Raw genomic sequence first — 71,103 nt, 5'->3', positions numbered from 1 at the left:
CATTTCTCTCACTCCAACTTTATCCTTGTCTCATGCGTTATTAGTTCCCAATATCCATTGTAACTTGTTATCTGTTGGTCGCTTACTTGATACACTTAATGCTTCTGCTACTTTCTATCCTACCCATTGCTTTTTTCAGGATCTCAAGACTCATGAGATGATTGGGCAGGGTAAACGGATATGGGAGTTATATTATTTGACATTGCCTTCTGTACCAGTTCGTGATCGTGTCGTTAATACTGTTCAAAGTTGTACTGTCAAAGACAAACAACAAATTTGGTTATGGCATCGTCGCTTGGGACACCCGTCATTTAGCTACCTTAAGCGTCTGTTTCTATCTTTATTCCGCTCCTGTGATGGGTCAAGTTTTAAGTGTGAGACATGTATTTTGGCAAAGAGCCATCGCACTATGTTTCCTTTAAGTGATAGTAAAGCTGCAAAGCCTTTTGATTTAGTGCATTCTGATGTGTGGGGTCCGACTCGCGTTACTTCGAACGAATTTCGTTGGTTCGTCACATTTATTGATGATTGTACCCGACTTACTTGGGTTTTCTTGCTGAAAAATAAACATGATGTTGCTTCCATCCTTCCAGAGTTTTGTACTATGGTGTCTACTCAATTTCATGCTCGGGTCAAAGTATTCTGGACAGATAACGGAGGTGAATATGTGAATAATACTTTGGCGTCTTTCTTCCGTGCTCAAGGTATTATTCACCAAACGACAACCCATTTTACTCCTTAACAAAATGGTGTGTCTGAAAGAAAGAACCGACAATTGCTTGAAGTTGTCCGCTCACTCATGTTGGATATGTCTGTTCCCCATCACCTTTGGGGGCACGCTGTTCTGTCTGCTGCCTATTTGATTAATCGTACTCATAGCCGGGTTCTTGATTTCAAGAATCCGCATGATGTGTTTGGTGACCATGTTTCCCATGTCTCCGTTTCCAAGTTGCCCCCTAAAGTTTTTGGGTGTGTTGCTTATGTTCATGTCTACTCTCATCAACGGAGTAAACTTGATCTTTGTGCTCTGCGATGTGTCTTTATTGGTTATTCTTCTACTCAGAAGGGTTATAAGTGCTATCATCCACCTACCCAGAAGGTGCATGTTGCTTTGGATGTGACTTTCCATGAAGAAGTGTCTTATTATGTCTCTCCCTCCTCTCCAATTCAGGGGGAAAAAGGGAGTGAATTGAAGAGTTTCGGAGTGGAAAATATGGAAAATTTTGGACATGAAGAAGGAATTTACCACGAACAGGAAGCGACTGGTCGCAAACGAACCTACCTGGAAACGACTGGTCGCCCAGAGGTCAGCGATCGGTCGCCTACCTGTGATACAACTTGCCTGGAAACGACCGATCGCCTGCCTAGATGAGCGACGACGACAGCCCAACGACCGGTCGCCCAGAAGTCAGCAATCGGTCCCCAGGCGATTTTTTGGAGTTTTTTGACTCTTCCCCAGAAGAACGTGATAGTGATACTAGCAACTCTGATGTAGATGAGATTGACACAAGACCCCTCTCTACCCTGCCAGTGCCCCAATCTACTTGTGAGAATGAATCAAGTGAGGTAATTTCTAATGATCTGTTTGTGTCAACGTATCAGTTACCCTCACGAACCACTTGTGGGAAATCTAAAGTACAATATTCTCCTGATATACATGCCAAGTCTAAATATCTCATTAGCCATTATGTGTCAACTCATTGTTTGTCTAAGTCATATGCATCATATTTGTGTCAAATATCTAGTGTATGTGTGCCAACTAAGCTGCAAGATGCTTTATCTGATCCAAAATGGGTAGATGCAATGCATATTGAGATGGAAGCCTTGAACAAAAATACCACGTGGGAGTTAGTTCCTTTACCAAAGGGGAAAAAGGCAGTTGGGTACAGATGAGTGTTTACTTTGAAGCACAAGGCTGATGGGTCCATTGACCGTTACAAGGCAAGATTGGTGGCAAAATGGTATACTTAGACCTATGGAATGAATTACACAGAGACCTTTGCTCTAGTAACAAAGCTCAATACTGTGCGCGTACTCTTGTCTTTGGCTGCTAATCATGATTGACCGCTGTTACAATTTGATGTCAAAAATGCATTCCTCCATGGTGACCTTAAGGAGGAGATTTACATGGCTCTCCCTCCTGGTATTCCTGTGACCTCTAAAGAGGGTGTTGTGTGTAAGCTGCGGAAGTCTTTATATGGATTGAAGCAGTCTCCAAGAGCGTGGTTTGGGAGATTTGCAGCATCTATGAAGAAGTTTGGGTATGTGCAGAGTAACTCAGATCATACTTTGTTTCTAAAGCGTCATAAAGGTAAATTGACAGCTTTAATTATTTATGTTGATGATATGATTGTGACTGGAGATGATCAGGCAGAAATGCAAAATCTCCAGAAATATCTGGAGTCTGAGTTTGAGATGAAATCATTAGGTAACTTGAAGTACTTTCTTGGGATTGAAGTTGCTAGATCTAAACATGGTATCTTTTTGTTCCAAAGGAAGTATGTGTTGGATTTACTTGTAGAAACTGGAATGTTGGATTGTAAACCAATTGATACTCCTAGTGAACAGAATCACAAGTTGGGGTTATATCCTGATCAAGTTCCTACTGATAAGGAGCGCTATCAACGGTTTGTGAGGAAATTAATTTATTTAGCTTATACACGTCCTGACATTGCGTATGCGGTGAGTGTAGTGAGTCAGTTTATGCACTCGCCTAGTGAAGACCATATGAAAGCTGTGACACGTATTTTGAGATATCTCAAAGTAACTCCTAGTAAAGGGTTAATGTTTTCCAAGTATGGTCATACAGAAGTGGAAGGGTGCACAGATGCTGATTGGGCAGGTTCAACTACTGATAGGCATTCAACGTCTGGGTATTTTATGTTTGTTGGTGGCAATCTTGTTACCTGGAGAAGCAAGAAATAAAAGGTGGTGTCTCGATCTAGTGTTGAGGCTAAGTATCGTGGGATGGCCCATGGCGTATGTGAGTTACTGTAGTTGAGGAGATTATTGAGAGACCTCAGTTTTGGGCTTAAGAAACTCATGGATTTATATTGCGACAATAAGGCTGCGATTGCAATTGCTCATAACCCTGTACAACATGATCGTACAAAGCATGTGGAGGTTGATCAAAATTTCATTAAAGAAAAGTTGGATGTGGAGATTGTTTCCTTCCCGTTCATCAGTTCTGAGTATCAGTTAGCCGATGTTCTTACGAAAGCTGTTTCTACAAGTATTTTTCTCAACTCGCTTGACAAGTTGGGCATGCGTGACGTCTTTGCTCCAACTTGAGGGGGAGTGTTAGCGAGATATCCTAGCCCTTTTAGGATATTTCCTTCTTATTATATTAGGATTTTATTTATTTCCTTTTGTATAGATTTTATGTAATTATGATTCCTTTTATTTTCCTAGTTTAACCCTACTAGGGTTTGTAACCTTGTATTATAAATACCTACTTTCGAAGAATGAAATATATTTGAAAATATTCTACCATATTGTTTGACCGTTTTCTCTGATTTTGGTTCAATTTGCGATGGATTTGGGGTTCAATTTTGACTCAGTTAGGGTTTCTCTCTCAGATAAAGGGTTAGGGTATCCATGTGTATTCAAATTTGTTCCGTTGGGTTTCCACGTGAATGAAATCGTAATGCCTGAGTTGTTAAAGGTAAAAGCTGCAGCGTTCTGGTTGAAAATGGTACCCATTGGGTTTTTGGTACCCATCTGGTGTAGGAAATTAGGGAGCTTCTATTTTTATTTTTATTTTTCCAAAATAAGGGAGCTTTCAATAATAAGGGGATTATATTGGAAGGGTGTATTGAGGAGTTTAATTAGCTCACCAATAATATCATTTTCATCCATCGGATCAAAGTAAAAAATCTATTTTATAGGGATCATAACTTAAAGAAGGCACTTAATTGTGCCATCTATGATGCACAACAAGAGGGACGGCATGTAGAAAAGATGTCATGTGTTTAAATTAGGGTTCTATATTGCTAGCAGTGGCAGAGCCTACATGGGGTCAGACGATCCCATGGCTGTCCTGAAAATTGTTTGGAGGTATCTGGTTTCGCCCTTGGTAGCCATGGGGCGACCCCATGGAGAAGAAGAAGCTGATGCGTGAGCAGCAACTTCTTGTTTATTTTTCAAAAAATAGCATGGCAAAACGACGCCGTTTTAGGCCAGGACTTAAAAAATAAAATAAAATAAGGGGATATAGCTTATTGAACAGACCCACACCCGATATTACACCTCCAAAACCCCAATTTTAATATCTCCTCCTCAACAACCCTAACCCCATCTCCTCCCTTGTTGCCGCCTGAAATGGGTGTTGTTGCCTCTTGATCTGTTTATGTCTTTTTGACGTGGTATTGCACTGAATTGAATTAAGCTGTTGAATCATTAATATCTGCAACCAATTGGTTTTCTCTTCAACTCTTAATAGAGGAAAGGAATTCAATTTCGTGCATTGAAATTCGTAGATTTTGTTTTCAATAGTTTATTATGATTTTTTTTTTTATCTGAATTGATTTATGGTTTTGTGTTTTGATTTATTGATTATGGTTTTGTGTTCTGATTAGTTGATTAGGAATGAAAGTCATACTGTTTAATTTTTCAATGTTATTTTCGTCTGAAAAAAAAAATTCAAAATTTTTACACTATAACCCTATAGCCTAAGAATCATGAATGTGCCACTGATTGCTAGTGGGTTGAATAGAGAAATTAATGAAACTAGAAGAGAAAATTACAAGAAGATGATATAGAACTACTAGCATCACTGTGGGAACATGAATTTTGACAACTAATCAGAAAGTGACACGTGGATAAAGGATTGTAGCACAGATGAGGTGGTGCTACGGCCCAATAGTTTTTTGACACGTAGTAAAACTTGAACATGTCATCAATTAAACTCAAATGAAGTTGTAACGTTTTGCGGTCTTCTTACGGTTTAACCCCAACTAAATTCTTCTTTGAAGCTATCCCTAATTGAAATTTCTGATAATTCGTTGAAGCTCCTCAAATTTATTTCTTATTCTCAAGGTCTGGATGTTCTATTGTTCAATTCCTTTAAGCCAATTTTTTAGTTTCTTCTTAAATCGTTGATGAAATTGAGCATTCATTGTTGTTAATAATCAAGACATGTATGAAATTTTTTAGAATCTTCTATTTCTGTATGAAATCCTTTGAGGTGTTGGTGTAGTCTGGAGTTGGGTTCGAAAAATCCTAACATTCAATTTGTTCAATTACAAGGCTAAGGAAGGAGGGGCTGCGATGGAGACTAGTTTTTGTTTTCCAGACCAGCCAGTGGCCATTGCCAAGCACCACGACAACCGCCTTGACCTCGACCACTACCACATTCAGATCTTGATTCTACCGAAAATAATATGATATCATTCTCGAAACAACAATCTCATCCACACTTGAAATGTGAGAACCTGTAAATATATATAATTATTCATACAACATATTAATTATTTATTAATATGAATTTTTCTTATTTAAATATTTATTGTGAAGAAGACTTATATGTTATTAAATCTTAAGCCTAATATGAGATTATCCCTTTAGTTGAAAGATGACACCATTCTTCTTTTCCACGTGAAGGAACTTAGAATTGGTTTTAATCAAATCATCATTGCCATGCCACCTTGCATGCTAGTAACAAGTGGTTTTGTGATATCATTGGCCAAAGGTGGATGACTCACATTATTCCCTTACTTTTCTATCTTATCTTTTGGTGGTGGTGTTGTGATATCATTGGCCAAAGGGGGATGAATCACATTATTCCCTTACTTTTCTATCTTATCTTTTGGTGATTGAAAATGTTGTATATATAAATATTATTTGGTTGCATCCGAAGCCTCTCCTATAGGTATCATGCTTCCTTACTTCAATCATTCATTCCAATCCTTTAAGATAGATTTTTACCATGAAGTAGTTTTAGAGAGAGAGAGAGAGAGACAAGATGAAGAGCGTGGGTTTGTCTTGCAATATTTCATACTTATCATCACTGGCGGACTCATGAATTTTTTAGCGGATTTACAATTTTGAAATGCTAAAAACTCTTTGTAAATTGAACATCTAAGGCTTTTTACTTAGATTGACTTTAGGTCTCTTCATGCATTCATATCATATATGAAAAATCGTTTTATGTAAAAATATTGACCAAGTATGAAAAATGATTTTTCGAAATAATCATTTTCTCAAGATAATTTTTGGTGGCTTTTATTCCTTACACATCAAATAAGAAAACTTGATTTTATGGGACTTAATGTGTAACATCCCACATCGACCAACAGAGAGGGGGTGATGTGCCTTATATGTACATGCCCACCTCCATCTAGCACGAGGCCTTTTGAGAGTTCACTGGCTTTGGAGTCATGGGAACTCCGAAGTTAAGCGAGTTGGGGCTAGAACAATCCCAGGATGGGTGACTCAATAGGAAGTTACTCATAAGTTCCCAGAAACAAAACTGTGAGGGTAGAGAGAGGGGGCCCAAAGCGGACAATATCGTGCTACGGCGGAGCCGATCCCGGGATGTGACATAATGTGCCATCATTTTTAGCCTAAATCGTATTTTGCACTAAAACTGATTTTCCATATTTTGATTTGGTGGGGAATTTGATTTTCTAATATTTTTATTTGAATCCAAATGGGGGGTACTTCCTTATTTACATTGTAAACTTAAGTAAATGGAGTAATATAAAAATAAATGAAAGTAAAAGGATAAAGACATTTACTTATGGAAATAAGGTAATCTGTGCACTGTGCACTGTGCAACTGTGCACCACCACCAGCTGAGCAAAGGGGCAATTTGAAGCACCTGTGACTGGGTTATGTAATATGTTCTAAAAGTTCTTATTTTGTGATAAATGTGAAAATCATGGGTTTATTCTATTTACAAATCTCTCTCTATTTTCAAGTCAAGCATGTCTAATTTGTGCAATATTTCACACAATATATATCAATTGAAGTTTTTGTGAAGTATGTATTATTCATGGAACATGAGAACTTCAGTGATGGGGTATCCGAAGGATAAATGTACGAGACGGGGACATAGGGCAGTGAGATCGATAGGGGTCACGTACTGGGTACATTTTGTGAAGGATAACCAAGATATATATGAAGTAATAATGTGATATGATTTGGATTGTGTATCTTTTTATTATATTTTTCGAGAGTGTGTAAAATGACATTGCTTGACTGACATATTACATAATCTACTCACTGAGCGGTGGTTTGCTCATCCCTCACCTATTTTGTTTTTCAGATCAATTAGTGGGCAAGACAAAGCCAAAACCAGAGAAGTTGGATTAGTTTAGAGTGATAAACTTTTATTTATATCTTGTACACTTGTAAGATTATTATAATTTTTTTTATTATATATATATGATGGTAATGTATTTTAACCAATTTTTCAGTCTTTTTATTTATTTATTTCAATTCACGCACCCTGATTCTAGAATATTCTTTATTTCCGGATCGGGACGTAACATGAAATAATCAATCAAAACAATTAGAATTTTGAACTATGAAAAGCTTTTCTTTTTACCCAAAAGCGTTGAAGGGTTTAGGTTTCTTAGCAGAAAAAATGAACATAATTGAGACCAAAAAAAGGAACATAATTAACCTTAGAACTGTAACTTGAAAACATCAATAACGACGTTAGAATGCATTTAAGCTTAATGTTCGACGTGTCAAAATTTTACGACGTGTTGAAAAACTATTGGGTCGTAGCAGCACCTCATTTGTGCTAGGATACTATTGTATAATCTCTCCAAAAAATGAGTCCCTATATAAATATGGAATCACACCACACATGAGGTAATTCAATTCTGAAACTTTAAACCCTACAGAAACACACACACACACACACACACACTCTCTCTCTCTCTCTCTCTCTCTCTCTCTCTCTCTCTCTCTCTCTCTCTCTCTCATGGCTCCGACCGCCCCTCTCTCTCTCTTCTCGAAGAGAAAGCTTCGTCCTTTCAGTTAAAGCTGCATCTTCTTAAGACCATTTAACTGACTTGGGCATCGAAGGGCCTTTGGCCAATAGCCTCAGGGTGTTCTCTGTTGACCGCATTTGTTTTTGCACAAATAGAGAAAGAAGAGGATTAAGTGGGAAAAGGATCTATCCCGAATATTCGCCCCGAAGATAATTTCTACAAACAATCACAAAATAAGAGTTCTAAGAATCACTCATAGAAGCCTTAGGCATCACACATAGGATTAGGCTGCATCACACAAACTTATAGAGAAGCAAAACTCCAAAAGTTTTATTCAAACAACTAAAATCTCCCATAAAGAATTACATATTAGTGGCGGACCTATTAAGGAGCAAGGAGGTGCAGCTGCACCCCCCAGTTGCGGACCCAGACTTTCGTTCATCTGTGGGCTTAAAAAACAATCCAACCAATATATAGCCAAACAAAAAATATTTCAAATGTAGAATATTAATAGCATTGTCTAATAAGTAAATTTACAATTGTCCTCGACGACTTTTCATATTCTGAAAACATTGCATAATAAGGTCATTATCAATACTATTAAATATGTCTTTTTCAAGATATACTACCAAGTAATCATTCATCCATGTGAGTGCTTATGGAAAACATTTTCAATATATTGTTTTTCATTCATTAAGGCTTGTCATTTTTTCAGAGCTTGTTTATGGGAACTGTTGGGACCTCCAACATGAACTTGAAATCTTTCCTTTTTCTTCCAATTTGAAAAACTTGTACCAACAAATAAGTCACCTCAAGGTTTCTCTCCCAAATTTGTTTTAAAAGGTAACAACATAAGCAAAATGCAGCATCTTCTTTGATGCTATATTCCAACCAATAAGGGAATTTATCAAACCATGCCGTGTTGAATCGTCTTGACTCTTTTCTAAATTTCTTTTGAGGGAAATCATGATTTCTAGGCTAACATGGCCTTTTTGTAAGTAAGCTCTTCTAATTTCATCTTGAATATTCAAATTGTAATCTAAGATCTGAGTTCGTAAACCAGGATCAGAATGAAGATCTGACATATTGATTTCTGTGCAACTTTGCTTTGAACTATCAGTACTTCTCCCAATATTTGAACTATCATCACTTCTTCCAATAGGTCGTGACAACTCCAACTCGGATTTTCTTTTCAAATATTTTCCATAACTGTCATAAATAGTTTATCTTATTTTTCATCAATATATATATATATATAATAAAATCAATCATCAGTACAAATTGAATGCATATAAATAAGAATATAAGGAAATTAGTTTGTAAAATCAATTGAAGTAGCGAGTTTGATTTTGTTGGGCTGCAGACTTTTGTGAGTGCTTATGGAAAACATAGTATAAAATTGCTTGTATTGGAATTTACTTTTTAAAATGTATCCATCGTAATTATGAACTAAACCCAATTACAACATTTTTTTCTCATTGCACTTGACAACCCTTCTCTTCTGCTATGAGATATATCAGTCTGCGATGTATTCTATGCATATGAAAAATTGGATACAAAAGTAACAGAGCTTCTTGGTTGGTACTTAGTACTGTTTGCTACAATTCTTTACAATCTGGTTGAAGAAAATGAAGGCTTAGTTCACTTCAAATTGAACCATCAAATGAGTTTTTGGCTCCTCTTGAGGAATGCAAGTAATGACTTACCAAACCATTATGTTTAGTTCCAAGTGAGGAATGATATATTGGTACTGAAACTTAAAACATCAACGGCTTCCACTTAACGAAGGCTATACCTTTTGTGTAGCAGTCAGAGTACTCCCTTTGTTATCCAGACCCTCAATTTGTGCCACCATCTATAATTGTTCAAGAAATTCTACAGTCACTATGCCATCTTGAAGGGCGTCTAAGGAGGCCTATCAAACAAGATATTACAAGTTGACTAACATATATATTTCGCGTTGTGAAATTTTTGTTCAACTTGATGATTTTGAAATTTTACTCTTCATGCATTATACATAGTAACATCTAATGATAATTGAAACTTACTTGCCAAGTCCTGAGAAGCTGGAAAACTCCATGTCTTCCTCACCCAAGTAAAATCCTAGTTTTTGCAATGTTTCCTGTCAAATAACAGGAACATTATATTAGAACAAGTCGAAATCACAAATATTACATCAAAAAACGAAGCGAACACTAGAAAAGGAAAGAACCACACAAACCCAGTTACAGAAATAGAAAATAAACAAAAGTTAACAACTTTCTATACTAAAAAGAAAGTTAATACCCCCTTGTAAGTTGTAATAAACTGTATGCTGCTCAGTTTTCAATTTGCCAAATTTAAAAGTACCATTTTATAATTCAAAGACAACACTAAATAATAAACAAAACACAAGAAATGAATGACAGACCCCGAAAAATCAAAACTCGCCTTTCAAAAGCAAGTAGACCTGGATAGCTCGTACCTCTTCACCTTCCGACCCCTTCCTCAAAGCATTTCTGCTCTTCTTCTTCTCCTCCACTTCCGGAACGGCAGACACCTCCTCAATCTCCTCCTGAATATGGTCCAATTCTATGGCTCTGGAACTCGACCCTGTCTCCGCTATCAGATTTTTCTCCGTCAAAATCTGCAACAAGCCGGCGATGTTGGGCTAGGTGGGTGCTAGGCGGCTAGGCAGGCGCTAGGGGGCTAGGCGGCTGGGCGGGCCTCCTAGGCGGGTTGGGTCTTTTTTCGGTGCCGAACCCGGAGGACGAAGCAGCCGAAACCGAAGAAAACCAATCGAAGCTTGAGTTTGATAGAGAAGCGAAATGGCTGTGACTGCGAGTGCAAGCTTTGTGTTGATATTTAAAAGCCGCACGGCTATACTCTTAAAATATTCGAATATATTAATATTTAAATAGTATAGCCGTTCGGCTATACTTTTAAAATATTCGAATGTATTTAGAAAGTATAGCCGTTCTGCTATACCCTTTAAATATACATTTTTGTCATATCATTTTAGGGTTTAGGGCCAAAATACCACTTTAGCCCATTGGGCTAGAGCTATTTCTTCAATTATTTTATTTATACATGCAATATTGGGGAATGAAAATTTAAATTCTTTCCAATACCTCCCATTTTAACGATTTCCAACTATTAGCCCATTGGGCAAGAATAAAAAAATGGATTTTATTTATAACAAATAATATGGGTTAAACCCATAAATACAACAACAAACAATAGGGATCCGCCAACATTCTGTGGATCAAAGAATGTTGAATTTCATAGTATAAAATTGCTTGTATATGAATTTACTTTTTAAAATGTATCCATCGTAATTATGAACTAAACCCAATTACAGCCTTTTTTCTCATTGCACTTGACAACCCTTCTCTTCTGCTATGAGATATATCGGTCCGCGATGTATTCTATGCAGATGAAAAATTGGATACAAAACAGTCTAACGGGACAACGAAGAGAAGTTTGCAGCTCTGTTTTGAAATAAATTGAAGGTAACATAAATCATATGACATTGATATACGAACTATTCTAAATGAGAATTCAAACAACATGTGTTAGATGAGAATTAGCATCTCATTCTTTACATATAACATATTATTTCATTTGTCTACTGGTTGTGCCTATTGTTGAGCTAGTGCAACCAACATTCTTTTTTCAAGCAAGTCCTCAAGCGTACCTGCAACATCAGAGTCAGGGAAAGGGTATGTTTTTTCTTCCAACTCCTTCAAGGTGCGTCGACGTCTATCCACCTCTCGGGATGGCTCCATCCTTTTGACTTCTCTCTTCTTATCTCGGGTGGAGATTTTGACAGGGATAGTGTTGATTGTCATTGCTTCCTTAGTAGGCTTCTTAATAGGCTTATCTATCTTTGCCCAAAAACTTTTTCCTTTTTATGCTGCATCCCTTGAATGCACATCTCAACTGTCGATATCTCCAAAAGCCTATCCTTGCAATCCAAGCTTAACGAGCGTCATCGATTGATGTAATCGACTACGGGTTCATCTTTCCACTGCTTGGTATTTGTGAGTTCCAGCATACTCACGGTGCGACGAGTGTTATAGAATATGTTCAAGAATTCTCGCTCCATTTGATCCCAACTGTCAAGAGACTCACACTCTAAGTCTATATACCAATCAAACGCATTTCCTTTTAAGGAACGAACAAATTGTTTCACCAAGTGGTCACCCTCCGTCCCAGCATTGTTGCATGTTTCGACAAAGTGTGCGGGAGAAGTAGAACTACCTTCAACTTCTGGATGAACTTTGTGTGCTTTACCATGTATAAGTTTATTATGAACTAAAGTTTTGATGCCTTGAGACTTAAAAGATTTTGGCTGAGATAACGACGACGACTTGCCTACAGTTGAGAGTATCTTTAACTTCATTGATTCAAAGCGATGCACCTTTGACCACCAAACAACATAATCGGAGGTGACCTCAAATTCCCGGATATTGTCCTTAGTGGGGTAGGGTTATTGTACATGCACTGCCAATGTTTAAGCATGACTTCCAATGTGAATTAATCGGGCCAAGTGGTTGGAACTGCCTATCAAACTGAAACCGATCAAGTCAGTGAAGGAAATTATGGGACCAACATCGATCGGCCACTCTCATCTACCGACCACAGTCGGTTCATGACCAAGCAAATGGTTTGTTGCAGGTTGGTTTCAGCGAAGAAAGAGAGCGAGAAGAGAGAGAAAGAGAGGTTGAAGTACTAATCATGCATTATTGCAATACTTAGCAGTAGACGTCCTGAATAATGGGGATAGCATAAAAACGGTGTGGATGCTAGTGAGGGGAATTTATTCCACCCATCAAGGAAATGCCGATTAAACTCATTTGTTGAAGATCTGATTAAAAGGTACCCATACCTTCAACCACCATCTCCTTCCCCTCTCTTTATATAACCTTCAAATATTGGTGAACCTCCATCCGAGAGCAGAAAGACGTCTTCCATTAGATGTTGCACACATGAAGTAACAAGGAGTTGATCATGAGAAACAGAAATATATATATATATATATATATATATATATATAAGTTTAGGGGCATCATCTATAATAAGGTAACAAATCAATTAAGCAACAATAAAATTACTTTTATAAGTAACATTATATACAGTGGTTTTGATGAAGTCTTACCTCCTCAGCAGTCTTTTGCTTGTGAATGTGGTCGTTCTCAAACAAAATTATTAATGATTCAGGATCCAGGGAGCGGTGGTACACAAAGCATCAACCAGTTTTTGTAGATTTGTACTTATTTTGATCCTGAAGTCAACAAAACTGCCCAATTACCCCAAATCAAACCAAACTGAACCATAAGGTTTGATTACCCGAAGTGTTTGGTTTTTTACTTACGTGGTTTGAGTTCATGTTGGGAAAAGAGCACACCAAAGGCTTCGGTTTGGTTTTCGAGTTGGGCCCAAAACCGAACCAACCTAACGCGAGCCCATGCCTAAATGCCACAATGTGAGTGCAACAGGAAACTCGTGAAAACGACTCACTCATTTTATTTTATTTTTTCAGCTACACAAGGATAATGATCACGTCACTGAAATTTGTTTCTTTTCTTTTTGGTAAATAGCATTGAGGGGGGATTCTTCTAGCTTGTAGCATTCGGGCCTTAGAGATGATGGGAGGCTGAAATTCTTCTACATGGTTGCCCTGTCACTGAAATTTGTTTCTTTTCTTTTTGGTAAATAGCATTGAGGGGGGATTCTTCTAGCTTGTAGCATTCAGGCCTTAGAGATGATGGGAGGCTGAAGTTCTTCTACATGGTTGCCCTAGCCCTGACAGTACCAGTTGTAAGAGGATGTGTTGAGGGGTACAACCATGTCGTTCAATAATAACTCTGTACGTGATCAGATGACTATTAAGAACCCCTCATTACAGTACATTGAGAGTCTTTTGTTGAGAGAGTCTTTTGTTCAAATGGAATGAGCTAAGCTACTTATAAATTTTTCTATATCCATACTCTTCTTAATCCATGTAATGTTTTTTTTTTTTGGAGGAAGCGTAATCCATGTAATGTAAATGCACGTTTAGAGGAGTAATTAGTTGCAAGGGGTTTGTAGCAAGTGGTTAAGAGAGCATTTAGGCTGAAGAGTAGCTTCAAATTTTAAGGAAATATAACCACTTCACATATCCCTCCCTCCCCCCTCCCCCACAAAGGCTGAAGCCCAAAACTTGTTCAATCTTAATATCAGAAATTAAAAAAGAAAGAAGAAGGAAAAAGAAAGGCCTAAATTGCTGAGAATACACAAGAGCAGCCCTGCATGAAACTCCTGGCTCTTTGGAATTTTTAGCAATCATGGTTGATGGCTGATTCTTATATTCTACTTTTAACAAACTGAATTTCTTATCAATGACATTTCTAAAATGAATACGAAGTTGGGAGCTAAAAATCAAGAGTCCCACTTTTTGAGGACACAGAACAACTCCCGGTAGTGCCATATGAACTCCCGCTTGAGCCATCAATAGGGGCTTGGTTTAGACATTCTAAAACCATAAACCTCCGCTTTTTCAACTTTATTGACAAGGTTGTTGCCTCAAGAATCACAGGAACCTGCTGACACGTTAGAAATTATAAATAACAATCGAGCCGAATTACATAATGAAGAAGCAGATCAGCAGGGAAAGAAATCAATTGAGAACAATGGTCGTACCTGTGTATTAAGACGTGCTACTTTCTGCACATTCAGAAGGCCAACCATGTCCTGGTAACCAGTAAGGAGTTTTTCCAATTCCTTGTCCTCGTCTGAATGAATTATCCAGATTAAAAATATCAATAAGTAAAGAAAGATTCATATAGATTATGGTTGACAAAATATTTGGCAGAGCAAAAGCAAATGTGAAAGCTGAAATTGACCTGGAATTGCTTTGACCGACAGCAAGGTGTCCGCCATGTGCTGCCATCTTTTACAGGAGGATGGCGAAAGAAGATTAGGTGGAAATGTCACAACAGCAACTGCATTTGAAGATCTAACCATGCCTTTTAGAGATCTAACAAAGGAAAGCATGTCCCATTCCTGCAATGCGATAGTACTATGCTCAACTTCAGAATCAAATTGCAGAGAGTTCAAAACAACAGGAAATGTTTTTTTATCCTATATCTCATATTTTGTTCTGACAAAAGGTTTTGGAAAAGGGGAAGGCAGTACAGAAACACTAACAACAAAACTGCTAAGCAGAGGAAACAAGAGGCATCCGTAAACCCGAGGCTAAATGTAATTAAGAGTTTAGGAGCAAATAACAACCACCACTAACCATGTTAGAAAATTCACACTGTGGAGCACAGAACGATTGAATGGCAATACGACCAACAGAAGAAATGCTTCCATCACTTCTGTATGTTCAGCCAAAAGAAGGAGAAAATGTTATGATCAGATATAAAAATTAAAAAATATACATATGACCATGACCATCTAAAATGCCTTATCAATAGTTTCATTACAAGCCAAGTAGTGCGTTTTTAATGAGAACTCTTAACGACTCAAATTTAGATTTTATACGAAATCAACAAGAAGCCATTAGAACTAAATGAAACTAGCAAAAAAACTGGCGGCAATCTCACATGAGTTTTTAAGATCAGAGAGGTTATAACTTATAAACATAGTTGTTAGATAAATAAAAAAAGAATGTGATAATTTCATTTCCTTGCATTAGCTGCAAAAATGAGTCAAATGACTACCAAAGCCATTTCAATTTTTTGAAATTTGTATTGGGCGCAGGCCAACCAACCACATATCATTTATCCTCTCCCCTCTCAAACATCCAAGCCAAAAAAACATGCTACTTTGACATTGTGAAAAACCAATCGATATGCATATATATTCACTAGCCAGACATGATTGAAGTAAAGGCATGAAAGCATATATCAATAGTACTATACCTTGGAAATTGAGATAAAAATGTGGCACAACGGTCATTAAGGGTAACAAGATTTGGAGAATCTTGAATGCTAACGCAATCTATATGCTTGCCACTTAGAAATTGCCTCTCCAAGGGCTTCCGCAAGTCAAATTCATTGCAGAACTCATGTTTTCCACCTGGACAGCGACAACATAACAAACTGCTCTTGAAATCTATACCAGCCATGAGCCAACAAGACATATTTCATATAAATAAAATAAGGACAAACTTGCCACCTTGACTATCAAAACTGTGCTGATTTTCACCAAAATACTTCTTATATTGCCAAGCTATCCTCAATCCTTTCTCCTGAAATTTTTGAAAACAAAGAATTAATTTCTTAATGTTCACCCAAAAGACCAGATTATGAACAAATACATAGAGAGAAGGATTGAAGAAGAGAACAACCTGGTCAGGATCTCGATGACTAGACTTATCATCTTTGGGTACTGCTGGACTAGGCAAAGTACCAAGAAATTGTCTTGGGTCCTTAGATGGGCTTGCATAGAGAAGGGGTTGATTGTGAACGAGTCCTTGAGACATAAAATTCCTAAGCAAGAGCATATGATGAGGTGCTTCCGCATCTTCCATCACCATGACTAGGCTTCCTAGAGAAAACCCACCACCTAAAATCTCTACAAACAAAAGAAAACTGAATAAAACTTCTATACAATAAAGATTATGCAATCATACAAAAACAAAATGATAAAACATTTCCAATTTAATCTCTCCAGATCAGTTTAACTAATTCCACAAAAGTAGTTGTGATAGGAGCTTACTATCAAGGTCTGGTATCCCAGATGAAATAAACGTTGTGCCATTAGGGCCATGCTTGAGTCCGGGGATTTGAGATGAGTTTGCAGATGCAAAGTTGCGGGAGAAGCTACTTGTCCGAGTCTTGGTCGCAGACATGGCTGCAGAATTGCTCTCTACCACTCTCAATCAGAGCATCCAAATAACAGGGGAGTGAAGATTGCAGCTCTGTCCTGAATAATAGATGCCTGCAGCTAAGATTTGCAAGAATAAAACAAAATTCAAAAACCTTATCAAATGGATAATAACCATCATCCAGTGACATAATTACCAGCTAAAGGAACAAAGAATACCACGTTAAATCTAATGACAAAATAAGTTACAACTACATACAGACCATTTTCAACAAGAACGCTGCAGCTTTTACCTTTAACAACTCAGAGCACTAACCTCACTCAGGCATTACGATTGGATTCCACTCAAAACGTTTAACTAAGTGTGTGTTTGGATGAGGGACTTTGAAGCTATGTTGCACCGGATACGGGTAAGGCAATACGATACCCCAATACGGCAAATCTCCAAAAACTAAGATATGGGTACGGCACCGATACGGCGATTTAAAAAAATATACAAATAGAAAGATTGATATTTCATCGATAAAAGTTCAAAACATTAACAAAATATAAGTCCATTTTGACACTTCCAACCTCACAAATTAACCACACAACAGCTTATTAAAGAATATACAGTCATCCCCACCCCAATATTACCCATATACCTATTATCTTCTTAACAACACAGCAGCTTATTAAAAGAATAGAAGAAAACCTTGAGCTGCAGCCAACCAAATGAATCTGAGATGACGACGGCGACGGGTGCGACGGCGAAGGGGTGCGACGGCGCTGGTTGCGACGGCGATTGCTGGTGGGTTCTCTTCCTTCTTCCTTCTTCTTTTTTGGTTACCGTCTGAAACGCCCAAAAGACCTCGCCTCTCGACACAGGCAGGGTCTTTAAAATTTTAAGTTTTAAGTTTACATTTTTAACCCCAAATATTCAATAACTTTCAAAATTACCCCTACATTTTCAAAATATTTTCGCTTTTACCCCTTCACGTATCGTGACCGTATCGCGTGACCGTATCGCGGGCATATCATAACCATATCGCCGGAGTATCAGAGCCGTATTGTAAAGTCAACAGCCCAGAAAAGCCTACGATACACCACATGGCGTATCAAATATGTATTGGGGCCATATCGGTGCAATATAATATCGACATCGTATCGAATACGCACATACCCTCAAAATATGGCGTATCGGTGCCACAGAGCTTTGAAGTGATGGGATTTCAAAATGATACGATTTTGAAGTGGAGGGACTTCAATGTGTTAGTAAAATTCCTTGTTTGGCTAATTATTTTGTTGGTGGGATTTCATTGGGGTAATTCATTGTAAATATATATAAAAATTTGTATTCTTTTTAGCGTTTCTTTTATTTTTTGCCTTTTTTAGCGGTTCCGTTTATTACATAAAGCAATAGTTCGAGTCATTTTAAATTTAAAAGCATAATTAATAATACATAATTGGAACTAAACCTCGCTTGAAATTAGTTTTCTAATCTTTTTTCATGAACTTCATGATAAAAGCCTTTTTTTCAAGTGAAATTTTGTCCCATCATTTGCTAGCAACTTGATCACATCCCTAACAAAACATTTCAAACAAATTAATCGATGGAAATGTCATGTGTCACAACCATCAAATATAAACAGAAACAATACAAAGTAAACAAATATGACTTTCCCATCCACTTATAATACAAATAAAACAAAACAGCTGCCACAATGAACTGCACCATGTTTAAATATATAGCAAAACAATTTGCTGCAAGCTAGAAATAATTCAAGAGACTAGAGAGCATAAATCATTCAACAGTTTAACAAGAGTCATTGAATATGTTGAACAAAGCTTCAAAATTCAGACATTACATTCAGATTTGCACATTGTTAGACAGGTATGGGAAACTTCATGCAAGAGCATCTAAGCTGAGCCGGAGAAAGATGTCAGCGCGGCATGATCTAGCTTAACCCGGAAAGCTCCTCCACACCCCATCACCTCTCTCCCAAATCACTTTTAGCTAATGTGGAAATCTCCTCCCAAGACAAGATGGAGCAGTAATAAAGGCGACTTTGGAGAAACAGACATGAAAACCAAGATCAAAACTCAAAAGAAAATGAAAATGAAAATGAGGTCTTATAATGTCTATGATAACAGAATAAGAGAGTGCAAGGCAACACTAACAAGCACAAACTAGAGAGTTTTGATTATTCCATCTATGAAGAGCAAATCATGTCTGGTTGTAACAAATTGGTATGGTTACTAAAGAAGCCGCACAATGCTTCACAGAGTTGCTTTAAAAAGAATTTTTTATACATAATAACTCATCCGCTATATATTCTGCCTTTCTTGTTTTGAAAATAGAAAGCACAACAATTCCAACTTGTTGCTAAACCAACAAATTAGATCTCAACTAAAGCATAATCAAGCACATAACTTTAGCAGGATTTTGCTACCCAACAAACTGAAGAGCATCGGAAGACCCGTGGGAAAACAAAGATGAATAGTGTTTTGCACTGTGGGCTCACAAAGCTAAATTGACCTTGTTTAAAAGCAGATAAAACTAGTGAAGCTAAATTTCTTGTCTTTTGCAATAAAACCCCCATTTGCAATAATACATGGCTTTTTCTATTGGTTTGACAAACCTCAGAAACAAATTCTCTTAAACCCAAAAGTTAATCAAACAGAGAGATCCATTTCAAACACATGAAAGCAAAATTTTTCATTCAAATGGAGAAAAACCCCAACAGCCCTGATTTTCCATATCTGCCATAAATTGAGCTCACCTGGCGCTGTTGCTGCACAATTGACAATCATGCATTCCACAGGCTTTAATCCAATCGAAAATAATACTTTTTGGCAAAAAGAAAATAGTAAATAATACTTTGAAGAAATACAGAATGAATGAACTCAAACAAATCGACATAGGTACAAAAGCTCAGTATCAGTAACATGCTGATGCAGTATATTAGACAGTAGAGTAATAAACATATACACAATTCATAGACCAAGAACAAAGTCCTCTTTCCAAGAAAAATCCAGAATTTTTTTTTTCAGAAGTACCAAATGAACAAGTACCCAACGGAACAAATCTGAACACACATGAATACCCTAACCCTTTATCTGAGAGAGAAACCCAAACCCAGTCAAAATTGAACCCCAAATCCATCAGAAATTGAACCAAAATCAGAGAAAACAAGTTGGAATTAAACATTGAAACCAATCGAGAGTCTGAGGAAATTTCAAGGGCAAAACTATGGCACATAAAATGGAAGCATTTGGATACCTTAAATTACAGCATAATGATAGAATAGAATCTATCGACAACAAAATCAGGGAAAACAAACAGAAGAAAATCTTGGTAAAACAAATAGAAGAAATCAAAAGAAAAAAGAAAGTAAGAAGAAGAAGAAGCCAATGAACAAAACTGACCTTGAAACCTTTTGTTTCTTAAGCTGGGAAACTAGAACCGCGCCTAATGGATTTAGGCAAATGGGTTTATTTTCCCGCTGACACTGAAGTCCAGAACATGTATACTGGGAGGAGAGGATTTAGATGGAATTTTAATTTTGATTGTTCTTCTATTTAAGGGTAATTTAGTCAAATAGAATGTATTGGGCTTTTAGTACCCATTGGGTTTTTGGTACCCATCCGCTGTAGAAAATTAGGGAGATTCTATTTTTAGTTTTTTTCTTCCAAAAACGACATTGTTTTGGACTAAGGTTTAGAAAACAAAAACAGAGGAAATGTGGACCCCTATTCGTGGGCTTTAACAACATTCTATCTGGGGCCTGCACAAAAAAGGATAAAAAAGCTTTGAACTCCAAGGCTTTTAACAACAAGGCTTTCTCATGATATGAAACCTCATCGACGACAATTGTAAATTAATTGTAATGCTATTTTTTTTTTCTATAACTTATGAATGACATTGGTATTGTTTATATTATAAGGATACTTGATTGTCAATTTTTTTTATATAGCTTTTAGCCATTCAAAATTGGTTGTAATACAAATGATGTAATTTATATAGAAGCTAAATCTAAGAATATATCTCAAGTTCGAATCTTCTCTTATCTATATTAAAGATATCATAAGTTCAAATCATCCCTAAAAGAAAAGGCCATGGGGTCCATTTTATCTATATTAAAGATATCATAAGTTCGAACCATCTCCACTCATAAAATGGACCCCATGCACCTCTTGTCAATGTCCACCTGCTTCAGTTCAGTTGTTCTTTAATATGCTTAAATAAATATATGCTAATTGTGAAGCACATTAATAATATTGCTGACCCACTTGCAATTTTAAGATTAGGATATACTCTACCTTTCAAGTTATGATTTGACAAACTTATTTTCCTTAGTAGGGCTTAGCCAAGTTGGCTATAATGGATATGCTTCTCTGCACCCGATTTCAAATTCCCGTCCTCGTAGTTTAAATTAGATTAAAGTAGAATATCAATTATATACAAATATATAATTAATAAATAAAAAAGTGCTACTATTTCCACCTCCTTGTCCTATTTCCACATCACCTTATCTTCCCCCACCACCATGAAATTAAAAAAAAAACACAATCCTATCTTTCCACCCACCATTATTCCTAAAATACCCTTTAATTATTAATTCAAGAGGTTAGTATTAAATTAATTCAACCAAAGCTCCCTCCCTCCCCCCCCCTCCCAACCCAACCTAGTCAACCACCTAGACCCCGCCATCGACAACCCCCTATGCTCGTCGGAAGCACCTAGTTTTCTTTCTCTTTCTTTTCCCATTCTACCATTTTCTTTCCCAAACTCAAAACCCCAACAACATAGTCAATCTCATCTTCAGACCTTCGGTAAGAATAACACGCATCTTGCTCTTCTTCAAAACCCCAACAACATAATTTGTCTCGTAGTCAATCTCATCGTTGTAGAATCAATTACATGATCTCTTGTGGGAGTTGTTTGGACCACCGGTTGTTGTTGTTGCTCATCATTTAAAATAGTTAGAAAACCATTATAGCAAACTACTTAAAAGTAGTTTCCTCCAACAATATTCTCTACTTTGGCTAATCTCTAATATTTTATTATTTCTCTATTCTCCTCTCTAAATTAAAAGTTCATTAAAAAAATTAAAATGTAAGAGTTGAGAGAGCCAAATAGCAAGTCTATTGGAGTTGCATTTTGCCTTTTTTTGTTTTGTTTTGTTTTTTTTACAGATTACCCACTTAGAAGGATTGTCGGCAATGGGACTCGAACCTAAGCCTTCATAGCAAAGAAAACGATCCTTACTAACTCAACCAACCCTCGTTGCCTGAGTTGAGGTTTTTCCCTAAGTTCGTAGAAGTCATTTTACAAAGGGGTAAATTTGTCTTTAAAATTTGGAAGATAAGATGGGTGAGGAAATAGCAGAACTCATAAAAAATAAACTTATTTCTATGTAATAAGTTTTTGTTTGACCTTGTAAATTGTGAATATATAAGAGAAACTCAAAGCCAGACAAAATGCATCAAATCATGCAATAAAATTGTACAAGAACATTATACTATATATTATAAGAGCCTATTTTGTCCCCATTTCTTTATTTTATTTTATTTATGCGGAAACTGAATTACAAAACGAAACCCCTAGCACAAGAAAGCCCAAAGAGGTCAAAATAAAAAGGAGAACAAATTGACAAAGGAAGCCCACGCTCCCAACTAATTTGCGACAAGAGCCCATGGCCCAGCTTGGAAACCGCAGTGAAGTTTGCCTCCTTAAACACATGCTGGAAGCGAACAAAAGTTGTAGAATAGCTAAGGCACCAGATATCTTGAATAATTTGTTGGATACTCCAAGGGGAAGTAACTTTTTTTAGGACGCTGTCAATAACAAGTTTAGAGTCACCTTCTACCACAATCTAACCCTAACCTCTATCAATAGCAGCATCGAGACCATCCCGAAGAGCAACACTTTCAGCCACATTTATGAAATTTTCACCAATGTTATTGGACCAGCCAGTAACACATGACCATCACTATTCCAAATGACAAAATCAGTGGTAGCTTGAGAATTAATGACAGACTCATCAAAGTTAATTTTGATCCAACCTGTAAGATGGGGGTGCCATTTTATCACCATAGTGATATCATTTTTCTTTTTGACCAAATGGTTATGTTGCCAATAATCCATACCAACAGTAGCTGCGACATGAAAACAACTAGCAAGGTGTGGTTTAGAATCTCGGAACAGCAGATTATTCCTGGCATCCTAGATGTGTGAGCAAATGAGAATAGCTTTGGACAAGTGATCCGAACTTGGGGGTTAAGTAGTGCAATCCAAAGAGGATAACCAACTAATGAAATCACCAACTTGCGAAAGAAGAGAAGGGAAAACAGAGGAACATCCCCAAACATTCCTAGCAAAGCTACAATCCACAAACAAGTGTTGAATGGTCTCAAGCTGGTCCTGGCAAAAAGGGTAGACAGGACACAGCTGAAGCATAAATCTGTGAAGTCTAGCTCTCACTTGAAGTCCTTTTCTAATAAACATCTAGGCAAAAATCTTCACTTTATAAGGAATTTCAAGTTTACACATTTTCTTGAGAAGATAAGGTTGAGGGTGGGAGGGGTGCTCCTGGACTTGCATAATATAGGCACTTTTAATGGTGAAGGAGCCACTAGGGTTAGGGCCCCAAACCATTTGATCCTGCGAATTAGAGATAGAAAGAGGAATTGTTAAAATTTTATCAACCAAATCATCATCCAAAACTTGGGTGAGTTTATTTCTGTCCCAATTGTTATTGGTAATAAAATCCCAGACTTTCGTGTCAAGATTCAAGGGAGCTCTTTGGTGCTCAAGAATTAGGCAAGAAAAGGGAAAGACAAAATCCATTGAGAGGTCCAGAAAGAGATAGAACCGCCATTTCCCACCACCCACCTAAGACCTTTGCATAAGACATGTCTTGCATCCAAAATTGATTTCCAAGCAACATAATGATTTGATTTTTTCTTGAGAGTAAAAAATTATCATGTTTGAGATATTGCTGAGTAGCAATCTTAACCCACCAATTAGAATGGTATATAAGGCATTTTCACCCTAGCTTAGCTAGAGCTGCAAGATTAAACTGGTTAGTAAGTCTGACCGCTAAGCCACCAAGGTATTTGGGAAGGCACACATCCTTCCAAGAGATAGGAGGGGTCCTATCACTACCCCAAAAAAAGGTCCTACAACATTTGTTCATTTCTTTAACCACCTAAGGAGGACATCTAAAATAGGACATCACATGATTAGGCATACCAGACACATTAGACTTAATTAGGGTCAGTCTTCTCGCCCTAGAAAGGGTCCCATAGGCCATAGAGAAAGCCTCAAGAATTGTCAAAATATTTTTAGCAGCAAGATGTGTGGCTTTAGTAAAGATTAAGCAGTCATCTGAAAAGACTAAATTCGAAATTCTGTAACCAAAAGGGGATGAAAGTAAACCATCCTGTGTCCTAGTGGAAAGAGCTAAATTGTTCAGGTGCCTGATGAAAGGCTCCATGCAAATAATAAAGAGATAGGGAGAAATGGGATCACCTTTCCTAATACCTATACAAGGGACAAAGAAGGCTTCAGGGTTCCCATTAAGAAGAATCGAGAAGGAGGTTGTTGAAATGCAATTCATGATTCTGTCACACCAGTCAACATTGAAACCAAACTTAATTAAACAAGCTCTTATGTAGTTCCAATCGAGGAGATCATAAGCTTTCTCAAGGTCTAATTTAAGTGTCATTGCACCCAAAGAACCTTTTTTCCTTTTAAAGTCACTAAAGAAATTCATGAGCAATTAAAATATTGTCAAAATAGACCTTCCAAGTGCAAAGGCACCTTGGTTTGGTTTGGAGAGATACACTTAGAAAGGATGGGCCTAAGTCTAGTAATGATGATTTTACTAATAATCTTGTAAACCACATCGTAGAGACTGATAGGCCTAAAATGACTTACAACTTCAGGTTTGTCAACCTTAGATATCAAAGAAATATTGGTTTGGTTTATAGGGTTGAGAGGAAGGTTATTCACAAAGAAATCCTTAACAAGCTGAATAAGAAGGTGCTTAGTCTCAGCCCATAACTGATGGAAAGGAAATGTTATTGAAATTTTTGGCGGCACCGCCCTCACCAAAAACATTAGTTTGAGAAAATAGTTAAAAACAAAATGAGACTAGACTTCCCAACAACTAGTTTTTGCAGTTCCTTTTGACATTATTGGTGGACCAAATAACATGTATTAGTTGGATCTTGGTATATAGAGTACAATAAGCAGATTATTGCAACCTTTTCTTTTCTTTTTTTAAATTATTATTTTGTATATCATGGGGCTTCTAAATTATGGTGGTAAAACATTTATTTCGTAAATAAAATTATATTTGTAAGAGTATTTTCAAGGGATATTTTAAATTAAAATGTTAAATTTAGATTTGATGACTTAGGTTATTTAACATTTTGTAAATTTCTTTAACTTCACCCGAAATATTAAACACTATATTATGTCAAACCATTTGCGATGAACAAAATCTATCTTGAAATAGTAAAGGCAATCTACTATTTTATACCATACAAAAAGTGATAAGAAGTTGGCAAATAGATTAAACAAACTAAAGACATGAACAAGATACAAAAAGGGAATTAAAATAATGATTTAGAAATAATCATGAAGTCAGTGGGGGTTAGATAAGAGAGTTCCAAAACTAGAAAAGCCAAAATGGAGGTAAAATATTAGAAAGCCAAACTATGTTATGCTTGTCTAGTGGCACTTTATTCTTTGTGCTCCTATGGAGAGAGTTGCATCCAAAAATAAAAATGCAATATACAATATTATCCCAAGAAAAAAGAACAAGAGAGAGAAAGGTTAAACTCCGTTTTGTATGTGTGAAACTTTGTGATCTTTAATCATTGGTTTTTCTTTGCAAAGGGGCTTGTAGCTCAAGCGATTAAGAGCAGTTACTTTTGTATCTGAGGTCATTTAATCATCATACCATTTTTTTTTTCTATAGATGATCTGAAGTGAAACTTAAACAATGAATGATTCATATGAAGAAAAAATATAGTTGGTAAACCAAGAAACAAGGCATGTTTTCGAAAACCTATGTTGGAATTTAGTCCAATGAAAACCTATTTTGAGTCATGAATTCATCATATTGGACAACTGCAGTTGCAATTTGCAATGGGGTATTATAAAATAAATAAATAAATAAATAAATAAAAAGTAAACAAGAGGCTCCGACCAAAAAATATATAAAAAGAAAATAAATAAATATATCGAAAGGCTGCGGTTGAGCTATCAGTCTTTAATACGTATTTTACTTTGACCAAGTCTAACTTGTGTGGGCCCTTACATTATATGTTAGTGGAATTAATATATTAAAAAACGTGCCATATTGATTTAAATAAATAAAAAACATGTTACTTTCAGATGTAAATATTATGATTGGGAAGAGAGAGAGCGAAACACATCCACGCCACGTCAGTTCTGGATATGCCCAGAATATTTATTAGTTGAATTTTCAATCCTGCCCTTACATGTTTGCGTATCCTAATTTTATTCCCCAACGTTATTCTTATTTCCGCTTTCGATTTCACTGCTTATTGTTCTATGGCATAAATTAACGGTGTTTTTGTTTTTGTTTTTTTGTATTTTTATGTTAGATTATGTGATGGTTCCATCTTAAGTTTCGCACATGACTTTCAGAATCTCGAGAGACCGACCTGTTAATTATATGAAACTTTCTCAATTTTTTGGGTTATTTCAAATTGGTATCCAATCTCGTAAGAATTTACGAACTCATGCATTAAATTCTATAAGCAAGTCTATTCGTTCGTCAAACGAATTGATTAGTAGGTTTCTTTCACCTACTTTTTATTTTAAGTGGGGATTACTAACGTGGGCTCCACCAAACGCACCTCCTTAGAAGTTCTTACTTAAGCCCACATGAAAGGTGGGGGACAAAATAAAACCCTCCTCCTTAGCTTGTTTCTTTGTCCGACAACCAAAAAGAGATCGTGCTTTTCTTTTGTTAGTGAGTATAGCCATTGCGCCTCTCCACCCAAGCTAGAAAAACTTACATGTAACATGGATAGTACTGTTTTGTTATTTTCGGTAAATAACACAATAATACGGGAAAAAGTTATCATACATATCATTGTATTATTGGTTGAGGATAGAAAAAAAATGCGTTCTCCACCTAGATGCCTGTAGCCAATCACAAATTGTCGACCACCATCCTCTCCGACATTTTTTTTTTATAGGTTTCTGGCTACTAGTCTGGTTGATTGATTTTTTTGGGTAGATGGGGTTTATTTTCTTACATGGTACTAGTGTAATCTAATAAATTACAGCACCTAACTTTCTAAGCTCTAGCGTCTTCCAAAATAATAGGGAACATACACGCGTTTCTTTACTAATTCCTTCAACTTGTTACAAGTTCTTTATATTATTTCTTTTGTTGCTAAGTTTTATGATTTTTTTGAAGGTGATGAGGACCTACTTTTTTTTAATTATAAATATTTTATTTTATGAGAGACGAGGACCTACTTTGTTTGATCGGATCCCATCATTTTTCATGGAAATTGCAAAGTATTTACCACGACATACATCTACATGTAGTCATATTTCTCTCTTATGTACTCATCCTTTTTGGGAAATTTGGTCTATTATGTGTAGTTGAATTGTTATAACATTAAGTTTTCGCCAAATAAGTTTAATACATTTTCTTCAACACTTGACCGTGTCATTGCTTGCTTCATGTGATGACGGTGGCTTAACTTGGAATAATGCTTAGTTTTAGTGTGTTTAGTGGAATTTATCCGCTTCAATTTTATTTTTTTGAGTTTGGTGCATTTTACGTATCGTAGAAGTTTTAGTTTTAATTTTATATAAGAGAAGTCTTAGTTGTGTTATTGTAACTTATCTAATAAGTTTGCTATTTTTTTCAAAATTATATTGAATGAAACAAGATTGAATTTGTCCCATTTCAATCATTCAACAACAATTGATTGTAACAGAATAACCAAATACTATGTAAGAGATATAATAAGAAATAGTGAAGTGCTATTGAGTGTATTTACCAAAAATTATAGAAATAAATACTTGTAAATACCAAATATAGAATAAAAGATTAAAGAGTCGGTTGTGAAAATGAGAGAAAAAAAAACATGAAGTAATGTGTAAGGTCTAAAAAAATTTACAACTTTGCTAGAAGGAATTTCGAGTTGGAATTTGACAGAAAAAAAAAAAAAAAGATTTCAAGTTGGAATTTCAGTTTTTGTAAAAAATAAAAAATAAAAAAATAATTTTGTTGTCCGTTGTTTGTTTTCAATAATAGAAGAAGAGAAGTAGATGACAACCCACGGCACCTTCGTAACATTGAAAGAGGTCAAACCAGCACTTCTCTCTTTCTCTATCACCATTTTCTTTTGCCTTTTCTTCTCTCTCTCTCTCTCTTTCTCTCTGAACAAACAAACTTGTTATTCTTTCTCTCTCCAATGCAGGTTGGTGAATCGAAGGAATGAATGTGAAAAAAATAAAAATAATGCTAAAAAATTGTTTCTTTTTCCTTTGAAGAGACTGATCCTCCTCCTCATCTCCCAAACTCAAACGTAAGTGCTCTCCTTCACAACTTCTGCCATTTTTTCCACCACACCTTCTCTCTCTTCTCTTCTCTTTGCTTTATGTTATCCAATTTTCCAATTTCTCCTTTCTTTCCTGTACCAAATTTCATGCTCTCATATTTCTCTGTTGGCTGAGACAGAATCCCAATTGGGTTCATGCTCTTAACCTCTGTTTCTGCTCACAATTTTTGCAGAAACCGTGCCAAAGTTTTACCTTTTTTGCACGATCTTACCTTTTTTTCTTCCCTATCAGCATAATTGACAATTGGGTCTTTGGAGAATTGCGAGAAAGCCATGGCGCCAGCTCCAATTGAGTCGACATTGCCCGAATCGTCGTCTGCGAGCTCCCCCTATGTTCCTGAGAGATCTGAGGCTGAGAATCGTCGTTTCAAAGACCTTAGAAGTGTGCAATGGCGCATAAATCTTGGGATTTTGCCCTCTTCTTCTTCTTCTTCCATTGATGATCTTCGTCGGGTCACAGCTGATTCTAGAAGGAGGTACCTCTAACATGTCTCTTTATGATTTCTTCAACTTTTTATGCGTAGAAGGTTGCATTAGGATTCTTGTGTTTCGTTCTTTTTTGGTTTGAACCGTAAAGTCTCAATTTGGTGATCTATTCGGTTTTTGTTTTAAGCTTTTGCTCTGAGTTGATAATTTTATGCATGGGTTTTGCTAGATAATTCTATTTCCTTGACGATTTCCCTTTTTGAATTTATATATATTTTTTCTTTTCATTTTTAAACTCATACGAGGTTTATAAGATACGGTTTCCGTGGTTTAGTTAATGGTCAATGGATTTTCTACATTTTGTTGCTAATCAGCTGTAAATTGTTGTGGAAACAGGCGTGTTTCTTATATCTTGGTAAAGCAAGAGGTGTGTCAAGCGACTTGAAATTATGTTTCTCATATCTTTATGAATCAAGAAGTGTCTTCTTGAATTTTGTGCTGTATTGGGTACATGCAGTTGATTAGTTGTGTCGATTGATTTGAGTCTGAATTATGAATTTAAGAGCGCTGAATTTAAACAGGTCTAAGTTTTTTTTTCAGTATCATATTAGACTGCAATGATTTAGTGGTAATTTTTAAGTTTGTGTAATCTTGTGCTAAGTTTACCTTGTCGACATTATTAGATATGCTGGACTGAGAAGGCGCCTTCTGGTTGATCCACATCCCAAAAAGGATGGGAGTAGTTCCCCTGATCTTTCCATAGACAATCCGCTGTCACAAAACCCAGGTACAATCTATGGATCCTCCAAAGTGCATATGTAAACTGTAGAAGCTCCAGAAGAACAGGGGCAAGCATGTTAACCAGCTATTTTGCTAATGCACACTCAATCCTAAAATTTTCTTGAGCTTGACTTTCCTATGTTGTTTTGTCTGCTGTGTTTTTTCACTTATTCATTATTAGCTTTCTAAATTTAGCTGCTTTGTTGAAGTGATCAAATTTGGAGGCCTGCACCATGGTTTGCCTCATTATTGCATATTTTTCAATGAAAGTAAACTGTACTTTCTAAAGGAAAAAAGCTTTCCCTTGTAGATGTGTCAAATGTGTTTACAGATTTTCCTGTATGCTACAATCTAAAACTACTAATGAATAACAGTCTCAGACTGTATTGTTATAACACCCAATCAAATCTGTGGGTGGCACAATAGTTCCTTATTGGTAATAAATTCAAGTTGACCTTTAAATATAAGAATGGAAAGTTAAATGGAGATTTTACTGTTGCAATATGTGCCTAAGTGAGGTTACCTACTCATTGAGTGATGCGGTTACTAATCTATGCCGTAAATCTTACATGCAGATAGCACATGGGGTCGTTTCTTTCGAAATGCTGAGCTGGAGAAAATGGTTGACCAGGACTTATCACGTTTATACCCAGAACATGGGAGCTACTTCCAAACACCAGGATGCCAAGGAATGTTGAGAAGAATTTTGTTATTGTGGTGTCTTAGACATCCAGAGTGTGGTTACAGACAAGGTACATGACATTGACAGTACACACATCAATTTTCTTTTTCCAAAAACCCTTGAATGTGTTTTTTGGAGAAGAGATTTAAATTGTCTTTCTTCTCTAAGTGACTAAGCTTGGCGTTTAGAACACACTGTCTCGCTGTGTGCGTGTGTGTGTGCGTGTGTGCGTGTGTGCGTGTGTGCTCGTAGTAGTAAGCACTACACAAGGTCCTGCACTACATTGCTTACATCAGGGTACAACCTGCTTGCTTGGTATACAGACTTGAATTACATGGATCCTGCAATCTCATGTTGTAATGCATGATTTAGTTATTATTGGACCATATTCTGATTACAAAAATCAAACACTACTGGTCTCCCCAAAATTACTAATACAGAGGTTTATTCATTTTTAAAATTTTCAGAATGATTTATAAGGAAAGATTCTTGATTATCAGGTAGTTAGCCAGTCATTTCTTCTCTTGAGTTTTGACTTCTGTGGCAGCAAGTAAACCATATTTGATATTATTCTTCAATTTCTTTGACCCTGACTTGCTGGGATATTTAACTTTCTTGCCCAATGTGATCAACAAGTTGCTAATCTTAGTGCCTGCTTGGTAATGTGTTCTGTTTTGCCTTTTTTTTTTTTTTGGTTTAATTGAAGAGAAGTAAGGGAGATGGAGGTGAGAAAGTGAAAGAAGAGAAGTGAAGAAATGAAGATGCAGAATAGATTGCATTAAAAGAAAATTTAAAACCATTGCTTTCAGTTTTTATATTATATTTAAAAAACAATTCAATGAATTATTTCTCCTCTCTCTCTCTCTCTCTTATCTCTGTCACCCCGTCTTTCCTTAATAAGATAGAAACAAAAAACAAAAAAACAAATGATCCCCTAGTTATTGAATGTTTTCTAGAAAGGTACATTCACACACATGATCCATGGAAGCTTCTTTTTACCTTCTAGAAGTTTAACTGTTTTTCTCTTTGTTTTTCATTGTAGGAATGCATGAACTCTTGGCTCCTCTATTATATGTTCTTCATTTTGATGTGGAGCATCTATCTCAAGTGCGAAATCTATATGAAGATCACTTCACTGATAAATTTGATGGTCTATCATTTCATGAAAATGATCTCACTTATAATTTTGAGTTCAAAAACTCTCCTGATTCCATGGAAAATGAGAATGGCTCACACGGAAATGCATTTAAACTTAAGAGTCTTGATGAGCTTGATCCTGAGATACAGACCATTGTAATGCTTAGTGATGCTTATGGTGCTGAAGGTGAATTGGGTATTATCTTGTCCGAGAAATTTATGGAACATGATGCGTACTGTATGTTTGATGCTCTAATGAGTGGGGCCCATGGTTCAGTTTCTATGGCAGAGTTCTTCTCTCCCTCCCCTGCTGTTGGATCCCATACTAGCTTACCTCCTGTCATTGAAGCATCCGCTGCGTTGTATTATTTGCTTTCTCTTGTTGATTCATCTCTACACAGCCACCTTGTTGAGCTTGGTGTTGAACCCCAGTATTTTGCACTCCGCTGGTTACGGGTTCTATTTGGACGTGAGTTTTCACTTGCAGATCTATTGATAATTTGGGATGAAATATTTGCATCTGATAATAGTAAATTAGACAAAGGTTCTGAAGATGATGCAGCATCCAGCTTTGGCATACTTAGTTCACCTCGAGGAGCATTTATATCAGCCATGGCAGTTTCAATGTTACTCTATTTGAGATCTTCCCTTCTTGCCACCGAGAATGCTACTTTATGTCTTCAGAGATTGTTAAATTCTCCTGAGAAAATAGACTTGAAGAAGCTGATACAAAAGGCGAAGTCTTTGCAGGATCTTGCTTTGAAGAACAATAGTTCATCCTTATTATTTTCATACATTGGGCCCTATGAACATAGTAAATCAATGGCTGTGAGAGGTCATAGCCTCTCAGTTGATTCTATTTCTCCAAAAACACCACTAAATCTGGTACCTGAAAGCTACTGGGAAGAGAAGTGGAGAGTTCTGCACAGGGAAGAAGAACTTAGGCAAGATGGTTTGGAAAAACAGGTTCCAAGCCAGAAAAAGCGATGGACAGAAAAAGTAAAATTGAGCCTATCTAGAACAGAATCCGACCCATGTCCATCAAAACCTGGGAATGGCAAAAAGAACCCCAGGTTTTCTGTTCGACGAAGGTTGCTGCAAGACCTTTCTCGAGAACTTAGCTCAGAGGAAGATGGTGAGAAATTGGGTTCTCACGAAGACGAACTCTCTTCAGAAGTTGAGGTCAACAAAGAAGATGGTTTCAGTAAGGACCCTACTTCTGCCACCGAGAACAGATGTTTGAATGAAAATCCGGCTAGTGAAGAAAATTCATCTGTTTTCTCAGACCCAACAAGTCCTCGTAGTGGGGCTAATGATCATGAACCAGAATCAGAGAAAAGTAGTGTTGGATCAAATTTGTCAGTTGATGAAAATTATGATAATTCACGGGATGCATCGGAAGACCCACCTCTTCCGGTTTCTGATCCTTCCGAAGGTGTCTCTCAAACATCTGAATGCAACAATCATTCAACAGGAAATTCAGTGACAGGAAAGGAACGAAAGCTTCTTTCTGGTAAATTCCCGAGGTTTTGGAAGTTTGGATGGAATGCACCTGGTGAAGGGACATCTGAGAAAGGACACAACGCCCTTGAGGCTACAAAATCTTCCAGTTGTGAAGGTAATCAGAACACAACAAGCTCTTCTGTGGCTGAGGGGTCCTGCAATTCTTTAGTTAGCTCCAAGGGAGAAGCTGTTGACCAGAATGTGATGGGTACTTTAAGAAATCTGGGGCACTCTATGCTTGAACATATTCAGGTAACGTTTCTTGTTTTGCTTTCTCTCAAGGGTATAAACTACAATTTGTTTTGTATCGTCAAAGTTAATGCTTCCTATAGGATGCAGAGCACTATAAAATTATATGTTCTAGGAAATGTGTAATGATTGTTAAAGAGGAAGAAATCCAACGAGAAATGGTAATAGTGTGGTATTGGCTAGGGGCAATAACCATGAATTGATTGCTATAACTGGGTACAAAATTCCTTGTGAGCATGGTGTTTCTTTTAAGTTGGTTCCGTGTGCAGTTTTAGGGGGCAAAAAAAGTTGCTCCCAACAACACTTCTTAAGCATGTCAGATTTTATGTCCGCATTGTTCTGACTCTTTAACCAACCATATCTGGCAGGTAATCGAGTCTGTTTTCCAGCAAGATCGGGGTCTTCAGGTTGGGCCATCGGAGAATTTTTCAAAAAACACTATAGTTGGCAAAGGACAAGTTACAGCCGTGACAGCTTTGAAGGAGCTTCGGAAGATCAGCAATCTTTTGTCAGAAATGTGAGGTGTGCGTTATTTATAGATACCTGTATATACATTTTGTAATTAATCTATTCATTTAGTGCCAAAATAAATCTAGTTTTATCCACATTTTTTCTCTTTTGGTAACCCGAGTTTCGGCAGTGGCAGAGACAGATGTGTAAATATGAGTTTCTGTAATAATCTTATGAATTTAAATGTATTATAAGGAGTGTAATTTCAGTGAATTTTGGCTACACACATTGGCTTCTCATCACACAGAGATATGGGTTAGTGGAGTGATTATATTTCACAAAATTAAAGGAATTATGGCAAAGCCAAAGAAAAAGGATAACGAAAAGAAGCAAACGTGTCTCTTTACTCCATCCTCAGAAAACCTAGAGGAGATGCAGAATCCGGGAAAAATTTATGCAAGAAATTGCGAGTTGAACTGTGGAGAAGTTGGTAACCAGAGCTTGCCAAAGATAGCGGAATTAAACTGTCTTTAAGCATAGTGGTGGAATTCTCGCATTTAATCAATAAGAGCATCTATTTGCAGCTTCTCTGTTTTTTGTTTTCCCTCATTTAATTTCGCAGCAGATTGATTTTTTCTGAGTTCGCTAGTTTGAAAAGCCTATTTTGGGATGCAAAATGGAGGAGAGGACTGGAAGAATATTTAGCTTTGGAATTCATTTGATTGTGTTTTAGGTTGACTTATTCCTAATAATTTTAATAACCGCGAAATGGAAGTGCGGAATTAGAAAAATCAATGTACAAAGAAAATACAAGAGAACCGGAAGGCAGCCGAAAGATTAAGCAACTGCAGACGTAATTCATACAATTTGGAAGGAGAGCTGAAAAGCACTCCCACCAATAAGAGAAGGAAAATTACAATATCTGTTACAAATACATCTACTTTCTTTAATATATATATCTATATAAAAGAAGAGTTGCCAGCTCCACAGTTTGTTCAACAGACTACTCCGCTGCATATGATCTACTACTCTATATTATGAAAACCTGGGAGAAGTGAAGTGATGAAGCCGAAAACGATCATCTGAATCTCTTTAACAATTCCCCACCAGCGGTTACCACCATTGGCTCCATCAGGTGCTGGCACATTCTCATTTTCAAGCGCCTGATTTCCATCATCTGCAGGCCGATTCTCATTCTCGGCTCCCGGCTGTCCATCTGCCACATATTTTTAACTGTTAGTAGAGAAGAAAATCATTTGTCATAAATTAACAGTGGAGCATGACATGGTCCATTGGCATTCAGTAACAAGAATACACAATGTCCCTGAGGCCCTTTACTCTAGCAATGTGTCCACCAATTATGTTACACAGACCGCACTGCACTATAGTTCTTTTTTACACCACTCCTAAGGAAAACTCCAGCATATCTCACCAAAAGAGTTCTATTTCAAGTAGTGCAGACAGTAACAATCAATAGTATTAGACATGTACAAATCACCTAATGACAATAGTCCCTACAAGAATTTTGCAACCTAAGTTCCGATAGCAGTCTTAGATAAATGAAACTAGATGTGAATTGGAATACGCGATATTTTTTTCCAAAAGACATGTGACACTCAGCACGTACAGACAGTAACAAACAAAATTACCTGCCAAAGCAGCATTGTCAACCCCCTGCCTTGCAGCAGGAGGAACATTTCCGGCCCTGGCTACAGGCCTTGGGGGATGAGGAGGCACAGCTGCCCTATGCATGCCTTGAGAGAGCCATCGTACTAATGGTGTGAGCGAGCCAGTTTGATATCTGCAATATCTAACGTCATCAAAATCCAGCTTTCATCTGTGAAACTTCACATATATTAATTTGGTAAAATTAAAGTCGACTACTGAAGAACCTAACTTTACTCTTCTTTATAAAAAAATCGCCAAATTCATCATATCTTACATTAATAATGAAACACCAGCATTGTCCTGATATTGAAAATGGTACTAAGTTTAGTTACTTACAAGTAGACAATTGAAGCGACAATCACAAGGACAACAAGCCTTTGTCTAGACCCTTCTTGATTGAATAGAAATATTACAGCTGCAAGCTTCACAATAAGCAACACATCAAGCTGAAATGCTATTTGAAATCTCCTCACAACCACTTGTCTCTGATGTGCAGGCTGTTGCTGTTGACGTTGCTGCTGTTGTTGTTGTTCTCCCTCTTGGCCTTGCTGCTCCCCTACAGTGCCAACCTCTGGACTTGCTCTAGTTCTGTGGCATCAATACATTCATGCTTAATGATGATTACGATTGTTAAGAATAAACAATTTCAGATAAGGAAATTATGTCACAATGGAAGAAACTTAAGAGCACCATTGAGATACTTACGTGGGTATGTTGTAGGTAAGCGGAATCAGAGTGTTAGATGAAACTCCTGTAACTGGCCCCATAAATGGGTGAACAGGAACAGCATATATGCCTGCTCCACGGTTCATCTGCTCCTGATCTTGTAAAGGATTTAACCCAGGAACAAGAAGTGGGTACATGATTGGTAACATCTGAAAATCACCATTTGGGAAAGATGGAAGCCCAGAGAGTGGTGGAACCTGAAAAAGAAGTCATAAAGTGAATTAGAAAAGGAACCAGAACCACCAAATTAATGCAAGATATGCACATAGTATTGCTTTAAACTACGATTAAAACATTCACCAGCTTTAGTCTGCATTACTTTCTTTTCATCAGGAAGCTTCCACATACCGTTACTATACAATTGCCTCAATATTTCTCAAAAAACAATTTTATTAAGCATATGAAGTAGTGGCACAAACTCTTCCACAGCACAGGCATAACCAGTAGGATAATCTAGAAAACATGCTCGCTACTCTGTACTCTCTTTACACATTATTACTGTTTATGCATTTCCACCCCTATTGATAAAAAGAAACAGTATGTTTTTAATAGTAACTGATACTACAAACAGAGTTATAGCTTCAATAAGGTGAGGAAAGCATTCTTTTCAAATAAAAAGGAGGCAAAAGGATGAGATGGCAGCTTAAACAAACCCTGTCATCTAGATAAATGGTGGCCCTACATCCATTAACCATACTATTGATATGGAATACAAAATAAATTTTAGTGGTAGTGATATTCTCATCATGATGTTTTCTTTTTTATAGCAGTACAAATTATAGTTGTCTTACTATATGTTTATACACTTGTTTATGCTTCCACTTGACTATGAATTATGCTCCATACTAGGCTTTCAACTGCAAACAAATGATGCTATCAGGCAATGTGGATCATCGTTCCACCATCACTCCATTCTTTAAAATACTATATTAGCTTTCGATATAAAGAACTTTTGAAATTCAATGGTTTAATGTTCCGAAAAATAAAACATAAAGTTTGTGCCATTTCTCTTGAGCCTACGTGTAACTACTCAACAACTAAAGGAAAGGACACTTTTTTCGTCTTCAAAGAATCAGAGCTCCGTTGTTCATGCAAGCCAGAAATAAGGTTAAAATGAAAGTAGATACAAGCCAACTTTGACATGCACGAGTTGCAAACACATATAATCAACAATTGGAAACTACAAATAGAGTCTCCAGAGTACATGGCTGAGTAAAGGCGAAGAAATTATTTCAACTACTGAACAGGTCCATAATAAAAGATGCATTATGTGCAACAAAATTCTAAATAAAAAAAGGATTCAGGAAAACTCCGAGAGCAGTACTTCCAATTCCTCTATGTACAGGAACATGTAAAATCCTTGTATTTAGAACATAACAAATGAACAAAAAAAACGATGGAATATTCTAATGTTTTCATAATCAGATAGAACCCAGAATTTTATATATTAAACATGCCCCCACCCGTCCCCAAGAACCATACTTTTGTAATGTCCTAACTACCCAAAGAAATGCAAATTCAAGCAATTTGTCAACATTTGGCCCCAAAAAAATAAATAATAAAAAATTGCCTATAACATCCCTATTTGGGAACCCAATTTTTCTCAATCCTTAAAGACCTATGCAGCGATTTCGATACATACGCACAAGAACACTACACAAGCTCTGCGTGTTTCTATATACACCGAATAAACAGCGTAAATTAGCAAAGAATTCATGTAAGAGAATTGCAAATTTGCAATATGCTAAGAAATCAAAGGCCGAGATTGAATTGAAGCTTAAAAACATCAATTTGTATGCTTTTTCTTTTTAAGGAAACATAAGTAACCCTAGGATTGAAAATTGTTTGTAACATTAGGAAACTCGGATTGGGAAATGAGAACCTGAGGTTTCTGGAGAATTTCTTCGGGCGATTTAGGTGTAGAAGAAGGTTGCGAGCTGGACGACCACGTTTTGGGTTCTTCGGCCATTTATAAAGTCTGATCTGCCTCTTCTCTCTGTGTTTCTGTGTCTCTGTGTCTCTCTCTCTCTCTGCTCTCTTTATAATAAAACCCTGACGAGAGTGGGATTTGTATGAATAAGAAAATGTGCTTATTACGTGGAGTTTTTGTAAGTTCACCAATAAGGTTGTGCCAAGTCAGCCATGATATAAGTTGGGAACTACGAATCTTCATTGTGAGTAAATAGACCAACTTTTTTCTCTATTCTTTTGCATATATTTATTAGTGATATTTCTCTTTAGAGTTCTTAAATTCAAATCACATCTATACTGTTAATTAAAAAAAGAATTTATGAGTGTGAAAGTAAAAAGAGTAATGTTAGGCATACCACATTTTCATATCATCGGAGCATTTTTGTTCATCACTTTAACTTAAGGTGTACCCTCACCATCCTTCTCAACATTTGACACGTGTCTATTGACATAACCATGACGGCATAAATACAAAGTAAAGAGTTAACTATAGTTATGTTAAGAGACACGTGTCAAGTATTGAGAAGGATGATGAAGGTACACCTTGGGTTAAAGTGATGAGCAAAAATATACCATTCATACCACCTTATGCACTTTTATTAGAGAGGTGGGGTATGACTGCATTTTTTAAGTAAAAAAATTACTTCTCAAAAAACCTATCCACTAGCACCCTGAATTTGGAGAAGTTGAGCTTTAATCAAGCAACATGTCTTTTCATTCTCTCTGTATGATCACAGATGAATGAGAATATGTGATTAGCGGGACTTGAGAGCTAAGGCATACCAATGCAAAACATGTATATATGGCCATGAACAAACACAAACATGATCAACTCGAATGTTTATAAAAGGTCAATTAACACACCAACTCAAGTGGAGAAAAGAGGTATGCCATTATGCTATATATTCTATTACAATTTTTTTTTTTAAAAAATTTGGTCGAATTCTGAACTCATTAAATAAATCCAGAGGAAACAAATTACAAACAAAGCCAAAAGCTCAAAAGTAGGACACAAAAAATTGAGTTGAAGCAGTTAGACCTCAAAGATGAGGCTAGAACTAAGCTTTTCACCCAGAGGAGTTCAAACAAAAACAACAATAAAAAAATATAAAACAACGTAAAACAAGGAAATGAGAAATGCCACAACACCCATAGCTAATCAACAACGCCCCCAACACAAGACCATTACTACCGGAGAAGAAACTGTAGCAAAAAATACCAAAGGAAAATAGTGGTGGATACGTGTTGTGTGGATTTCAGCTGCACCAAAATGGATTCAGTTGCATCCTCAACTTGTGATACTCGCAAGTGCACGAGCCGTTTGGTAGTATAGCATATGTAAGTGCGAGGTCGATCCCACGAGGATTGGTGATTGAATGATCCAATTCATTTTTCCTACACAAAACAGAAATGAAAAAGAAAGGAAATAAATAAAACAAGGAAGAAAGAAATAACTAACTCAAGCAGATAAGTTCCCAAGTTCAATTAGATTAATGGATTGATTCTAGCTAAAGTATGATTAAGCCATGGTGTTTGGTCATAACCTTGTGTTCTTAATTCCCTAATTTGATCATTTGTTGTCTAACCTAAAATTAAGCATTAGGAACCCATTAAGCATAGAAGAACAATTTAAACAACCAAGCATGTATCTAATCCCTGTTGTCGAATGTCCATACATACTCTTCCTATTCATAGTTCAATTCGAATTAAAGCATGGTGTCTACTCTTAATTCAAACCAAGATAGCTAACATGCAAGCCTAAATGGTGATCAATCATTCAAACTAGCATATTAACTTATAAGCATAATGAATAAGAACAAAAACCATAATTGAAACTTGGAAACTAATCAAACTTGAAACTAAAGAAAAGAATGTACATTACAAGAAAAATAAATTACAACTAAGAAAACATTAAAGAAAGCTAGAATTGAGAACTAGAAAGCAAAACTAAGAGAATTTGAGGGAGAGAAGGGAAGGGAGCTCTAGAGAAGTGTTTGAGAGCTCCCCCCCTTGGGGTGTGTTTACAAGCTTGGGAAACCTCACTATATATAGGCCTAAGGAAGCTGAAAATCTGAATTAAGTATGGCTAATGCATACAACACTTTGTTTTATAAAATCTGAAATGGTTGATGCACTTCACTAATGCATACAACACTTCCATTATAAAATCTGAAATGGTTGATGCACTTCACTAATAAATCCCACCAGCAGCCCTAGCTCATCTTCATGTCACCATGACCAAGCTTCCAACCAGAAATAATAGCTCATCCTGAGGTCAGCATGACCAGCAACTTCAAGGGCTTACGAATTGGGCTTCCCTTAAGCAAATTAAGACTTTAAGCACTCAAACTTGAAGCTCAGAATGTCTTCTTTCCAGCCATATATCATTTGGGTCAATCCAAGGTCGGAGGAGGAAGTTAAGGCCAAAACAAATTGCTAACTCATTTTGCGCGCTGATAAAATCCATCCTGAGCATGGCTCTGTGTTTGCTAGGTAACAGACTCCACAATTATCCAATGAGGCTGAATTTCGGATATGTTATAGTATACACCCATTGGAACAACTTTCATGAAGAATGTGGCCTCATCCGAGCTATGTAGGTTGCTGAAACAAAGCTTGCAATATGACCTACGAAACTGGGCTGGCAGGGGACTGTAGCCAAAATTGAGTTTGTCTTTAAGCTCTTCATCCATTCATCCAAATTAGGCCCTAACATGCATGGATTGCATCATTTACTATCCAAAGCCCTCATTATTACCTAAAGCTCAATGAACTGAAAGATAAACACAAAAAGGATTAAAAGCACAAGTTTAACTCAAAAACATAACCAAATCATAAGCTAGAAGGGTACAAAATGATATACAATTATGAACCGATCAAATACCCCCAAACCTAGATTTTGCTAGTCCTCGAGCAAAACAAAAGGAAAACAAAGATAAAAACAAACAAGAAGTTAACTAGACCACTTTCGTAGGTAACTCGATTGCATTGAGCATATGCAACAAGCCTTTAAACCTCTAGGCATCCCTAGTAGGAGGAGTTGTGTCTCCTGAGGGTTTAACAGATACGATACCCACAAACGTTTTACTGACTCTGTAAAACAAGGTAATTAGAAAACTTAAAAGATTGTTAGTCCGTAAGCAAAATAAAAAACAAAAACAAAAATAATTACAAAAACAAAACAAAAACAAAAATAAAAATAAATAAATAAAAACTCAAAACAATCTTTCCGAACATTTTATGAAGATAAATGACTCATGCACATGACTCAAAAGTTTAAAAGCTCAATTTTAGACATTATTTACAAGGCGGCAAAGTTCAAAACATAACATGTTCAAAGTGTATTAGTGTGATAGCCAAATGCAACAAATTCCCCAATCTTAGTTTTCACACAATTTCAAAAATCATACCGAGCACAAATGCTACTTCAAATCTCACCGAAGTTGTCCTCTCACAAATGAATCACTCAGAAGAGGGCTACAATGCAACACTCAATTATAAACATGAGATTAGAGTTAAATCATAAGGGACTTAACTCAAAATAGGAAAATGAAGAACTTGCATTAATATGATCTCAAGAAGGATGCCAAACACTTAAAAGTAGAAAAATGGATGCAATTCAACCACATGACATTTAAGATCAATTTAGGTCTTTAGTATAGGTTGTAATGGGGCCAAGGGTGTAAGGTGAGTAAGAAATGAAAGGTATGGATAATACAAAGTCCAAGGAACTCGCAATGTAAGAGCATAAAACAATTGTTTACAAGACTTCGAATCATCACGATTAGATTTTTTTTTCTTTTACATGATCAAAACTCCTTATACCTTCATTTACATTGATTCAAACTCCTTTCCAAACACCAAATTATTTTGAAGGCCCAAAAATGAATTTTCAAACAACCGCCACTTAATCACAACTTTCTCTTTTCTTTCACCAATTGTGTGATTTTTTTTTGGATGTAATATCCCTTCCCAAACTTAGCCTGAAAAACACATCCGAATTAGAGCTCATGAATTCCTTAGAAAGGTAAATATTTGTTTTTCGGGCTAAGGTGAGGAAATATAATTGGTAAAATGAAAGAAAAGGTTTACATGTAGGCTCAAAATGGTAAACAATGGAAAATCATGCTTAAGCATGCATAAGGTTAGCTTGAAAGGCACAAACGATCCAAAGAAGGCCTTAATATCACTTCTTAAAATGTCATGAAGTCAAATTACATAAGAATGAATGACTTTTAAGTGATCAACCAAATCAATGAATAATGAGATCAAACAACAACTTTGATGACAAGAAAATAAGAGTATGTGTATAACACTCATGAAATGAAGCACAAGGCTCAAAAGCTCACATTATATGGTTATATAAGTCTAATTTATGCTTGATACAATTATTTGGGTCATGCAAATCCTTTAATTGGAAAATTATGAAACAAATGGCAAGTGCAAAGAAGGTTTCGAACATGTCATGCTAGAACGATGCCAAATCAATTAATTAATTAATTTTTTTTTTACAATAAAAATTTACAAGGAAAACAAAATAAATAATAAATAAAATTCAATTTTCATTTAAGTCATGCAAACATTTATCACAATCTCATCAAATGTGTTCGGAAAGTGAATAAAATCAAAATCAAAATCAAAATCAAAATAAAAGCAAGACTTAACAAAATAAAATAAAAATAAAAACAAGCAAATAAAAAAATAAAAAAATAAATTAAGGAAAAACCAAATTTACATGCTAAACTCCAATACCCCCAAACCTAGAAATGAACATTGTCCTCAATGTTTAAAATTTAGGCACAAGCAATGTCAAATATAACAATTGAAGGTATTAAAGCAAATAAATAAATAAATAAAACAAAAAACAAAAATAAAATAAAATAAAATAATTACAAAATAAAAAATTACAAAACAAACAAACAAATAAAAAGAAATGAAACAGTAAAACAGTCGAAACAAAAAGCCCTAAACAGACAGTCTTACGCAAACCAAAACCCAAACAATTAAAAGCCCAACCCAAAAGAAAGTTAACCCACCTTGAAACCTAAACAACGGTGAAAACCCGACCCACAATAAAATCCGAAGCCCAGACGTTTATTTTTTATTTTTTATTTTTATTTTTTTTAATTTAAAAAAAAAATGTGCATTGGGAGTGCAAAGAGTGTGATTTCTGAAAGGGAAGAGCGTGGTCCCTGATGCCTTGGTTCCTGGGGAGTCACGGGTGAAAGGGGTGAGGGACGTGTCGGCGTGCAGAGGCAGCAGTCACATCCCCCAAGCCAGAATTATTGGCTTCTTGGGTGAAGCGGGACGACTTTTTCACTAGAAGGTGGTGAAAGGTGAAAATGCAATTAAGGGGGTTGGGAAACGGGTGCGGCGACATATAGAGATAAGCGGTAAGGGCCGCACAGAACTCAGAACCGCAGCGGCTAGGGTTTAGCAGACTAAGTCTATAAAAGGTAAAAAGAAAGGGTAAAAAAAACACAAACTCAGAAACACACAAAAGAGAAAAGAAAGAAAGAAGAAAAGAGAGTGAGAAATCAAATGGCCTCAAACTACCCATTTTCGTTGGATCTCAACCTAGCTCCACCGACTCAGACACGAGGCCAAGCAGCGGCACCAGTATGGATGCCCTACTTTGCTTCCGCACGGGGGCCTGTGACAGTAACTGACTCAATACTCCTGGACAACGATGTTGCCATTGGAGTGGCTAGAAATTTAGTGACTCCTAAAGATATACGTGTTCTGGGGACAAGGGATGACAACCGGGTCGTGAGCGATGCCCTGGCACTGAGCGTGCAGAGTACGGCAACAGTCGCAAGTTTGGGTCATCGCCTACTTGCGAAGTCCCATGAGGTAGAGGTGCTGAAAGGTCAGTTGGCGGCGGAGCGAAGTATGGTTGAGGAGTGTCAGACTGCTATAAAAAGCTTGAAAAGGGAGAGGTCAAGGATAGTGGAGGTGAATCGACACCAGCTAGAAGTATTGCGGGACGAGAATAAAAACCTATCAAAAATGGTAGAGTTGTACTCTCGCGACATGCGAAAACAGCTGGAGGACCTAGACCGACCGGGTAAACGCAAACAAGCAGATCGCGAGAGTAGTTACGCTCAAGCTAAGATTGCGATCTTTGGGAGCTCAAGTGATGAGCCCCAAGAAGCTGTGCGTGAAGCCCCGGAAGAGGACAGCCAGAGGGCCAAACTCAAAGCTCCAATGGTCGAGACACCAAGCACCGAGAAGAAATGATTTCCTACTGCATTATTGTTGTTTTTATTTTATTTTGTTGTTTTTGTATTTTCTTTATTTTGTTTCGGAAATAAAAGAGTAAGGTTGCAGAAAGAAAAAGAAAAAGAAAACACACTTCCCAACTAAAATAAAACAAAGACGACAAACGGAAAAGAAAACACATTTCCCTAACTAAAATAAACTAAAGATGATAGCCGAAAGGGAAAAGCAAAAACACAAAGCTCTAGAAAATGAAAGTAACGGGCAAAAACATTAAACACCAGAAAACACGGAGGAAAAAAAAAAAGAAAAGTAAAGTAAAGGTGCTCCCCCTTGAAGCGATTAGGTCGAGCATGCCCGGGAAATCCGAAATGGTGTTGGCTCTCTCTCATCAGCATATGTCTATTTAAACCACACCTCTGCAAGCGGATGATACCCAGCATTTCTTCCTGCAAACTCAAGGAAAAACATCAAAAAATTCAGAAGCAAAACAAATGGCATCCTCATGCACTTACCTTGATGATCTCAACCTTGAGCTCTCACTTGCACCACCGAATGCCCAAACAAGGGCTCCTCCAAACACTGTCTTTCCAAACTCTACATATCATCACGGTACGGCCTCAAACTTTGCTGAGATAATACCGAACTTTTCTGAGGCAATGCCGAACAGAGCAGCGCTGCTGGGAGGCATGATTGGTAACAAGCTCACACCGACAGATCATCTGCATGTGGCACAGAGGTCTGACAAGGCAGCGGTGGAGGAGTCCCATAATTTAACTGTACTCCATGCGGTCTCGGCTACCAATTTGGGCATGCGATTGCTGGCGAGAACACGGGAGTGTGCCGCAATGAGCGAGGAAATAGCTTCCTTGAAGGCTATGGTGGCAGACTTGCAGAAGCGGCTCAACTGTGCCAATCAGCACGTGGAAGCACTGCAAAGAAAAAATGAGGACCATGTGGAGCTGCTGCAGATTCTGCAAGTAAGAGAAAACAGAGGCATGCCATGAAGATGAAGATGAAGATGAAGAAGTTGTTTTTATTTTTAATTGTTTTTATTTTTGTTTTGTTTTGTTTTCTTTTTGTTTTTTTTTTGTTTTTTGTTTTTATGCAATGTTTGAAATAAAAAAAAAAAAATTGTTTTAACACTCAGAAATAAACTAACTAACCATACCACGTAAATAAATAAATAAACTAACATAACAAAACAAAAACAAAAACAGAAACAAAACAAAAACAAAGACTCAACAGAAAAGAAAACAAAGAAAATAAAGAAAACTTAATTTAAAAAACACACAATATACAAGCAACTCACGGATGACCAGTTAAGGGCCTCAGAAAACACAGCCAGGGGATCCGGGAAGGTTGGAGGGGTCACAATGGTCCCGCTTAAAACCCAAACTTCTTAGACACCGAAGGTGTCGCCTAAAGAACTCCTAGACACTGTATTAACGGAAGTGCTCACTGAGGTTACCATAAGTCGGCTCATATGAAAAATCTTTTTTTTTTATTTTAAAATTTTTAAGATAAGAAATAAAAACAAATTAAGATAAAATGGAACAACAAACCATAAACGAAAATGAACTAAGTACCCTAAACAAATTCAAACAAACAACATAAATTGTTGTACTAAAAGAAACAAACCAATAAACCAAAGAAAAACACAAACAGCACTTTCTATCACCCGTTTATCACCATTTGGACAGATTCGTTTCTCTGTTTTTCAGCTTCGACCTGTGTTCAGTTTTTAGGCTATAACTTTCCAACCGTAAGTCCAAATTTTACGTTCTTTATATGGTTGGATTCAGCACAGAAAAACAAAGAACTCAACGCGGACCAAAAGGTAAAAACAATGACGGAAATAAACATAATTCAAAGAAGAGAAAGGATTGAAATGCTCCCCCTTGAAGCGATTAGGTCGAATGTGATGCACTTGGAGGTCGCGACTTCTCCCATTGCTCCACACTACCCATTCTTATGATTGAGGTTGCCATCTCTCTCCATTTTTATTAAGCTATCATAAATTGCTAAAACAAACACACAAACTTGAAATGGAATTAAAAGGATTAGGAAATAAAAACTAAAATGAAAAGGAAAATCAACACACATCCAATTCCATGCTTCAAAGCAACAAGCACCAATGGGTTGTGTAAGCTGGGACTTAAACCCAGTTCTCTTGCTTGTTGGGCAATTGTCCTTTTCTGTTGGACTACAAACACAACTTGTCCATTAACGTCATTAACTTTAAAACTTGAAATTGTCTAGAAAAACATGAAAATGAAAAATAAAAATAAAACAAGTAGGGAAAAGAAATAGAACCAAACTAAGTTGCCAATCCCCGGCAACGGCGCCAAAAACTTGTTGTGTGGATTTCAGCTGCACCAAAATGGATTCAGTTGCATCCTCAACTTGTGATACTCGCAAGTGCACGAGCCGTTTGGTAGTATAGCATATGTAAGTGCGAGGTCGATCCCACGAGGATTGGTGATTGAATGATCCAATTCATTTTTCCTACACAAAACAGAAATGAAAAAGAAAGGAAATAAATAAAACAAGGAAGAAAGAAATAACTAACTCAAGCAGATAAGTTCCCAAGTTCAATTAGATTAATGGATTGATTCTAGCTAAAGTATGATTAAGCCATGGTGTTTGGTCATAACCTTGTGTTCCTAATTCCCTAATTTGATCATTTGTTGTCTAACCTAAAATTAAGCATTAGGAACCCATTAAGCATAGAAGAACAATTTAAACAACCAAGCATGTATCTAATCCCTGTTGTCGAATGTCCATACATACTCTTCCTATTCATAGTTCAATTCGAATTAAAGCATGGTGTCTACTCTTAATTCAAACCAAGATAGCTAACATGCAAGCCTAAATGGTGATCAATCATTCAAACTAGCATATTAACTTATAAGCATAATGAATAAGAACAAAAACCATAATTGAAACTTGGAAACTAATCAAACTTGAAACTAAAGAAAAGAATGTACATTACAAGAAAAATAAATTACAACTAAGAAAACATTAAAGAAAGCTAGAATTGAGAACTAGAAAGCAAAACTAAGAGAATTTGAGGGAGAGAAGGGAAGGGAGCTCTAGAGAAGTGTTTGAGAGCTCCCCCCCTTGGGGTGTGTTTACAAGCTTGGGAAACCTCACTATATATAGGCCTAAGGAAGCTGAAAATCTGAATTAAGTATGGCTAATGCATACAACACTTTGTTTTATAAAATCTGAAATGGTTGATGCACTTCACTAATGCATACAACACTTCCATTATAAAATCTGAAATGGTTGATGCACTTCACTAATAAATCCCACCAGCAGCCCTAGCTCATCTTCATGTCACCATGACCAAGCTTCCAACCAGAAATAATAGCTCATCCTGAGGTCAGCATGACCAGCAACTTCAAGGGCTTACGAATTGGGCTTCCCTTAAGCAAATTAAGACTTTAAGCACTCAAACTTGAAGCTCAGAATGTCTTCTTTCCAGCCATATATCATTTGGGTCAATCCAAGGTCGGAGGAGGAAGTTAAGGCCAAAACAAATTGCTAACTCATTTTGCGCGCTGATAAAATCCATCCTGAGCATGGCTCTGTGTTTGCTAGGTAACAGACTCCACAATTATCCAATGAGGCTGAATTTCGGATATGTTATAGTATACACCCATTGGAACAACTTTCATGAAGAATGTGGCCTCATCCGAGCTATGTAGGTTGCTGAAACAAAGCTTGCAATATGACCTACGAAACTGGGCTGGCAGGGGACTGTAGCCAAAATTGAGTTTGTCTTTAAGCTCTTCATCCATTCATCCAAATTAGGCCCTAACATGCATGGATTGCATCATTTACTATCCAAAGCCCTCATTATTACCTAAAGCTCAATGAACTGAAAGATAAACACAAAAAGGATTAAAAGCACAAGTTTAACTCAAAAACATAACCAAATCATAAGCTAGAAGGGTACAAAATGATATACAATTATGAACCGATCAATACGCCACCATAGCTACAAAGAGCACTACCATAATCCAAGAAATAAGTGCCATATACACTTTTATTTTTGGTGAAGAGTGCCATATACACTTTAAACGCATCCTCAACTACATTAGTATCATCGAGAAGACACACTAGTAAAGTCGAGGAGCAGAACATGGTGGTGAAGACCAGACGTCGAGACGAAGCCGCAGGGGATTGGTTGAGAAAAAGCCTATAAAGGAAAAGTAAAGACACAAACATAAAACTAATTGCCGATACCACCGCCAAGTAGACAGAGGCAAAAGTAGAAGGGCATATTGAGCATATAAGCATCATAAGATAGAGAATTGTCTTGGAAATGCCCAAACTATGACAATTCCAGGATAGTTGTATTATGGACCCTGTGCGGCTATTGAAGGCCAACCCCCACAACTTGAGAGAGATGTGCCCTTGCACTCATGAAATAATTTTTCCATACCCTTTATTTCTTTTTTGCAAAAGGAGGAGCTCTGTTTCAAGAGGGGCCATAACCTCCTCCCTCTCCAAGTCATTCAATAAGGGCACATTCTAAACACTGCCCATAGGAACCATCTTCCTTGCTTTGTTAAAAGCACTCATCATTCCTCGTGGTAACGACTAGCCAATCCAGTCAAACCCTTCGACCAGAACCAATCTTTCCGGTCGCTGAGGAGATATGGAAGCAAATCCCCCACTATTCCAAAGGACCTTTAGACCTTCTTTCACCATTGGAACATGAGGTTCATGGTTCGAACCGAGAAGCTTAGCGAAGGTGACCACGTTATCCTCCCGCACTTTCGACTACAAAAAGTCTTTAAAATGAGAGGTCAAATCCTCCATAAAGAGTTCATCCTTACTAAAACATTTTTCTTGCTTGTTCACTGGAGCACATAAGAACCCTACGAAATGGTCGACAAAAGCCAACCCAAATAGGTTAAGCTCACATCCAAGCCATAAAGGCCACAACAAGCCACAGAGGGCCACAAAAAGATGGGAATTGATCATCTCCTGATCATGAAAATGCTCGAGGATGCCACACAAAGAAATCAAGGGCCGATTGCTACATCGTCGTTAGATCTACACGAACTTCCTACTAAGACCCCGTTTAGGATTGTTTTTTTTTTTTTGTTGCTAAAAACCTGCTTCACTTTGAAGTTAAGCAGTTTAAGGTGTTTGGTAAAAATAAAATATCCTGATTATTTTAAAAGCAGTGGCCTTTTGACAGCAGGCTCTGGGTTGTTGTTCAAAGCTGCTTTCAAAAGAAACAAAGATTAGCCTTTAATGGCAAAGGACCAACTAGTGTAGTGGTTTGGAGTGATTGCTCCCTCAGGCAAGGTCCTGGATTTGAGTCTTAGAATCTGTGTAGTGTGTGTGAGTTTAATATATTATCGCCCCTGTCAATAGGAAAGGTTCTCTAAAAAAAAAAAGGGTGAGCTTTTAATGAATTTTTTTAATTCACAAAAATACCATCATTAAATTTTAAAAATGACACCACCTCCACCTCCACATCTGTTGGCGCTAAATCTGAACAGATAGAGATGAGTGCAACTTACAAGAGATGTGGACGATCTAGGAGATCGATTGAGTTGTAAATGGAGATTCCTCCTGTCTTCAGATGCTGATCCTGAATAGAAGATAAGCGAAGCTCGTGAGGTCTATGGAACCGGTGTGGAACCAGCCTAAGACCCTCCGATGCTCAAGTAAGATTGTTTTTAAGAGCTCTTGCTGTTGACCATATAGAAGTATAAAAGTCAAGCTGAAAAGTCTTACCCCTTTGTTGATGGTGAAGGGGTGTATTTATAGAGGGCATTTGGGATGCTTGTGGTGTTCATTTCCGATGTGGGACTCGTGGGAGGGCCCTGTGAGGTTGACACGAGTCCTTAGATATTTCGGGCGGGTGCTTCAAGGCTGATTATGTACAATCGGTATGGGGTGCCGATTGTAGACGAGCTGGGCCTGTATCGGTTGTTTGCAGCTTTGAGACAATGTCATCGGTAGCCGATGCCGATTGTTCGAGGCCTTGGGTACTTGGGTGAGCTTCTATGATCCACGTGTCGTTGTATGAGTGGAGGGTCAGATATGGTACAAACAGTAGTCCCCCAAGTTGCCGATTGAGAAGCTTCTCGGTTGGGGACTTGAATATGTCTTCGGCATTCTGACCCGGGCTCGATGGTCTCATTGTTGCCGATGGTGGTATGTAGTCCCCCAAGTGCCCGAGCGAGCGAGCTTGGAAAGAGACGGTATGATGTACAGGGTGGTCCGGGGTGCCGAAGGTCCGCTCCGCCTAATGATGATGGAGTGCCGAAGGCATCGCTCATATGAAATGATGCGGGGTGCCGAAGGCATCGCGCGCGCCGAATGCTGACGGGGTGCCGAAGGCAACGCTCGCGTCGCATGATGATAGGGTGCCGAAGGCCGAAGGCAGATGCCGAATCATTGGGGGGATGTGAAGACATTGCACGCATTGAATGATGCAAGGGTGCCGAAGGTAACGCTCGCGTCGTATGATGGCGGGGTGCCGAAGGCATCGCTCGCGCCGAATGCTGACGAGGTGCCGAAGGCAACGCTCGCGTCGCATGATGGCGGGGTGCCGAAGGCATCGCTCGCGCCGAATGCTGACGTGTTGCCGAAGGCATCGCTCGCGTCGCATGATGGTGGGGTGCCGAAGGCATCGCTCGCACCGCATGATGGTGGGGTGCCGAAGGCATCGCTCGCGCCGAATGCTGACGGGGTGCCAAAGGCAACGATCACATCGCATGATGGCTATTGCCAATGACACCTTTTTAGGTCGACATCAGATTTGCTTTGACCCATATGTGTGAGTGTTGCCGATGAGGAGACTATCTAGGATTAGATATCTTTATCAATTGTTTTGCATGCTGCCGTACGGTAGGATTCTCTCAGCTTGGATGTAGTTGCATGCTGAGTGACTTTTTGGTGGTTATCATTTTGATATTCACCATGTCTCTTTAGTAAAGTATGCAATGTGGACTTTCCTCCAATAAAGCTTTCCAAGGAAGGTGCCAAACGGCAATTCGTAGAAAGTCTGGAGTGCCTTGCATTTTACTTTTTTATTTGATTGCTGTTTGGCAATTGGCTTCAGCACTTGGGTGCCCAACACGGTGGATCAGCGGAGCTTTGTGTTTGTTTGAGCATGGGTGGTGCCGAACGGCAGCTGGTTATGCTAATGATGATTTCATCCTTGACTTGGGTCTTTGGGTGCCTTGAAGGAATCACTGACATGGATGCCGATCAGTAATTGTCATCTCCGATATGCACGTTGGGCTTGGGTGCCGTTTGGTTCCCTTTGAAAGATTTTCCAAATTTGATGGGTATGAGAGTCCGAGCATTCCCAAGCAATGTGTAGAATACAAAAAGATACGGTAGCAATCAAAAGCTTCCAATCGACAGATAAAGGGCCAAGTCCCCCAGTGGGTCGATAAGGAAAGGCTACCGAACGGTATGTAGGTGGTCTCCATTGTCTTGACTTGGACTTCTTGCTTATCTTGAGCAATTGATTGACATGGGTTGCCGAACGGTACCTCTTGGTTTTTGAGCTGTCTGAAGCAGACGGTTTTGTGGGCATAGGGGCCGTACAGTACGATTGGTCACGCAAGCCATGCAAGCCATGCAAGCCATGCAAACTGAGTCACTTTCTGATTGGCTTTTCCTATATAGCCAATAGGACAAAATAATATTAAAATAAGAAGAATGGAAGGTGACTGGGTCACCGATTGAGCCCATGTTTTATGTCAGCCACTTGAATAATATATGGAATGATTGAATCCCATGCTTATAAATATATTAAAGTATAAGATAAGAAAATGTGCTTTTATCTCTTGGAAATAATGCACGTGGCTTTTCTTGACCCAAAGAATAATAAGTTTCTCCAATAATGCTTTCCAAGGAATATGCCGAACGGTAAGGCATGTCAAGAAAAGATAGGGTGGCCCATGTGTTTCTTCTTCTTCTTAATATTATATTGCAAGGATTTATCTTCTACATGTCGCTGCTTTAGCATTCATGGTTGCTCCAGCATGGTAAGGCTGGTGGCCGAAGGCTGATGCCGATGGCCGAAGGCTGATGGCGCCGTAATGGAGAAGTGTCTCTTGGAAGGTGCCGTTCGGCATGGCTGAAGGCTGATGGCTGATGCCGAAGGTTGATGCCAATGGCCGAATGCTGAATCATTGAGGGGACGTGAAGACATCACACACGCCGAATGATGCAAGGGGTGCCGAAGGCCGATGGCAGATGCCGAATCATTGGGGGGATGTGAAGACATCGCACGCGCCGAATGATGCAGGGGCGCCGAAGGCCGAAGGCAGATACCGAATCATTGGGGGGATGTGAAGACATCGCACACGCCGAATGATGCAAGGGCGCCGTAGGCCGAAGGCAGATGCCGGATCATTGGGGGGATGTGAAGACATCGCACGCGCCGAATGATGCAAGGGCGCCGAAGGCCGATGGCAGATACCGAATCATTGGGGGGATGTGAAGACATCGCACGCGCCGAATGATGCAGGGGCGCCGAAGGCCGAAGGCAGATACCGAATCATTGGGGGGATGTGAAGACATCGCACACGCCGAATGATGCAAGGGCGCCGTAGGCCGAAGGCAGATACCGAATCATTGGGGGATGTGAAGACATCGCACGCGCCGAATGATGCAGGGGCGCCGAAGGCCGAAGGCCGAAGGCAGATGCCGGATCATTGGGGGATGTGAAGACATCGCACGCGCCGAATGATGCAAGGGCGCCGAAGGCAGATACCGAATCATTGGGGGGATGTGAAGACATCGCACACGCCGAATGATGCAAGGGCGCCGAAGGCAGATACCGAATCATTGGGGGGATGTGAAGACATCGCACACGCCGAATGATGCAAGGGCGCCGAAGGCAGATACCGAATCATTGGGGGGATGTGAAGACATCGCACACGCCGAATGATGCAAGGGCGCCGTAGGCCGAAGGCAGATGCCGGATCATTGGGGGGATGTGAAGACATCGCACGCGCCGAATGATGCAAGGGCGCCGAAGGCCGATTGTAGGAGGTGCCGAGGGCATGGCTCAAAAGGGTGCCGAGAGCACTCGTGAAGGAGAACGACATAGCGTTTTGTGTCGTTTCCCACAGACGGCGCCAATCTGTTGGCGCTAAATCTGAACAGATAGAGATGAGTGCAACTTACAAGAGATGTGGACGATCTAGGAGATCGATTGAGTTGTAAATGGAGATTCCTCCTGTCTTCAGATGCTGATCCTGAATAGAAGATAAGCGAAGCTCGTGAGGTCTATGGAACCGGTGTGGAACCAGCCTAAGACCCTCCGATGCTCAAGTAAGATTGTTTTTAAGAGCTCTTGCTGTTGACCATATAGAAGTATAAAAGTCAAGCTGAAAAGTCTTACCCCTTTGTTGATGGTGAAGGGGTGTATTTATAGAGGGCATTTGGGATGCTTGTGGTGTTCATTTCCGATGTGGGACTCGTGGGAGGGCCCTGTGAGGTTGACACGAGTCCTTAGATATTTCGGGCGGGTGCTTCAAGGCTGATTATGTACAATCGGTATGGGGTGCCGATTGTAGACGAGCTGGGCCTGTATCGGTTGTTTGCAGCTTTGAGACAATGTCATCGGTAGCCGATGCCGATTGTTCGAGGCCTTGGGTACTTGGGTGAGCTTCTATGATCCACGTGTCGTTGTATGAGTGGAGGGTCAGATATGGTACAAACAACATCCAACTCCACCACCACCTCCTCCTCCTCAACCTCCACCTACACAACCGCCATCCCCACCACCACCACCACCTCCTTCACTACCACCTCTTTCACCACCACCTTCACCTTCATCTCTTTCATAACCACTGCCACCACATGATTAGCGTATAACACTTTCAACATCATGTCTATTTTAGTCATTATTCACAGTTATAACAGTCTTATATTAAAATTTACCAAATAGTTTTGACACTGCTTGTTGTACTAACATCACTTTAAAAATATTGTTTACCAAACATGAAGCTGTTTTACTTTACAATTAATTATTTTCAAAGCACAGCAGAAGCAACTTTTTTTAAAAGTGACAGCAATCCCAAACTGGCCATAACCTCACCAACTTGAAGTTACATTGTGCCACTCAGAGAGAGCCAACTAGCTATCAGATGCTTTATTGGCCATTGTGAGAATCCGTATTCTTAAAAGTTTTTAAAGAAGATTAAATGTTTATATATATATATATATATGTATTGTTTTACGTTTACAATACTATTATAATAATTATTTGTATTTAGTAAATATATATGTTCATTTGAATAACTATAAATTATATATATAATTTTTTTTTTCTCTAAATGGGTACCCTTAGATATTTTTGGGTATTTAATTGTATATATTTAGAATAATATTCAATTGTTAGAATTGTGTTATTTACCTTCTATGCATTAAGAAGCTAAAGTCTAATAATAGTTTTAATTCATGTTCTTATTAGAATTGGGCTTAGGAAACTCAATCACTTCATCTCTTGCATGCAACACCTCTTGACTTTGATTGTTGTAGTTGGCAACTTTACATTTCCTTGTATACTAATTAATCAACGTGGAAGAACGCTTACTTGCAGTACACTAAGGCTTACAAGTGTCATTGTGACTAAGCAACATTACCATGAGCTATTGTAATTGTAGAAATAGTTATCCATACTTGAAGCAAATCAACATGCAACCAATGAAAGTATAGGATAGTTGCCTATATGTAGTGTGTACATAGCTTGTGGATGAATAATGAGCTACTCTTTTGTGGATTTTCGAGTAGTTCTAACTTGTAAAATAATGTAAAATTTTTAAGATTTCAGATGTTGTTGTTTTTTGCTGAATATTCTATGTGAAATATTTATTTTATTTATTTAAATGTTTCTTCACATTTTAGTTATAGTTTTTATTAAATTCTATAATTAAAGTGTGAATCACGTCTTAACCCAAGGTTACTTAAATTCGTGGGTTGGGGCGTGACAGCCACCTACCTCGTGGCGTCGTTGAGCTATTGTAGAAGAGAAGAAGAAGATGTGTGGGTGTCACTAGGTCTTGGCGTCACTGGGTGTGGCAAAGCTAGGTCTCGGAGTGGGGTGGTGAATGTGTGAGGGTGGGCTGCTAAAAGGGGAGCGGCGGGGTGCAAATGGGAGGTGGGTGACTTTGTAGGTGTCGAGTTTGGTTGTGGGGCTTGGGGGAGAAGAGAAAGAGAGAGTGGCGGCTGTGGGAGCATGGGCGATGCTATGCCTGCCCATCTCAAAAATTTTCAATAAAAAAAAAAAACCTACATGTGTTATAAGCCCATCCCAAAATAATAAAAAAATTAAAAGCAAAACCTACACATATGTTGCCCATCCAAATGGTCTCATGTCTTCTCTCTCCTTCTCTTTTGGCTATTAGACTTCTTGTTTCTCTCTCTCTCTCTTTGCTACCCGACAACAGCTTCTCCCTATTTTTTATTTTTTATTTTTTATTTAGTCAAATTCTCCCTGTATTGGCTACATCTTCTATTATCTTAGGTGGCAACTTTGCAACAACATTTTCTCCACTCCTTTGTCGACAACAAGTATTATTCTCATTCTCTCATTTGCTATATATCTTTAATTATAGTTTTAATTTAAAATTGAGTATTGTAGGGTTTAATTAGGGATGAATTATAATTTTGGGATTTTGTTGAAATAAATTAGGGCTTTGATTAGGGATGAATTATTCTAGGGCTTTAATTTGGGATTTTGTTAAAATTCAATATTCTATGGTTTAATTATGGATGAATTATAAATTTTGGTTTGGTATTGTTGAGATGCTATTGTGAGAATTTGTGTGATTTTTTGTTGGTATATTTGATTAAAATTCTTTCTACATATTATTCATAGGCTATCTTTTATTATGTTGGATCATAATCGGAATCCCAAGAGAACAAAAAATTTGTTGTCTTTTTTTAAGGAAAAAATGATGGGTCATCATCTAATACATTGCCTTCTAGCACTTCTTTATCTACTCCAATATGTGAAGAGCAAAATCTTCCTGAGTCTCCCATTGTCGAGCCTTCAGCTTTTAGCTTTTGCATTTGTTAAACTTTTATTTATGGATAGAGATATTTGAGGGTAAAGCTCATTATGTCCCCCCAGACTAGGTGTATCTTTTTATGTTTGTTAATGAAATTCACTCATACCGTCTAGTTTAGTATGTAAGTTTTGCCCAACCGGCTTTTGAATCCTGGAACCGCCCATATGTGGGAGAGTAGGCTGCTAAGAGGAAAGGAAAGGCAGTGGTGAGAAAAGGGGTGGTCCTGGGTTTGGGGGTGGGTTGCGAACGGGGAGGCGCTCTTTCACATTGTTGACAAATGGAGGTAGTTTCCTACTTCTCAATACTGACCCGACTGTTTATGCTCTGATATGACAATTGGTGACAATTATCAACCATAACCTTGTATTGAAGTTCGGCAAAAAAAAAACTCTTATTGAAGAACTCAAGACTCCCACATATAAGTAGCTACCACTATGAATTCGTCTAGTGCTAAGTTTGGACTTGATTCAACCAGATTATGTCTCACGATTCTCAACGTTTTAGGATTGCATCAAAAATATCTTGTGCCATGAATTTGAATAATGCTTCATTCCTTGCCTACTGATATGGCTTAGCTACAATCTGACACGTATCTTTTTTGTTAAGAATAATTAAAGTAAAAAATAAATGTACCTTTAAGAATGAAAAAAAGAAAAAAAAGAAAAAAAAAGAAAAGAGAAACAAGCGTTTGTTTGTAGTTGAGTCACGTAGTAGGTAAGGAGGAGTTCCTCCTTATGGGCAAAGCGGGAAGTATTATTCTTTCTTTACTTTATGGTGCAAAAAATAATTAATCAATTTAATATGTTACTGTGATTTCATATGCATAAATAGTTTAAAATAAATAAATTTGTTGAGTTATTTCACATGACAAAATTAAATCGGTAGAAAGTTCAAACTAGCCTGCTGGCTTAACCCCGCCCTCTTCCTAGGCTAAGTTTAGTGATTTACCTACACAATTTGAATTGATAACCAACGTTGCTAATGGACTTCAACTTCAAAAGGTATGAATTTTAACAATGCATTGTGTTAATAGGGGTCTCCATTTTACTTTGAATTTTCCACAACGCCATAACATCAGTTATGCAAATTTTTAAGGACCATTTTGTTCCATTCACAATTTAAAATTACAATATAGCATTAAATGTATTTTTTCTTTATTTTATCTAATATGGGTATAATTGAAAAATTAAACAAAATTTATTTTACATTCTTACACAAACCAAACATGAGAAAGGAAATAAAGTGGCATTTCCTTGTTACTTTTCTAGCATTACCAAATATAGGAAATAAATCCTTTCCGCAAACAAAGTGGGACCTTAAGGTGGCTTGAGCACTTTCTCTCCAAAAGATTTGTACAGAAATGGACACCTAGATGAAAATATTAGGTCATCTTTTGAAGTGATTTTAACTTCTCTCCACCAAGATGAGATGAAATCTACCATGGTAATATTACCATTGATTGATTGTAACCTTTGATGAGCATAAAACATTCCACTAAAGAAATTTTTCTACAAAAAAGGAGAAAAAATAAGAATTTCTTGTTGCCCACATCTTAACTCAAAATAGCACATAATTAATAGGCTGCCTAATTAATATACCGGGTATTCAATTCAAGTGTAAATCTCGGTGTCATTATCCAACAAAAAAAGAGTTTAAATCTTGGAAAAAGAAAAAGTAAATAAAAATTATAATTTTCATTATTTTCCTAACATAAATATCCCCTTGAAATTAACTTTCACAATACTTTAATGCCACCCATACCATGCACAAACTCATGACTCATCCAACCCACCCCAAATTCATGCTTCAACTTATGCAAGACGAATTTATTCATACAAGTGAATAAAACATCTTCACTACAATTCTCCATTTCAAAACACCAATTTCATATGACACTATATCATCTCTCCTCCACAACCTTCTCCACCACCCAAACCCAAAGACACCCTTGAGTTCCGCTCTGGCCCCACTTGTATCAACTCCAGAACAGCTGAACAACCTAGAGGATAAGCTTCTTCATTTCTGCATACTCTGAATCAGAAGCACAAGGTAGAAGATTGATCTTATCTCCACAATACAACCAAATTGAGATTGAAGTGAACTTGCAATGATCTTCCTCGACTTTTACGCCTCAGATACATAACCAGGATGCCAGAATTCCAATTCAGCTATTGCTAGACCTAAAATTTTCAATTACTCAGTTAAGACGCACGAGTGTAATCCATTTCTAGTAAAAACCTATTCATGATTCTAAAGATTATCACAGTATACATGCAGGAAATTTCATCTAGCAAGTGCAAAATTAAGAATTTAAAGTTGATGCAAACCATCCCTGAACAAAACAGATACATGCACACCGAATTTGCAGAGGTTTGACAGAAAGAAAAGCGAGAGAGAAAGGAGGATTCTGAAAACGGAATTTCATCACCTACGAGAAGGCATTCAGATCGAAATGTTTGTTATGAGAATAGTTGGAAGAGACAAAGGTGAGAGTGGAGAGACAAATAAGAGAGGAGATTATGAGAGCAACCTCTAGAAAGGGTCGTGTGCACGTCACATTACCAAATGTGATGAAATTGGATAAAATGATGTCAAGCATCACATTTCAACTTTTTGAAATTTCAAGGGGTACAACAGACATTTTTCTTAGGTGGCAAAGTAAACACTGACCAAAGTCGCAAAGTATAAGTGTAGATGTAGATTTCCCTTAGTATGCTCGGCTCTTTATAGCCCAAATTTTCCTTTTCTCAAGCTTTTAGATACTTAGCAAAGCTAAGCGAGCTTGCCAGTTTCAACCTTGAAAAGGTTAGAAAGAGCTGTTCGCAGACACAGACCCTCCGAACTGGGAAAATTGTGGCAAGCATGTAGCTATAGAAATTCAAACCTAAAATAGAAGAGAAAAATAAGGCACAAGATGATACACATGAATATACAATGAGACTATATACACAAGGATAATTTGCTCTGAGGAATCAAGGTATGACCATGTGGATACATACAACATTCCCACCATTTAATATTTCATTCCCTTTTGTTGTTGGATGTTATTATTCCAAACTATACAACTATAGAACACAATAATATAAATGCAGAAGATAATAATTACAATACATCAATGCAAACAAGTGGATTTACCACCAAAATCCAACGGCCTAAACCTAAACAAGTTAAATCCATCTCCTAAGATCCAATAACAACTATTTCGGTCATAACATGTGTGAAAAACAGCATTGGTGCTTGTCGAAAGTAAGGGAACTCACCCAAGCAACCAGGCTGCTAGAGAGATGAGCAATCCTTAATCATCCTCACAGCGAGATGGCTTCTGTGACTCAGTCAAAACCTTTACCTCCACCTCCACCTCTACTTCTGCTGATCCTTCTGCCTCCATATCCACCTCCCTTGTTTCTGTAGATCCACTCCCTGCAGCCAAGAAACATGTAACCAAAAGATTGACTCATTAAGAGCTAAAAGGTCTATTAAATAGCAATCTGCTTTTGTAGATTGAAAGATACATTACATTTAAAATCTGCAAGGCATATGATAAAATAAGCAAGCAGCATTCATCTTACGCATTCAAAAGTACATCTTCAGATGTCATTTCATGCCCTTCCCAGAGTCAATTCTCCATAATAAATTAAGAAAACTCATAAATTGAGCAGAATGTAACCAGGTTTCTTTCATTCTTCTGTAGAAGACTGAATGTTTCGGATGCAAACTCTGGCTCGACGGATATAAAAAGCATTTAGCATTCCATCATGTCCCAAATTATGTTTACCATTGAAGATAAAATTGAGGGTGCCTAGAAACAAAAGCTCCCTTTAATTGCCACAAAACTAAAAACCCCATTTCAATTTATAAAAACCAACAATTCCATCATACCCATCAAGCTAAAAACTAATTAAAAACTGTCTATATACATAAACCCCAAAAAAAACAAAAAATTTGACACACACACAAAACAAAACCCCTTTCAATTCCTTATGATTACCAACAATTCAATCAAACCAAATTGAATAAAAAATATTTCCTAAATACATAAACCAAGAAAGAAAAAGAAAAGGAAATTAAAAGAAAAAGCCCATACCATGAACGAAGAATTGAGAGCAAGGCCATCCTCGATCAGTGGCAATAGAGAGGGACTCTTCATCTGTGAGTTGGTCAGCCAATTTGCCAACCAAGTCAGTCACTTTCAAAGGGGCGAGTCGAGGTGGGACCCAGAACGAGGAGCCAGGAACGAAGGGGAGCCAATCGGGAGTGGCCCTCTGGACGAGGATGGTCTGAACGATGTCGTCTAGCTTCTTTAGCATTAATTTCTCCGAATCACTCGCCGGCGATGACGACGACGACGAGGAGGTGGACGGGTCAAGGTCGATCTCGATCAACTGGCCCTTGCCGGATCGGGTCGAGCGGGCCCGATGGGCCTGGGTCAGGGAGGGCGGGACCCGAGGGCGGTGCAGGAGAGAGTGGCGGAGTTGCAGAGTTTGAGTGAGGAGGCGGGCCATTTTGGACTGTAAAGAAGTGTGTAGAGAGAGAGAGAGAGAGAGAGAGAGAGAGAGAGGAGAAGATATTATGGAAGGGTGGAGGGGATGATGGTTGCTTGGGTTGGGGGTTCAGTTGGGTTGGGTGCGGTGGCCTGGCACGTGGTGAGAAGGAGGTGTTATCGTGTAAGAGTACGGTTGGCTGCCTCTTTTCATCCTTTCTTGCCATTTTCTTTTTTCTTTTTCTCTTTTTTAAACATTGAATGATAGTAAAAGTAAAAAAAAACCCTGCAAATATGGGTTAGCCAAGGAAGTGTGCCCACCAATTTTGATAGGAACTGCCCCGAATTCTTCGGAATTTGAGATAAATTCTGTGGTATTTTTGACATCATACCGATGCCGAGCTCACTTACAAAAGAAATGAGATTTTTTGTCGAAATTTCGGCAGAATCTCTCCTAAAAAATGGATATTTCCAAATTTCTCAACCTGTTAAAAGCACATTTAAAACATTCCAACAGGCAGCATACACGAGATAAATTCATGCAATTTACATATTAGGCATCCAGCCTTACAATCCATCCTAAACACGGGCAATATAAGAGCTATCTAAAGAATTTCGATTTACAACCGAGCAATAAAGGTTAACGGAAATGAAAACGAATAAAAAGTGTCCTACAGAAGCTCGAGACTCAGAAGGAAGGTCTCGGCGGCTGCTAGATTTGAATCTAGCTATTGCCTTGGGGGCACAAAACAGAAAAGTGTGAATGGACAAAAACAAAGTTTTGTAGTTGAAAACAACATATAGTAACCCCACCGTTTGGAAAACAATGCAAAACAAGATATGCATTCAGAACCGACATAGATATATATATATATATATATATATATATATATATATATATATTTATATAACCATGTCAAAACCACAGTGAAATCCAAACCTCATAAAGGTATCCAAATATCCAAATATCCATCCCATAGAAAAACCATTTCCCCAAACCACTCTCTCAAAACGCGTGCCTATTAGCACGATGAGCGAGGAAGTATCCTCACCGATAAATAAGACGGAATGTATAGGTATATATAATCCAAGTTTGTATTGGGGAAACAATCCAACCGGGGGATTGTTTGACTAGTCCACATGGAAGAATCCTCAATTGACCATGTGGCTAAGGAACTAGCCGTCTAACCAGGGGACTAACTCTACCAGCATGTACAACAAAATCATCAATACTTGTATGCCTGTAACAAGTCCTACACGCGCAGACTACCCCATTAAGGGTCTAAAAAATACCACGTCAAGGGTGCCCAGGTTCCGTCATATCCAAGTATCACCACATTTCCAAGTATCCAATCCATAATTTCCATATCCGGGGGAGGTACATTGGGTAGTGCTTATAGCACTTCAAACTGACATAACTATAATCCACTCCCTTTCCAAAATCTCATTACCGACACCCACATACCTCACACATAACCAAGCATAGATAGAAATTCTCGAAATCAATATATATAAACTCAAGATACTCGAATATGCCAAAACCCGAATATATTACAAACACTTTACAAAAATATCAAGTTTAACAATTGATTATATAATAAATTCAATAAACCATTAAATCAATATGCATAGTTTTCCGTCATAAAATAATGCTTATTATTTGAAAACAAAGTCCACTCACAAGTAGTCTCACGCTGCTTGACCCTGAGAGGGTCCCGCCTGCTGAGTACGAGTAGCCAGAGTAACTATTTCAGGATACGAGAACGAGATTAATATAAAGTGCTTCGAACGAGAACTTTAAATAAAATCCTAGTTTCCCAGGATTCAAGTGTGTGTACGCCGAACGAGAAGTTCTTAAGGTCCAACTACATGTTCTGGACGATGAAATAGCCTCGAAAGACGCTCGGTCAACCGAGTGGTCAAACTTCCCAAATCTGGTCAACCAAGCCCACGGGGCCCACGACCTCCGTTTTCTGATCCGAAAGTTCATATGGGTTCAACAAGGTTTAGATTACACGTCTTGCAAGTTTGGTCCAAATCGAACGGCCGGATCGCTCGCGATCGCACGATCAGACAGTTATTGTTTTACGCAAACTTTAAGTCATTGAATCGGAGCATCCAAGACTCCGATTCTAGATCCGCAAATTCCTAGATGATCCTAGAGATGCCTAGATCAACATATATGAAAATGGAGTCGATCCAACGGTCTGAACATATCTAACTTTGATAACGCCTAATATGCGATATCCGATCGACAGTCAAACGATAACCAAATTCAAATCCGAGCATACTAGGCATTTATGGATTCTATTTTCTATTTACATGTTGCGTCTACCCAAGTGCAAGTAGTCACATGTAGTAATAATCTTGGAAGTCCAAGTATCGTATCCTCAAGGAGCAGGTAGGCAAATCTCTGAACACAAAGAAATAATTAAACGTACCAAAATAAAAGTGATAAGCAAAATGGACAAGTAATTTGATTCGATTGTTGTAGAGGTTGAGTTTTAAAATGAAGGGTATACTGCCGATTTACCCCCTGAACTTGTACATAATTCTCAAATTACCCCCTGACCTTTTTTTTTAGCGAATTAAGGGCTTGAATTAAATTTTATTATCAATGTTCCCCCTACCGTCAAAATTCGAAGATTTCATCCATTAATCCGTCAATTTGAGGGTTATTTTGGTCATTTCAAGTTTGGTAGGGTTGGACAGTCACCATCTCCATGTTCATATCTCCCTCAGCCCCCTTCCCCTTCTTGGACCTGCAACAGCCCCACCCCACCCCACCCACCCTCCACTCCATTGCCTAGCCCTCCTAAACAAAGTTTCGCAGCACACCCATCCCTCCCAAAACAAAAACAAAATTAAAAAAAAATTGTGACTATCAACCATACCCATACCTGTAACCCACGACCACCTCAAGCACAAAATCAAACCTGATATCTCCCTCAGCCCTCTTCCCCCTTCTTGGACCTGCAACAGCCACACCCCACCCACCCTCTGCACCATTGCCTAGCCCTCCTAAAAAAAATTCACAGCACACCCATCCCTCCCTCAAAAATAGAAAAAAAAGAAAAAGAAAAAGAATTGACCCATACCTGCAACCCACGACCACCTCAAGCACAAAATCAAATCTGAAATGCCCAATTTCTCTTTCTTTCTCTCTTTTTACCCAACCCCTGACAGCCACAACCACCCTCACCTCAATCTCTTTACCCAACCTCTCAAATTCAAACGGCCATTGGAGCTTCATGAATCATGATAATTCCCAGAAGCCACTTGTTCGGTTCATTTTTACACATGATTTTTCATGTTATTCACCCACTATTTTGAGTTAGTTCTTGACATTTTATAGCTTTTTACTTCTTTTTTGTGTTTTAATAGGTTTTACCTTGGTTTGTATGAAAATGAGCTAAAAGTGCATTATTTGATATAAATTCTGTTTTTGTTCATTTTCGTAGGTCAACTTCGTGGCCTTGGATCAGCATGTTCCGGTCCTTGGATGAGGTGATGATCTTCATAAGACTTGTTCCAATGGATGTTAACTACAACATATCCAAATTTGAGCTCCATTGGGCAAGTGTAGCCTATCCAGCTGATCGGACAATTGACGCTGGCTCTGGATGTTTGTTTTGGCCCAGTTTTCACCCCCACTTAATAGCATTTTATTTCTACTTGTTACCACACCTTTTGGTAACAATGGATTGCATTTGAGTGGCATTTCCTGAGTCAATTGGAGCCTTGGATTATACCTTAAAACAAGGTTTCATCATTTGCAAGGGGACAATGGGCAATAGCTTTAGAGAAAGAATAAGTTTTATACTAAAAGAAAAGCTGGAAAGGAGGAGAGAGAGAAGTCAAAAGGGATTGCAATCAGATTTGGGGGAGTTTTTGCAACGGGAGAGAGGGTATTCCACATTCTACACAATTGAGAGCAGATTTTGGAGCTTGGAGCTAGGAGAAAGCCAAGGTGCAGTCAAGAAAAGTGGAGAAGAAGACTTCCACCATTGATGATCTTGAAGCTTTCATCATTTTCTGAAAATCTGTAAACTCTTTCTAATTTCATTTTGAATTTGTGTTTGAAATGATTATGAGGAACTAAACTCCATAGCTAGGGCTTAGGTTGAAGCCCTAAACATGATTACCTTTTTGTTTTGATGCTTGAGTGTATGAATTTCTAGATATTGTTGATGAATTCCAATTCACCAAATTAATCTATCCTTGATGTATGTTCTTCTTTGATTGATCACCTTTGAAAGCATGCTTCTTGAGATTGTTGGGATTATGTGTATCCTCATGTTATCCTAAGCAATAAATGGATGAAGTAAGAATCATCCATGTGAATTGGTTTCTTGAATACCTAATGTAAACACCATGCTATTAGGATTCTTGTGATGTTCATATTCTCTTTGAACTTAATGGGTTCTCCTTGTAATTGAATCGAAGTACGAACCATACCTAGGTTCGGTTATGAGGAGGGCACAAGTATTGTAGCACGAACCATGCACTTTACGTATATTAGAGAGAATCAATGCGTCTTGAGCCACGACCCATGGTCTTGATTGCGAACATCTTCATCAACATGTTTAGAGTTCATTACTTGAGTATTCATGAACTTGGGTAGAATTGTTTAGGGTGGATTCCAAAACCCTAGTGTTTGTTACATTTTGATTTCACATCTTGATAATTCATCTCCGCCATTCTCATTTAATTTCAAAGTCCATTTACTTTCATGCAATAGAAATAGGTTACTTCAAACAAATCAAACCCCCCCCCCCCCCCAATGTGTGTGTGAGTTGCGTGTTTGGCACGTTACGTGTCTTTGTTACTAAATTCTATCTGTTTCCGTAATTGTTTTGGACTTTTGGTCCGCGTTGTGTTCTTCCATTTTCTGTGCTGAATCCAACCGTATAAAGAACGTGAATTTTGGACGTACGGTTGGAAAGTTATAGGCAAAACACTGGATAGAGGTCGAAACTGGAAAAACAGAGAAAACGACTCTGCCCAAGAACGACCGGTCGCTAGTGTCTCACGACCGGTCGCTCAGCACACAATTCTGAAGTTTCGACTCTGTACTAAAACGACCGGTCGCTTTTACCTCACGACCGGTCGCCAGACAAAAAAACGACCGGTCGCTCTTAACAAACGACCGGTCGCTGGTCACTGTTCACAGCACAATTCTTTTTTGTTTTGTTTTGTTTGTTTCTTTTATATTTCTTTTTAGTTTCAAATTTTCATTTGTGCATTGTGGTGTGTTAGTTAAGTGTTCTTTTTGTACTCGAATTAGAACTTATAGACAACCGACAAGTTCTTCGTGGGATCGACCCCGTACTTATACAATCTATACTTCGATAGATTCGTGCACTTGCGGGTATTTTTAATTGGTTGTTTGCACATTAAATTGTGTCCTTTTAGGAATGCAACACCACTTGTGCCAATCAGAAACATAGAACATAGAGTAGAGAAAAAGAAGCACAAACCCTACCTCCTGCAACAAATCCGATCCAAACCCCCACCCAATCACCCAACCCACAACACACACCTAGAACTTGAAAATTTTCTCTAGAAATTTCAGCAGCCCCACCCCTCTCTCTCTCTCTCTCTCAATTTCATTTCCTCATCCTCTCTCCCTTCTCTCAATTCCCACCATCGATTTCTTCTTAGCTCCCTAATCAAAGAGGTTTTGTGAGGTGGGTCAGGGCTACTGGGTTTGAGGGTTCGGGAGGTGCGCAGGTGGGGGAGATCAAGGTGGAGCTGTGTGGGTGGGGAGGCGATTGGGGGCTGGGTTTGTAGGGTTTATACACAGGGGAGGGGGCTCTATTTATTAAAATGATTTTTTTTTTCATTTTATATGTCATATTATTTTATTTTACAGTATTTAATTATTTTTAATATATGAAATGACCAATTTGCCCTCATATTTAACGGCAAATTGGATGAAATGTTGATGATTTAGACGGCAGGGGGAACATTGATAATAAAATTTAATTCGAGCCCTTAATTCACTAAAAAAAAAGGTCAGGGGGTAAATTGATAGTTATGTACAAGTTCAGGGGGCAATTCGGCAGTTTACCCTAAAATGAAATATCAATAATGGAAATGCTAAGGCATCAAGGTTCAATTCTTTAAGCAAAATATGTTTCATGCTCTTTAATCCAAATTAAACTCGATTAAAATTATCATTGAGAAACTTTAACCGAAAGATAAAGAAATTAAAACCAACTTAGTTTTTCAATGTTATCTTTTATTAATGATTGTTTAGAAAATGGAGTTACTTAATATCTAATCTTTTAATTTAAAAGCATGCTAAGTTTGTTCTTAACAATGAGAAAAATATAATTGAACTCATGAAAAGATAGTAGCACTTAACATCAATCAAAATAAAAGGATATGAAAATATTGAGCAACCAAAAATAAAAGAATTTAGCAATTCATACCGTATATTGGATTAAAGAACAATTCACAAACTTACTCAAAGGACATTCCCTTTAGCCTTAGCTAGAGTTCTAGCAACTCATTACAAAGGAAAACATAACTAAATTTTGAATGAAATGGATAAAGAAATCTGTCGTAGAGGTTTCCTTGCCAAATAAGTTGATGGGTGATTTATAGTAGTCAATGAGGTGAGTGGGAAGTTAATACATTCGTGGTAGGTAATGAAGGATTTAAGTGATGGATTAATTGGATTAAACATGTGTTGATGGTGGAGAGTTAGTGGAAAAGAAATAACGGTGAGGTAGTGGGCGTTAAATGGCTATGAATGACATGAAATAGGCTCTTTAGCTTTAACGATTTTGTCTTCTCTTCTCCCTCTTTACTTCTCTTTATAATCACAATAATCTCACAATCAATTCTTCAATAAAATCCGCCAGCAATTCTCTTCACACCGAGCTTGAACTTGGACAAATGTATTCTTCCTCTTTTGGCTTTCCAACTTCCTATAAAAGATAAATTCACCTAATAAGTTCACCAAATTAATACAGAAAATTCATAAATCCAGTTGGTGAGAATAAAATGTAATAACAAGTGAAATTATATCTATTAAGCCAAAATTATATCATAAAGTCTCCAAAATAATATTAAAAAGATGTTATTTGAGACTCTCATCAATACAATCGAACTAACTTAGGCATTGGAGGGTCTTTGGTCAACACCCCGCGGATGTGGTCTTTTACTCCTATTTGATTTTAAGGGAATCGAGGAAATGAAAGAAAGAAATTCAAAAGATGAAGGATCTTCAAGCGAATATTCTCCCGTGAAATATTTGCACCAACAATTTTTGCTTCCGCTAAATTACCTAAATACTCAGTTCACCCGTATCCTACATCGCTCAAACTCATTATAAATATCCAATTTCGTCTTTAGCGTTATTTCCATCCAATTTTCTGCCAAAACCTCACATGCTTAGTTATTTGATAAATATAAACAATAAAAAATTGTAGAATTTGCATTGGTTATTGGGCGTTATCCATGTAAATCAAACCATCACTCTGTTTGTTTTATTTTTTATACACGTGTGACTTCTGATAACTGTTAACAATAAGCACAAGTTTGATCAAAATAACACATCAATTTGTATGCATTCCATTGTCAATAGCCCTCCAAAACAATATACAGAGTAAAACAAAGAATGAGCTTCTCAAACTCACACTACTCCAAAGAATCAAAGAATAAGCTGGAATTAAATCATGAAACAAATGACATCTATATTAGGTGTTGGTTTCCCTGGTGTGGCGTTGAACTAGGAGGGAAGCTGAATGGATCTCCGAACGGGTTCGAAGAACCCGGGAGCTGCATCTGTTGGGGGTATTGAGAATAATAAGGGTGAGGCACCATCATCATGTTCTGCTGCTGTTGATATTGCTGGTTCTGTTGCTGAAGGATTTGCTGATGTTGGTGTTGTTGTTGAGCCATTAGCGCCATTTGCACGTTGGTTGGGGGTGCTATGTTGTTGGACATTGCAAATGGATCTTGCACAGGATGTTGTGCTTGTTGTTCAAACGGGTTATGCAAGCTCGTTGCACCGTAGCCATAGCCTGCGTTCTGGAGCTGTATCTGTCTCCTGGCACCTTCATCTTCGTACAAGCTATCAAGTAATAGCTTGTCAAAGCCACCAGCCTGACCCGAAAATGAAACCAATGCTCATCAACAAACCAAAGGGTAGAAGAATGAAATGAAAAATCTTTAGCTTAATGAAATGAACAGAAAAGAATACTAACAAACTTCTTGTCCATGGGCACTTGGCTTGTATGGTTGCTTGGTGTGGTCACCAGTGCTAGCTCCCAGCCTGAAGTCCCAGCAAGATCATTGAAACTTGCTCCAGATTGTTGTTCGTTCCCTGCGAATGTATGATTAGTATGATGTATGAAACAAATTCCACAGTGAAGGCATGTGTAGAATTTCCTCAAAATCAAATATCATAGACAATGGAAACCTACCTTGTGGAACTATTGCAAGAGCCAAGGCATTGCTTTCTTCAATTTCTGCAGCTTTTGGATTTATTTCCCTTAGACCCTGGACAAAGAAAAGGCAAAAGACAACATGAATTGCAGAACTTCATAAAATTGGCATCAGAGAAAACATGAAGTACTTGTGCATAACGTACCAGAAGATCAGTGTCGTCAGTTGATATCAAAGGAGGAGGTTCAACTACCTCTTCCTTAGGTTGGGGTTCTTCCTCTTCCTCCGTTTTCTCCTCTACTTCTTCTTCTTCTTTTTCAGGCTCTGGAGGAGGAGGAGGTTCTTCAGGTTTCTGAGGCTGCTGGTCTGTCTCCTGGTATTCCTATAGTTAGAACAAAATTATCAGAAACTTGGAAGAAATTATGGCAACCTTTTATTTTCATTTACTTTTCTATGTCAAATTCTGAGACAGAAAAATAAATTATGGAAACTATCTCACCAGTCTCTTGTTAACAGAACCGGACTGCGGCGCTTCCTTTATATACTCCTCCATTGTTGCAAGAAAGGATGGAGGTGGCTGTTTAGGGCAGAGAAGAAAATTTGTGAGAGACCATGTAGTGGAGTCAACTTAAATATACCACTATGAGGCCAAATGGAACCTGTCTCAATGTTGGAAACTGAAAAGTTCTAGCAAGATCCAAACCCTTGCAATATTCATAAAAATCAGCTAGGGCTTCAGCCTGCAGTTCAATAAAGGAAAAACAATTTTTGAGGGGGCTGATCCAGCAATTTACAGAAGTGCATATTTTCATACAAAAGATTCCAAAAACAGTACCACTGTATACCTGTTGGCCGGCTCTTTTATAAACATTGAGAGCTTTAACTGCATCATGTCTTGACATATCAAAGAACTGCAGGAACATGTAACTTAAATTGGTATTATTGAAAAAAAATAAAAAGAGAAAACATCATTTAACAGCGGATTCAGTTCAACGAAACATAAGAATCTCATAGTCTTACCATGTCAACAAGATTTATAATTCCGTCGTTGATGGCACAATATATTTTAAAGCTCTCTTTTAAAACCTGCATGGAAGAGGACAACGTTGAAATCCAGAAGCAACTTGTGAGAAGGCATATATTATGTTTTCCCAAGGATGTTATGGCCTTAACAATAAAGAATTGTTATGAAAGCTTGCATAAACTGTACACTTCCAGACCGTATTTGGATAAATTTGGGTTTCTATGACAGACAGTGTAATGAAAGAAGTTCTGTCAACAGTTCAGGGCCCGTGTATCGTACATGTAAATTAAATATAAAAGCCATAAACCTCATGAATTTCATGTCCTAATTTACAAAGTGTGTGAATTTCCTGTCCTAATTTACAAAGCATGTGATGCATAGAACAGTTTTCAATAAAGGCATGCAGAGACGCTCTCACACTCTGATCATAGAAAAATGGAGATTGGTGTCATGCATACCAGAGCTAAGGCATATTGTATGAGGTAATTGGTAAAAGCTGTTCCCTCAGGCTGCAAAATAAGAACAAATTAGAAATTCCAACCTAAGGAACCAAATGTTCCAATAAGAGAAACTGTCATGGATCAACATAAAGTATTTGACCGTAAAGAACCAAACCATATTTAGTGTTCTGTATCAATATTAACTTATTACCTGGCAGCCCATGAGGCGGTAAAGAAGTTGCTGCAGTGCAGGTAGCTGCTCCAACAGCTCATCGGCAGCCAATGTTCGTGTTCTACTATGTACCTAGTGGAGTTAATAGTATCTTTGTTATGCTAAAGATGATGATGAAATTCAGTGCGAGAAATGACAAGCACAAACCACACCTTTGTTGATCCTGGTGATGTTTTTGTCAAACGCTCCGACTCAATGTCATACTTCAAAACTCGGAAACACTCCAGCCGTTCTTCTAGAAAGAGTGCATATGTCCTAACCCAAGCAGAGCAATCCCAAGCTGCAAGGTAGAATTTGGT

At 37.9% G+C, this 71,103-nt stretch overlaps 5 protein-coding genes across 10 annotated transcripts in view; 1 reads left to right on the top strand and 4 right to left on the bottom strand.

Moving 5' to 3' along the window:
- Window positions 1-14,162: 14,162 nt before the first annotated feature.
- LOC110758466 (elongator complex protein 4) lies at window positions 14,163-17,606 on the bottom strand. 2 transcript variants are annotated; one of them, XM_021960338.2, is made up of 9 exons: window positions 17,434-17,606; window positions 16,632-16,859; window positions 16,261-16,487; window positions 16,089-16,161; window positions 15,833-15,989; window positions 15,208-15,286; window positions 14,810-14,969; window positions 14,607-14,698; window positions 14,163-14,506 (listed from the first exon to the last, which is right to left on the bottom strand). In XM_021960338.2, the coding sequence occupies exons 2-9, from the start codon at window positions 16,762-16,764 to the stop codon at window positions 14,339-14,341; spliced, it is 1,089 nt and encodes a 362-aa protein (XP_021816030.1). In that variant the 5' UTR covers window positions 16,765-16,859; window positions 17,434-17,606; the 3' UTR covers window positions 14,163-14,338. The 2 variants fall into 2 exon arrangements, with proteins under 2 accessions (XP_021816030.1, XP_021816031.1); XM_021960339.2 differs by having other exon boundaries at window positions 15,208-15,283.
- A 10,476-nt stretch (window positions 17,607-28,082) lies between these two features.
- On the top strand, window positions 28,083-33,855 carry LOC110758334 (Ypt/Rab-GAP domain of gyp1p superfamily protein). Of its 3 annotated transcripts, none has more exons than XM_021960164.2 (6): window positions 28,083-28,313; window positions 28,579-28,822; window positions 29,456-29,559; window positions 30,128-30,304; window positions 31,277-33,126; window positions 33,492-33,855. In XM_021960164.2, exons 2-6 carry the CDS (start codon window positions 28,620-28,622, stop codon window positions 33,642-33,644), a joined length of 2,487 nt encoding a protein of 828 aa, XP_021815856.1. In that variant the 5' UTR covers window positions 28,083-28,313; window positions 28,579-28,619; the 3' UTR covers window positions 33,645-33,855. The 3 variants fall into 3 exon arrangements, with proteins under 3 accessions (XP_021815856.1, XP_088100946.1, XP_088100940.1); XM_088244820.1 differs by having other exon boundaries at window positions 28,520-28,822; XM_088244814.1 differs by lacking the exon at window positions 28,083-28,313 and having other exon boundaries at window positions 28,320-28,822.
- Window positions 33,856-34,381: 526 nt separating this feature from the next.
- LOC110758335 (uncharacterized) lies at window positions 34,382-38,019 on the bottom strand. Its single transcript, XM_021960165.2, has 5 exons — window positions 37,850-38,019; window positions 35,947-36,164; window positions 35,578-35,829; window positions 35,223-35,374; window positions 34,382-34,789 (listed from the first exon to the last, which is right to left on the bottom strand). The coding sequence occupies exons 1-5, from the start codon at window positions 37,934-37,936 to the stop codon at window positions 34,599-34,601; spliced, it is 900 nt and encodes a 299-aa protein (XP_021815857.1). The 5' UTR covers window positions 37,937-38,019; the 3' UTR covers window positions 34,382-34,598.
- A 19,868-nt stretch (window positions 38,020-57,887) lies between these two features.
- LOC110758430 (uncharacterized) lies at window positions 57,888-60,857 on the bottom strand. Of its 3 annotated transcripts, none has more exons than XM_021960292.2 (3): window positions 60,313-60,856; window positions 59,489-59,648; window positions 57,888-58,408 (listed from the first exon to the last, which is right to left on the bottom strand). In XM_021960292.2, exons 1-2 carry the CDS (start codon window positions 60,728-60,730, stop codon window positions 59,524-59,526), a joined length of 543 nt encoding a protein of 180 aa, XP_021815984.1. In that variant the 5' UTR covers window positions 60,731-60,856; the 3' UTR covers window positions 57,888-58,408; window positions 59,489-59,523. The 3 variants fall into 3 exon arrangements, with proteins under 3 accessions (XP_021815984.1, XP_021815985.1, XP_088103694.1); XM_021960293.2 differs by lacking the exon at window positions 57,888-58,408 and adding an exon at window positions 58,447-59,112 and having other exon boundaries at window positions 60,313-60,857; XM_088247568.1 differs by lacking the exon at window positions 57,888-58,408 and having other exon boundaries at window positions 59,172-59,648.
- Window positions 60,858-68,210: 7,353 nt separating this feature from the next.
- The window catches only part of LOC110758433 (ENTH/ANTH/VHS superfamily protein), a 4,277-nt gene continuing 1,384 nt past the window's right edge, over window positions 68,211-71,103 (bottom strand). Inside the window, exons 5-15 of the mRNA XM_021960298.2 lie at window positions 70,957-71,084; window positions 70,784-70,876; window positions 70,591-70,641; window positions 70,129-70,194; window positions 69,954-70,019; window positions 69,768-69,848; window positions 69,608-69,685; window positions 69,314-69,490; window positions 69,147-69,222; window positions 68,928-69,046; window positions 68,211-68,826 (exon numbers count right to left, since the gene is read on the bottom strand). Of these exons, the coding sequence (XP_021815990.1) occupies window positions 68,413-68,826; window positions 68,928-69,046; window positions 69,147-69,222; window positions 69,314-69,490; window positions 69,608-69,685; window positions 69,768-69,848; window positions 69,954-70,019; window positions 70,129-70,194; window positions 70,591-70,641; window positions 70,784-70,876; window positions 70,957-71,084 (1,349 nt within the window). The 3' untranslated portion in view covers window positions 68,211-68,412. The remainder of the gene's footprint in view (window positions 68,827-68,927; window positions 69,047-69,146; window positions 69,223-69,313; window positions 69,491-69,607; window positions 69,686-69,767; window positions 69,849-69,953; window positions 70,020-70,128; window positions 70,195-70,590; window positions 70,642-70,783; window positions 70,877-70,956; window positions 71,085-71,103) is intronic.

The sequence above is a fragment of the Prunus avium genome, chromosome 1 (assembly GCF_965620075.1).
Source record: "Prunus avium chromosome 1, drPruAviu1.hap1.1, whole genome shotgun sequence".
NCBI lineage: Eukaryota > Viridiplantae > Streptophyta > Magnoliopsida > Rosales > Rosaceae > Prunus > Prunus avium.
Note: the sequence above shows the minus strand (reverse complement) of the source record. Positions and strands in the feature narration are given on the sequence as shown.

Excerpts from the sequence above, each read along its gene's own strand:
- LOC110758466 (XM_021960338.2), bottom strand. The coding sequence starts at position 16,764 with ATGTCTGCGACCAAGACTCGGACAAGTAGCTTCTCCCGCAACTTTGCA. Across the intron at positions 15,287-15,832 it reads TTTTTATCTCAATTTCCAAG|AAGTGATGGAAGCATTTCTT; the intron begins GTATAGTACTAT and ends CTGAACATACAG. Across the intron at positions 14,507-14,606 it reads TAGCACGTCTTAATACACAG|GTTCCTGTGATTCTTGAGGC; the intron begins GTACGACCATTG and ends ACGTGTCAGCAG.
- LOC110758334 (XM_021960164.2), top strand. The coding sequence starts at position 28,620 with ATGGCGCCAGCTCCAATTGAGTCGACATTGCCCGAATCGTCGTCTGCG. Across the intron at positions 28,823-29,455 it reads ACAGCTGATTCTAGAAGGAG|ATATGCTGGACTGAGAAGGC; the intron begins GTACCTCTAACA and ends CGACATTATTAG. Across the intron at positions 29,560-30,127 it reads TCCGCTGTCACAAAACCCAG|ATAGCACATGGGGTCGTTTC; the intron begins GTACAATCTATG and ends TCTTACATGCAG.
- LOC110758335 (XM_021960165.2), bottom strand. The coding sequence starts at position 37,936 with ATGGCCGAAGAACCCAAAACGTGGTCGTCCAGCTCGCAACCTTCTTCT. Across the intron at positions 36,165-37,849 it reads AAATTCTCCAGAAACCTCAG|GTTCCACCACTCTCTGGGCT; the intron begins GTTCTCATTTCC and ends CTTCTTTTTCAG. Across the intron at positions 34,790-35,222 it reads TGACAATGCTGCTTTGGCAG|ATGGACAGCCGGGAGCCGAG; the intron begins GTAATTTTGTTT and ends AATATGTGGCAG.
- LOC110758430 (XM_021960293.2), bottom strand. The coding sequence starts at position 60,730 with ATGGCCCGCCTCCTCACTCAAACTCTGCAACTCCGCCACTCTCTCCTG. Across the intron at positions 59,649-60,312 it reads CTCTCAATTCTTCGTTCATG|GGAGTGGATCTACAGAAACA; the intron begins GTATGGGCTTTT and ends TCTTGGCTGCAG.